Source organism: Morchella sextelata (genome assembly GCF_020137385.1).
Source record: "Morchella sextelata strain SCLS chromosome Unknown scls_37, whole genome shotgun sequence".
Classification (NCBI taxonomy): domain Eukaryota; kingdom Fungi; phylum Ascomycota; class Pezizomycetes; order Pezizales; family Morchellaceae; genus Morchella; species Morchella sextelata.
In genome coordinates this window covers 1-52,210 of record NW_025408652.1, presented here as the reverse complement: position 1 = coordinate 52,210, position 52,210 = coordinate 1, and the positions used below count along the sequence as shown (strand labels likewise).

Below are 52,210 nucleotides of genomic sequence, written 5' to 3'. Positions count from 1 at the left end.
AACAGCAAAACAGCCAGAGTAATAAAGCAAACCGCATGTACACAAATCCCAAAACAAATGAGTCCTTTTGATAATTGAATATGAACTTGGAAGGAGAGAGAGAGAAAAGAAGGCTGTTAGATCATAATATTTATGCCTTTAACCTGCGACCTGGACGGCACTCAAGGCCGGGGCAACAGTCCCAATGACTCCCTCGGGAATTTCCTCGACACCAACTGAGGCCGAGGATAGAACAGTATGATGGCTTGTTCAAGTAACTGATGTGCCACTTTATCGTCCACAGCTCTTGTAACCCCCAGACTCCTTCTCGTAGCTCTAGTCATGACTGTTCCTGTAGAAGCGCTGGTGACTGAAGAAGCTGAGGATAATGGACCTGAAGTTTTCGTTTTAACTGTAGTGGGGTAGATGTTGTGGTAAGTACAGTTTCAAACGCTTTCTTCTTGAGCGCCGAAACTGCTTTTTTGCTGGTGACTGATTTATGAATAATCTTGCCTTTCCCGCCACGTATTGTCTTATTGACTTTATAGGTCTTTGTGACACGAGGCCTACCAGCTTTGTTGTAATTGCGCCGACGCCGAGCAGCTTCTGAGAGCGAAGATTTTTTAATGTAGCAGGTGACGCCTCAGTCGGGTGATCTGAGTCGTCGTCGGAATCTAAGGAGGAATCCAGGGAATCATCATCTTCCGGTGCAGGGGAAGGCGATATCACAGGTGCTGCTACAACCTTCCGCTTGGTGTACTTCCTCTTAGGGGTGATAATAACCGACTTTTGAACATGGGCTACAACTTTCTTTGGCCTTCCTCTTGTGGGTTTTTTGACTTCGGCAACGATTCCACCCTTGCCATTTATTCCCTTTTTCTTGCCTTTTCCATTCTTGCCCTTAGCTGGGGGTTCGGGCTTTTTCTGGAGCCCATCAGCCCGCTTCCCTAAAGCACCGCGGCAGTTTTCAGCTCCACAGTGGCAAGCTTGCTGACTGACACCCGTAAACCAACTTTAAGAGAGTGTCAGCTTCTCACTTATTCTAAATATACTGAAAGTGGGGGTACTGACTTGAAGTTATAGTCATATGTGAGCTCATCTCCAGCTTCGATTCCATAATCTCCAGCAAACAGAGCCATTCTAGGTTTCCATCAACGAGCCACTTTTCCATTCGGCAGTTGGGATTGCAAGAATCTTCCAAAGGCGTTAATATGTGTTTAAACGCCACAAATTGCAACGGGAACAAAGACTTACGATTAACGAAACGTGCCACTGATCCCCTAGTAGCATCCAGAATCATATTCTGATGGAAGAGCATGAGATAGTAGTTCTTCATGTTTGGAGGTATTATCAGTAACTGCTAAACTCCAGAGGGCCCCGTCTACGATGTGTCCGACCGCTAAGATGGGCTTATCACTCACATTGTTATCCTTATAATCCTCAATCATCCTCCTTTCACTCTCTTCCTGCGTGATAATCTCGCCAGTATACTCAACGACAATCTGCCTGGCGCAAAGCTTCTCGTAGCTCGGAGGCCATGCCCACAGTTCCTGGTCTACATTCCCTCTTGTCAGTAAATTGCCAGCAAAAGAGCCTTCCCATTTCAAAACAACGAGATATGAGCACTACCAGAATGACCTCTACACCCTCGGCGAATTTTGTCCCCTGTTTTACTCGCTCTTTCAGGTCCGCAAAGGCCCTATTACTACAGTATTGGGCACATTACAATTCCTTCGTCGCATTCCACCCAGGTACAAGCGGTTAAGGCAATCTTCATCACAGCCTTTCTCTTCTTCACAGACGCACATCGCCATAGATGCTTTTTCTCTTTTCCATAACTGGGAAGCTTCTCCAATCAAAACATCTACAAACGAACAAGTACGCACATGGATTCACCGGGCATCTAGTTAGCCAACTGACCTTGACAATAATAGAATGGATACAAGTTCCAGCAACTTTGATTATATAAATCGAAAAAGGACCGAAAAAGAAGGGTGGATGTACTATGATTGAGCTTTTTCCAATTGTGAATTGGCCCGCATTTCCAGGGACTCGGCGCAAAAATGTTGAACGGCAGTTTGAAGTCCCGAACGGTATCCCATGATCACCGACCCCGTGAACATAGGCAATGGTAGTACGGCTTGTCGATCCGCACTAGACTTGCCCCGTTTCTTTGCTTTGCCTCCAGGCCGCTTCGGACATCCAAATCCTGTCCCTGCCCTAAATAAAGCCCCTGGTTTAACCAAACCTCTTCTTCTTCTGCGGCTTTTTCGCTTGCGAATTCGCTGGTAGTTCTTCTGATGTTTCACGTGCAATGGAGCTCTCATCGTCAGTGTCCCTCGTTGTACGAGAGATTTTTTTTCGACCTTTTGCTAGCTCTCAATAGAGATCCATCAGCAGCATAATGAGAGCCATTTCCTTGAAGCTTCGCGTTGGCGCTCTTCGATCCAGCGGCCATAACATCGTGAGACCTTTTGCCGCGCGGGGCTGAAGGTGTCGTTGTCTCCAAAAGCTTACTAGTAGCAATTATGCTTAGGCGCTTGCTCTGGCGACGCGTTTTGTCTGCGAATTTTTTGGCTGAAGCTGAAGAGGGGTTTTTTCGCCGTTGATCTAAGCTGTCTTGTTATAGTTTTGATCTCCTTAACCTTCTTTGTGGTTTTTGTGTTGGAAGGGGTTGTCGGAGACTGTCGGGCGCGATCTCGTAATTTACGCGTGTTGCGCGTTTGGTCCTTCTCATCTTCATTTTCGCTCAGATTTTGCCATTCCCTCTCCCTTTGGGCTCCTTCTCCCTCTTCAACTGTTTCGTACCCATTCTCTTTTCCCGTGACATCTTCTATTTCCTCTTCTACTAATTTCACGCCCTCATTCTTTTCCTTTTCAGAGTCTTCCTCTGCAGCGGCGGAAGTTCGTTCTGGAGTTGTGGAATACTTGTCGCCGAAATTGAATTATTGGTTATAGATGCCGAATCAACAACGGACGACGTTGTCGAAGATGGTTGCATGGCAATAGAGCCCAGAATATTTGCCGAATCCGGTGAAAGCGACTTGGGAGGCAGCGTTGACACTCCATTGCGAAGCGTTGGCGGGGGGAGCAGATGAGTTGAGAAGAAGAAGAAAGGAAGGTACGGGAAAGGAGGATGTTAAGAAGAGCTATGACAGAGGGGGGTGCAGGGGGGATGCACGGGAATGCAAGCCGCGAGGAAGGAGGTTTGTGGGGAAACCATTGGGATATTGGATTAAAGGAGCGAGCACGCGAAGACACATGTGTAATATGAGAAAGTATACAACCACTGACCAAGGGTAAAGGGCGGGGTGGAATAGATGAGGAGAGGAGAAGGAGTTGGAGAGGGAGAGAGGAGGGAAGAGGCAACCAGATAGAAAAAAAGAAAAAAGACAACACAGAGTGACTGAAGGAGAGAGGAGGGGACGAGGAGAAGAAGAAGAGGAAGGAGAGAAGAGAGGAGGTGTGGGAGAAAGAAGAGACGAAGGTGATATGTAAGAGATGTAGCACAGTATGGTACAACCACCCTCCAAGCATATTTAGTATCATTTATCTTCCTAGTCTCCGTACACTATACTACATCTATTTTCCCATCGAGCTCAACCATATCCATTCAATTGACGAACCCGCTTTCCTCCGAGTATACTTCATCCCCAACATGGCTTCTAATATCAATATATCCTTATAAAACACCTTCTACTTCCCTAACACCTCTCTTACTCTCTATTAAAAAGGACCTGTACCTCCAATACTTGACCTGTTGCCTTAAATCCTTCTTAACATAGACCACCCCTCATTCATATTTGCCCAGCGATCATCTATATTTACCTACAAACAAATTCAGGATCCTCAAAAAGACCACGCTCAACCTGGGTGTGGGCTGAATGGGAAAATTCATGCGCTACTTTTGGTACAATCAAATTGAGGCTTTATTATGGCATTGGCATCCTGGAAGTAATCCTCCAATCCCAATTATCCCCGCCGCCACCCATTTGCCGGATCCATACATCCACATCCAGTACAACAACAATCAACAGATACATCCCTTGACAGGCGCGGCGGACGCCAATAATTTGCAAGGTTATCATAGACGGCCTATGTACACCGATACGGTGGTAACATCCCTGACAGTACAACTGTCAATATGTCTGTTTCTTCTTAATCTGGCCAGCGAGTGCGAAACTTTGCTTTTTATTTCTTGCCAACAAAGAAACATTAGGTATCGCTTTGGGAAGGGGCTAGAGTTGTAAATCTCGAAATCTGCAGTAAAAAATATGAAGGATGCAGAACGTACGCCACATGCCAACCACACACCCTGCCGCAAGTCTCAAGAAAACCTGGATCGGTGCACTTCCGAAGGTGATGCATGCAGCATATTATCACCTCGGCAATTTTGGAATTCGCATCCTTATATAAACTGTCCTGGAGACAAGGCTACAATCCATATTCCTCGCCCTTACAATCACTCTTCACAATATGCCTTGACAGCAGGGAGCCGACCGGTCAGAAGCACTTGGAATATCTTTCATGGGCACTTATTCGCCCCTCTTCGATGATTGGAAATGTTGTCTCTGACGATCTTACTATGTCCAAAATGAGAGAATCTTAATCTTGTGTATCACGAGGTTTTTACTAGATCTGATCATATTGTGTGTCGAAGGGCTGCATACAGTCTCGACTTGCCGGTCCAGTTGATCAATACATGTAGTTTCGAATGGAGTAAGTGATGATATCACTTGCTCCCGGAAATGCATGGCTTGCGGAGAGCACCCTCAACAAGTCAGAGAAATAAGAAGGGCTCGAAGTATTGTCCAATTGGACTTTAAGATTAGAGAGGTTTAGATTTGATTTCCTGATATATCTACTTCTGATGGTGGGAAGACGGTTGCAGCTCGATCGAGTAACGTTCCCCTCCTCAAAACCCACCAGCTCCAGTCACTCACATAAGATACGAAAAGATTATCTATACTATGTGTGTACTCTTACCGCGGACCCCCGGTGGAAGCGTTTCGCTTGAAACTGGTCACATATGCACGAGGCTCGAGCACTAATCCTCCACCGTCTTGACAACGGGCATACAACACGACCCAAAAGACGAATACAGTGCTCGAAATCATGATAATTCTCATTTCGCGCCCTCCCAAAGCTAAACATATATATATTGGAGTCCACTTCATAGGTTCTCACTCGGGTACTCGCTTCTTGCCTGTGGACGGGTATTCCCGGTGTTATCATTGAAACAAACGAAACTGGCCAATTGGAGAGGCCAAAAGAGATAAAATGTGTCTGCAGGAAATACATCGCACGTCAAGGCTTTACCCACGATACTACCCTAAGAATTTAGTAACTGGTCGAGATAAGGTCCCAATTTCTTTAGTTGTTATAAGTGTCTAACAGAGATTATGTTTCTTAGAGTAACATAGATATGCTATCTAGAAAATCATTAGGATATAACATGATAGGCCTATGACTACAGAAACCTCATATATTCAAGCTTTCTATATGCTTGGGGTGCAAGACCTACATAGATCTAGCTATATAAAGGCTGCAAAGCCATGCTTATCTTCAAAGAAAACATTTAGGACTGGAATTCGTGAAAGTAAGTCTCACGGACCCAACAAGATTGGCCATTACATCATAAATGAGTTAATTATAGACTACAGTTCATGTAGTCATTTAGTAGGTAATGCTTGTAATAGGTATGATAACAGGCCGGTACAATGGTAGTATTTAGCCATAAGTATGGCTAGGTCTGAGTTGACGACCACTCGTTGGTATGATGGTCGATCGATACCAAATGCCACAATAGTCATAACTACATTTAGTCTCTCCAGAATTTTTTTAAGCTCGAGAATAGTCAAAAGTATCGAATCCCCATATATTCCGCCGGAATCACTACATATATTAGAAGTCAAAATCAAGTATGCAGTAGCAGCAAATTACGCTTTTCCGCGCTTTCTTGTTTAATCCTCATATGATATGTACCTATTGATAAGCGATCGTTTAAAGAATTGTAGACAATATTAAATGGGTTTGATCATTTTCTTATATGTCTTGATTACCATCGAAATCCTAATTTCGCGATGCATTCCTATATCTAATGTTGGTACTTTGAATCTGGAGAGCAAGCCAGAACCTTACTTGCCATCAACTTCACTAACTCAGTCGCGCAGTACCATGCTATCCTTCATGAGAGCTTGAACTTTGGGTCGGATACTAGGCTTTTGAACTTCGTTCTTTGAACCTGTGTCCACCGAGTGATATTTTATGACGCCCAATGAATTACTACGCTGACAAAGTTTATGATCACATTAGGCCATAGTCTTAGATAGATATGCTCTGGCTCGTGGCAGCCTTGCAGTTGTATTATCGCTTCTCTGAACGGATGGGTGGCTATGTTTGATGCGAGTTCGCATCACTGATCACTAACTGAATTTCGTTTCTAGTCCCCTGGATCCTTGTATTTGTAGTTAACTTCTCGAGTTAATAAAGTTGACTTTTTTATGGAAATTTTAGTCTTAGGACTAGACTTCCTTATGTGGTCATATATGTTACTATATCACCTAAATGCTCTTCCTTAATAAGAAAGCCTTGAGATTTACATGTAGTTCTTGAATATATAGCCAGAAAGTTCTCTACCACGTGCACTTAATTTGAGCAAAGCCAATTTACACCCCACCAGTAACACACTGGCAGAATTCTTCCCGCATCATTTGACCCCAGCTTCAGTGGAAGGCACAGACGTGTGTATATGGTCACGTGTTCTGCAACCTCTTATTGTGTTGAACGTGGTTAGTAGTCCCCTTCGTTCTTCGTGAGTCCACCCGGCCTGCGGATCTGATCGCGCCTATAGTAAATTATAAAGATTTGCTACTATATCGGTGTATCGAAGATATATATACGCTACATTAATTTCATTTTGATCTCTCTTGAGAGAGCTTCAGGTAGATCTTCTTAATCTGTTATCGCATCGACTTCGTCATGTGGGCAGCTAGAGGGAAAAGTTGTGACTAGTACTACTATGTAGATATTTGATAAGATATCACCTAGTAATAGAGTATTCAGTTTTAGGGCAATTAGATTTTAAAAAATGACACTCTAGTATTAGATTATACGTTACGATTGACAATAATGAGTTCCATTGCTGCTCTGACGTGATCGTCCCCGTGAGGATATACATGTATACATATAAGCCGAGATGATTTTTGGCCGAGATCACTTAAGTATATGTGTTTTGTGACGGCTTAGAGTTGAATGGCAATTGCTGAGATTCATTATATAACGTAAGAACATTAGCCAGTGAGTCATTGAAGTGGCTCGATAATAGATAGATTCCTTATAGTTATCTTGATTGATCATTGTCCAAGAGGAGAGGAGACTCTCGCCCTCCTAACTACATGTAACTGCATACTGATGACATGTTGGCCAATGCCAAGACTACTTGTGTCCTTTCCTCGTAATCACTCTTGGCGTGGCTAACACTCGCCGCTTACTCACCACTACTCGTACTCTTTCTTATCATCATACACAGCTCCTGCAGTCATGCGTGCAACCCATGTAGGCGATGCATTTAATGATGATGCTATTCTTATATATATCTGGTGTGATATATTTATGGACATATATAGCAGCTCAAGTCGGGATGGGTACGTCTCATTATAGATAAAAGTACATATATTGGACTTTTACATGAGCATAAGGTACATGCAAACATTTTACTTCAGGGTTAAGCGGGCACAAGACTCTAGGCATTGCTTAGTAACTACTTGAGTCATCATCGTGCTCCCTCATGGCTTAGATCATCCAAGGGTAGCTGCGTCTAGGCTAAAGGTGAGCTCGAGATGTGTGTGCCTGGCCGGGTAGACATCCTACCCGTACAGAGCTTCTTCCACGTCCTTCCGTTTATTAGTTATTGACTTAATTTAGCTCATATCCACCCATTTTCTATGAGTTTTATCGAGATGTAATTATTTAATATTGACTACTTCATACTCGAATTTATGTAATAGAGTAATTGATACTTCGAAATTGACGGTTGCAAGAGGAAACCAGAGCGGCGGAGCCGAAATGCTGCAAGTGCAGAGTACGGGTCATAAGTCGAATTCTTTATATTTTACTAGAGTCGACTGTATGCTCAAGCTTCAGGGCGTTGCTAAGCGTAGCGCAGCTCCAGTGTTACATGTATGTACTACAAGTTATTCATCATTTCAAGTATGCCGGCAGTGACGTCATGAGATATCACTCGATGCTATTCATTACTCAACCATGACTTCTATATTTGATGTATTTACCAAGGCATCTAAAAAAAGCTAATCAAGCACAAATCAATTTTCTAGGTCAAATTCCTTGAGGTAACATAATGTATCGTCGGTATTAATTCAACACTCGAACCCTAACCCATCAAATGTCAGGTTGAGATTCGTTCAGGTATTACATAGGTACTTCTGATAATGAGAGGGCGATCCATACCAACGATCAGATCAGCGCTGCAGGTCAATTAGTTTGGGTATCAACCACTGGCTGCGTCGAAAATCGCCACCTGCTGTGTGCCACCACCAAAAAAAGACATTCTCCAATCATACACAACAACGCCAGCCCACTAGATTTAAAATTCTGTATGTTTTGAAATTTTATATGCCCAATCAGCGCACACAGCCACCTCAATCCTAATCATAAACAACGCTTTAATGCCATGGCCACAGTATTTACATTATACCCGTACCCACATAAGACTGGTATTGCGGGTTACCATAAGTAAACGAACTTTCGTAGCTAAAATTTGTATGGGAATGCAACTTCACTCATCACTGATCCATAACTACAAGGGCCAAGACTCAAAAGCAGGAGAATGTTCAACAAGATTATTTATAGGAGAAATCGAGTGATATATTATGAACATATACATACAGCCACTCTGCAAAAGTGTTCGTGATTCCGATTTCGGTGGTGGACCATCAAAAAAAAAAAAACCCCAAGAGAAGACTTTCCCAGCGATCAATGGCGCCCGGGATCAATGAAGAATAAGATCAATGACCTATCTTCTTTTATATATAGTCACGAACTATATTATATAATTTTTCGTTGTTTTGAATCTCAACATTAATAACATCAACATTACGGGTGCGCCACACTGCGCACTGACATTAAACTAAATCACGAACACTTTTGCTGAGTGGCTGTATATAGGCAAATATTCAATGATTCTATGGTGCGCCCACTCTTAAAGGTAACCAAAAGTGACGGAAAGTCAATCGATTATAACTTCACCTCCAAAAGAGGTATGCCGGATTTTTGATATCTATCATGGTCATGAAGATGGCTGTTTTTGTATGTAAAAAGCGCCAAGACTGAACAAAGTGGAACTGTATTATACCCATTTATACCCTCTTGAAAAGCAGTGAAGATCGAGAGTGCTGGTACTACACGTGGTACTTAAATTCGCCAAGCAGCGCACTATGAGTGTTTATATATATCGAGTTTCGAATAAACAACATCATGGAAGCCTTGGTATACGGGCCTAACTCTTGCGATACCCAGGGTTATCAGGCCTAAGCTTTTTGTTGGATCTAGAGTAGGTTACAATCCATGCAGTCATCATGAACACTGCTGCGGAGTGGCTACATGTACTTATATATACATACATGTACGTACGTACGTAGCCACATGTATACGAAACCATATATGTAATCATTGCGTGTATAGGTATACATACATCATATATTACAGAATGTACTAATAACAAATTCGTTTCCGTTCCATGTGCATAGCATCTTGTCCCTTCACTCCCGATTAAACATTACATAAACCCCTAAATATACACAAACTTAAAATGACATTGTGGAAAGAAACGACGGGCACCAAGCAAATTCTCATAAAACGCAATACATATAGCAATAATAACCACCAATAGTAGTGTCTTTTTAGTAATTACAGTTATACATATTTATTCTGTACAGTCCCCCAGGTGGCCATTCGATAATTCACCTAGATCCATCAATATGACACACCCGGATTTCCCCTAATATATGCATAAGTCCAGCCTAAATACCGTATCGTACAGGCCGTACTTAAGAAGTAAACCCCTCAACAAACCGAACCAAAGCCACTCTGTGGAGAGAAAAAGACAGAAAGGCGCAGCCTCAAGGCGCCCAACCAAAAATACACCCAAGTTCTAGAAAATGATTACCCAATCTGAAAAAAAAAGACCGCTCCTAAAAGCCATTTGAGAAAAGAGAGCGAGAAATAGAATATAAAAGTTACGTGGCGTATAACAAAGAAAAGGTGAAAAAAAGAAAAAAAAAGAGGAAAAAAAGAAAAAAAAACACATCAGCATGCTTCAGACAAAAAGGAAAGGGCAAACCATTACTCGGTAAAATGAAATTAAAAATCAAATAGAAGGTTCGCTAGAGGTAAGTTAGGCCCTACAGCTAGTCGCCACCCCTTGTGGCTTCGCCACGACTCGACTCCCGATCTTCTTTCTGCGAGTCTGTTTCTATCTTCCTCTGCTCGAAGCGTTGGTCACCACGAATGTAACGATTTTTCAGTTGGACATACCTAAAATATCGTCAGTGGAAGGGAAAATGGAGTTTGGATTTATTTGTATGAATACATACGTTGGAGGTTTGGGTCTCATCAAAACAACGACAAAGTTCTTGAAGATGTTTTGCTGGCTGAACGGTCGATGCCTTTCACTCCTAACGAATTTATGGCCATGAAGATACTCCCTCGTTGTCTCGCCTCTCCCCATTAAAAAGAGATGGTATCCAAACAATGCAAGTGGATACGGTGATGCAACCGCTCCATAAACCACCATTGCAAATACTGGCTGCCAACGTCTTATTGCGTCAGGAAACCCAACACCAGGGTCAATCTCGCGGTGTTGTTTCTGCCACATAATAAGATGTACAAGTGATAGTGCGATAAGATATAGCCCGAGGAGAGTAGCAGTTGTAACAAAAGTAAAAAAATAGCGATAATTGCGGCGACCAACGCAGTTATTGAGCCAAACACAATGGTGATCTTGTGTCTCGATGCAATTGTCACAAACCCGGCAATGGTGACAACGTGGCGGGCGCCATATTCGGCAGGTACGGCAGTATTTTATGGGGACCTCAAGATGGATTTGCGTTGGTTTAGGGGGACGAATTAAGGCCCAACCGTTAGGCGGAGGGACGGCAAGGGGGTCGTTGTCATTGTCGGTTTCGAGGGGATGAACATTACGAGGATAGACCTAGAACACATCAGTATTTATAAAGGAAACTATCGCTAGGAGTATGGACATAGGTCCATCGGGAAAACTTACACCAGGGTCCGAGACGGAGGCTTTGATGAAAGATGACATACAGAGTGCAAACAAGTATGCAAAAGTTATTGGCAACCCCGGTGATACATTGAACCATAACCATTTCGCCCTAGCAACCAATCAGTTCATACAATCTCACTCGATGTTAGCCAATGATAAAGAGAGAGCTTACGAGTAACCAAAAAATAGCCCCACCGGGATGCAGATCAAAATAGCTGTCAGAATATTCATTGGCACATCATTTGCTGTTTGAAACCGCCCGCCAAAACAAAAACTTGTGTTTCCTGGGAAATACTGCCAATTCTTTCCAAGGTCCTCTTGTTTCTGCTTCTGATGCTTTTCTTTTGATTCACCAGATCCCTGACTCGATGAATCTAATCGCGGTAGTGGTGGCGTCCCATTTACCCCATTCGCATGATTCACATTCATCCTCCCAGAGTCTGTACGTAAAGGCGATACGGATGTTACCGACTGCGCTGTGTGACCTGTTGGAGATAATGACCTTCCAGACTGCCCGTACCCACCACGATCGTCGCTTAACCTTTGTTGCTTGAGCTGGTGTGCAATTGGTTCATTCATCGACAGCCCCAAAATGGGCGGCCTTTCTGGTGACTGCGCAGCCTGCGCAAACCCTCGTATCCTGTTTTGCTCCGCCTCATCTTCCTCCGTAACTTTCCCTCTTTGCGCTTGCAATTTCGCCGAACTCATAGGCCTATAGAAGGCGTTGCTTGTTAACGATGGCGCATGTGTCCGCGATGCTGATGATGTCGGCCTCCCCCTTACACTCCCGCCAACTGAACCTAGACCTCTCCGCGACGCTGGAGCACCCGACCATCCTCTTATCCCGGCTGTAGAACTCGACATAGCAGTGCTGGGGCGGGAGCCTGAGAAAGCATCTGGCTTAGGTTCGCTGACTGAAACCCTAGTTCGTGTCTGACCTAGCGTAGGCTGTAATGACGAGCGGCGAGACGAGGCATGTTGGGATTGTTGAGCCTCGGCAAGGCCCATAATGTCGGAAGCATTGTCGCTAACATCGGTCATACGAGAAGAGATGACGCTATGAGTACCATGGTCAGGACCATCCTCGTGGATTTCGTGAAGGGAAAGTGGAAGACCGCCACCGGCGTGGAGAAAGTTAGGCGACAGCGGGGAGGAGCCTCGGGATGAGGCCATCAGTTGAAATGAGCGGCAACGATTTTTCTTTGACAATTCTCAGCGACAGAATAGATGTCAGGTGATACAAAGGGAAGAGCTTTGGATATCGAAGAGGGGATAGAAAAAGAAACGGGGAGAGGGGGGCAGATATGGAGGGGAGAACTGTATGACGAACAAAGCTAATGATTATTCAGCGGAGATCAGTAGCAGTACGTGCATACAGGTAGGTGCTGATATATAAAAGTAGGCAAGCACGATACACGTGGGATGGGAAGGGAGGGGGGGGCAGAGGAGGTTGGGAGAGTTGAATGGGATTGGGAGAAGTTTGTGAGGGATTGAGGTGCTCTCAACATCAAAAAAAAAAAAAAAACAGCGGAGAAAAGAATGACTGGAGGTGAATGTGGGCAGATGTTTGAGTGAGAGACGAAACACTCCAAAGGTAGAACCAGAGGAAGAGGAGCAGAGTATTGTAGGCAATAATGGTGGAGATGCAGAACCTGAAGGGGATAGGAAAGGTCTTCAGGGATAGAGACTAGAGTGCCTAGAAGGCCCGGAAGGGCTGCAGCCCACAGAATTTTGCATCCCTCGGCATTAAGCGAGATTTTCGGGTTCAACACTAGAGTTTTAAAATCTTAGACCACAAAACTCAGAATTCCACCTCCAGCAAAGTCCGATGCAGTACTTAGACGCTGGCAAAAGAAATCGACAATTCTTACATGTGCTGTAAAGAATTGTTCGAGTCATGTATTCGCCTACCACATGGTAGAGACCCCTTAGACAGTGTAGGTACATGTAACTACCACATGTACTTACATGTAGGTCAAGGGCCTTTGCGGCCATGGCCAGGGGGTAATGCCATCAATCAGAATATTGAATTTCGAGATGCAGGACTTGTTGTTTGATGAGTTGTAGAAAAGTCGTAATCTTGTTTACACCGCATTGGATACCGCAATTATTGGAATTTGGCGTTTCTTTATTCAATATCGGGCCATCACATGCATGGTGTTGTCGATTACCATCTTATGCTGTCATTTCCCATATCTCTGAAAACAAGACGCGCCTTCTCTATCCCCGTCGTTGCTATGGTGGGAAAATAGCTGCATTCAGTAGAGCCTCCAATTCGAACATCTGGCCTGTTCAGCTCAACGTAGATTTCTTGTGATCATCCCTTTCTTCTACTTCTCCATTCATTCTCTCACTCAATATTTCTCCCTTGCAGGAGAGCTTTTCTCCAACATCTTCCTTTTTCTTCATCCCCTCGCCCCACATCATTTGATCCATCGATTGGACTCTTTATTCACACCCCCTTTATTTCCGTTATTCGTCATTCGTATCAACCAGAGATACTGTAGTTGCAACTTGCGACACCTTCTCGTCGTATACACCACCCCCCTGCCACAGTCACACATCCGCACAGGCTCGACAGCCACCTCTTCTTTTGGAGATATCTTACCTTCCAAATAATCATACAGTAATCTAATACAGACATACGAATTGACTCAAACATGCCTCCCAAAAACCCCCGTCTAGCAGTAGACGAAAAGGGTTCTCGTTCTCGATCTCGCTCCAGAAGTCGCTCGCCTGGTCGAAAGGCCAAGAAAGTTGTTGAGGAAGCACCGCCTACAGCTTCTAAAGTCTCTGTGCTCCCACCGTCGTTGAAACGAGATGTCTCGACCAAGAAATACCAAGTCAAAGACAATGATATTTTGATGCTCCCCTCATCGGATTTCCAGCTCCTTGCCCTGTTGACGGTTGTAGCAATTGGTATACGGTTATTCCGTATATACCAACCAACTAGCGTTGTGTTTGATGAAGTCCAGTAAGCCCCAAGTAGAAGCTATTATAACTCGTAACCATTGTACAGTAACTTACGGAAATTAGCTTTGGTGGATTTGCGACAAAGTATATCAAGGGAAAGTTCTTCATGGACGTACATCCTCCACTCGCGAAGATGCTCATCACACTGGCAGGCTGGCTGGCTGGATTTGACGGAAGTTTCGATTTTAAAGAGATTGGAAAGGACTATCTTGCACCTGGAGTCCCCTACGTTGCAATGAGAATGTTGCCCGCTGTTTTGGGTATCATGGTGGTTCCTATTATGTTCTTAACCCTAAAGGCAGCTGGTTGCTCTACAGCTTCATCTTTTTTGGGCGCCGGATTTATTATATTTGGTCAGTAAAAAGTTCAGAGAAGCCGATATATGATGGATAGACTGACACGTGCCACTAGAGAACGGACTTTTGACGCAGTCCCGTCTTATTCTCTTGGATTCACCGTTGGTTAGCTTTACTGCTGCCACAGCACTTGCCTGGACTTCATTTCTCAACATCCATGAACAAGGCATCTCAAGAGCGTTCTCCCCCAATTGGTGGTTTTGGCTCACTATGACTGGTTTGGGTCTTGGGGCTACTGTCAGCGTGAAGTGGGTTGGTTTGTTTACAATTGCCTGGGTTGGAAGCTTGACTGTTCTCCAATTATGGTTTCTTTTAGGTGATACCAAGAATATCACTCCCGTAAAGCTCCCTGTCCCATAATATCTTCCGCATAACCACTGACCCTAATTCTAGCGCCTTTGGTTTAAACACTTCTTTGCTCGTGTTTTCTGTCTTATCATCGTCCCCGTCGTGTTCTACATGTCCATGTTCGTTATCCACTTTATGCTCCTCCGTAATCCTGGTGAAGGTGACGGTTTCATGTCTTCGGAATTCCAGGCTACCCTCAATTCCAAGGGTATGCACAGCGTCCCTGCCGACGTTGCCTTTGGTTCACGTGTCTCTATCAGGCACCATAACACCCAAGGTGGTTATCTTCACTCGCACAACCACATGTACCCGACTGGCTCCAAGCAACAGCAGATTACATTATATCCACACAAGGATGAGAATAACATTTGGACCGTTGAGAACCAGACAAACCCTGTTGGAGGTGAAGGAATCTCTGGATTTGATGCGATTTCTCCGCCAGTTTGGATCGAGGATGGTGCCCTGATTAGGTTGTATCATGCACCTACTGATCGGCGCTTGCATTCGCACGACGTCAGGCCTCCAGTTACCGAAGCGGAATGGCAAAACGAGGTTTCAGCCTATGGATACAAAGGATTTGAAGGTGATGCAAATGATGTCTTCCGTGTTGAGATTATCAAGCACCTCTCTGAAGGGTCTGAGGCGAAAAGAAGACTCCGCACTATTCAGACCAAGTTCAAGCTCGTTCATACCCTGACTGGGTGTGTTCTCTTCTCTCACAAAGTCAAACTCCCAGATTGGGGTTACGAGCAGCAAGAGGTCACTTGCGCGAAGGGTGCAACTCTCCCAAACAGCGTATGGTATGTTGAGCAAAATGAACATCCGCAATTGGGCGAGGATGCTGAGCGTGTCAATTACCGTAATCCTGGCTTCTTTGGTAAATTCTGGGAACTCAACAAAGTTATGTGGCGTACCAATGCTGGACTTGTAGAATCTCATGCTTGGGATTCCCGCCCTTCAAGCTGGCCGATATTGAAGCGTGGAATCAACTTTTGGGGCAAGGAACATCGACAAGTCTACCTCATCGGTAACCCAGTCATTTGGTGGTCATCGACTGCTGCAATTGTTATCTACGCGATGTTTAAAGCCTTCGCAGTGCTTAGGTGGCAGAGGGGCTACAACGACTATTCTGTCAATAACTTCCGCCGTTTCGATTTTGAGATTGGCGTCGCTGTTTTAGGATGGGCTTTCCACTATTTCCCTTTTTACCTCATGCAGAGACAACTTTTCCTACACCATTACTTCCCGGCTTTGTACTTTGCTATCATCGCATTGTGCCAGGTGTTTGATTTTATCACTGCAAGGATTGCCACATTGAAGTTAAGAGAGAAGCCGATTGCCGGGTGGACTCTTGCTGTGGTATTCTTGGCTTTCAGCATTGTCGCTTTCGGCTTGTACGCCCCACTGGCATATGGAAATACCTGGACCAAGAGCGAATGTAGAAGGGTAAAACTATTCAATTCATGGGATTGGGACTGTAACACCTTTCACAACACTGCATGTGCCCTCTTCCCCTCCATATTCTGGGCTGTCAGAGCTAACAATTGCAGTATGAGGAATATAATGTTATCATGTCGCCCAATGAGTCAGCCATAAAGAGTTCGAACCCACCTCTACAGGCCTCTTCATCTTCTTCAGCTCCCGAGGAAGCCGTCACCAACAAACCCGCTGAAGAACCTGTTGTTGTTAAAAAGGACTCAATTCAAGCTGCTGATGCGGGCGAAGTAGTCTCCTCGGAAGAAAGGATCGAGTACCGTGATCAAGATGGAAATCTCCTAGACGAAGAACAAGTGAAGGCGCTTGAAGGCAAAGTTGAGTTTCATACTCGCTATGAAACACGCATTCGTCTTCTCGACGAATTTGGCAACGAGATTTCAGAGGAATCCGCCGTTCCTGTAGCGGATCAGGGTGTTGCAGGGCCGTTGGTTGACGGTTCAAATCCTGAGACTGTATTGAAGGGAGCCGAGAAAGATGCGCAGGACGAGGTTAGGCCAAGAGGTGTCGATGTAGACACTGAGTCGCGTGAGGTTGTGAGCGAGAGTGCGGCTAGTCCAGCAAGTGAGGGTGTGAACACAGAGATTACGTAGGTCCTTACTCTTACTCCTATTATTAACCCGTCATTTAAGCCAGAAGGCTAAAAGTAGGATTTTTCTAGTCAAGTAGGACAAGAGAAAATTGAGACAATGTTGGTTGATCAAGTCGAGAAACCTATTGAGGTATAAGTTATTTGTGTGGCGGCGCGTAGTATTATTTCTCAAATTCGAACGGTTTTTCTCAAATTTATTGTAAACATATCCTTTGTTTTCAAAAACCTGTTTTTTTCTTTTTTTTCTTTTCGCTGCATGATAAATGAGTAAATTTGTATCTCCAATATTTGCAAGCGTTGTACAGTAGGGGCGAAACTGGTGGTGATAGGATAATAATCACAACTTTCTACGCAAACTACTAGTTCAACCGTGTCTGGTCAAACTGAATCATTACTCTTGAAGCGATGGACAACCTAGACTAAAATAAAAGCTTTAGGGGAAGCGTTCGCAGGTCGTAAGACCGAGTGATAATTCATGAAGGCATAATGCTGTATTCATAGGTTATCACTCTAAAGTGCGCCTGTAAGATAAACCACGGCTGCTCAAATATAGGGTATTGAATTAGAAGACTTCTCTAGCCACTCGAACACCCACTCACTCGGATAGTCAATGAGGATTGTTGGAGAAGAGGTACAGAAGCTGGTTATAACGTTGATCTCTTTTCTACGTTAACTGTCCGAGTGGCTAGGTCTATCGAGAGATTCTGTAATATAAAAAACGGTTCGGGCAACCCATTTAGCGTTCTGATGCGGTATCACAGCAACGGCTCAACTACATGGAAGCTTGGTAATATTTTAATGCATATAGGACAATGGCCTGCCAGATCAAAATCCCCCGTTAACTTTGCGGCCGCAATTACGCAAGGTATTCTCTAGATGATCTACATCTTTACTCAGGAAACTATTTGCGAGGTAGGGCAGAGCTAAAAAACGTTTTTTTAGTGTTAAGGTCCACGTAAATATTGCAAATCGAAACCATGAGCACTCGGCCTGATTTCGAAAGTTAATACAGAATACATTGTTCTACAACCTTGTGATACAATGATATGCCTCGGTGATATATATTCTCTACCAATCGCCTCCGTCCGCGGCCTCTTATTTACTGATATATCGTCTCTATGACATTAAGAACTGGATTCTGGAAAATATGGTATTCATGATGTATGTTAGTTGGCGCGCGGCTGGTGACGAGTACGCATACGAAACAAGTTATCTCGAGACCAAGCCTAGATTTTGAGGCTTAGGGAGAGACAAGACAAGATCTCGGGATGGGCAGGATAAGGCAATTAAAAACCGGCGCTAGAAGTCTCGACATATGTAGTAAGTCTAGAGACTCAGAATGTACCAGTAATCGCACTGATCCTGTGAATTGGAGTGTGGGAGAATAGACGACTTGAGGAGGGTTTGAACACGTGACCTTTGTGAGGAATATGTTTATAGTGCAAAGAAGATACTATTGCGCCGCTGAGTTTCAGCGACAACTATGGGAGTTTCTTACTCCTTATATACAGATAGTTCTTAGTACCACGTGATCCCCTGATTACATAATCCTAGCGCTAAGCCTCCTTGTTCCAACTATGAGTCATCCCTTATACATGAGTAATTACCATACATAACCGATGTTGCAATGCCATATTTTTACACTTCCCCTCACTTGCCACATCGTATCAATTCTGACAATTTTTGGTGAGCTGGTTTTGGTAGTCCTTTGGTCATTATGTCCGCGACATTGTCTTCGGTAGGGACGTAGAGGATTTCGAAGGTTCCGGCTTCGAGTTGTTCACGTGTGTAGTGGTAGTGAACGTCGATGTGCTTGGACCGGTCGTGGATGCGTGGGTTCCGACAGAGTTCAATAGAACCTGTGTTGTCGGCGTGGATGAAGTACTGGTATTGTTGTTGGAGTTCGAGCAAGGCATTACGAATCCATACCAGTTGTCGAGCTGCGAGAGACAGGGCCATGTATTCGGCTTCTGTTGTTGAGACTGCGACTGATTTCTGCTTCCGGCTTCTCTAGCTGATGGCTGACTTCCCTAGTCTGAACACGTATCCTGAGAACGATTTTCTGTCATCTAGGTCTGAAGCGTAGGAACTGTCTGAGAATCCGTCGAGTGTTCTAGTATTCCCCTTCGGGTAGAACAGGTTCCAGTCTTTGGTTCCGTTGAGGTAACGGAGAGTTCGCTTGGCTGCTCGTAGGTGGTCCTCGGTTGGACATGAGGAGTACTGGGAGAGAGCGGTAACGGCATGGGTGATATCAGGTCTGGTAGCTATACTCGCGTACATCAGTGATCCTATTATGGATTGGTACTCAGTTGGTTTCTCGATTTGGTCTTCCGGTTCACCTTTGTGGAGGTTGAGGTTCGGTTCGAGTGGTGTGCCAACTGGTTTGCAGTTACTCATTCCAAATTTATCCAGGATCTTGTTGATGTATGCGCGTTGTGATAGTGTGATACCGTTGTTGGTTACCGTTATTTCTATTCCCAGTATGAACTTCGAGTTACCGAGATCCGTACATTCGAAATCTGCCTTGAGTAGTTGTCTGATTTCTTTTCTGAATGGGGAGTCGGGTCCGAATATCATGATGTCATCTACATACACCGATATGTATAGATGGTGGTTCTTATGTATGAAGACACATGGGTCGAATTTGGCTGGGACGAATCCTTTCCGTTGAAGGGAGTCTGCTAGGCAAGCATACCATTCACGGGGTGATTGCTTTAGTCCGTATATGCATTTTCGAAGTTTACAAACCTTGTTGTCCTGCCTGTAGCCTTCAGGCAGTTCCATGTAGATTTCCTCCTTGAGTACACCATACAGGAAGGCTGACTTGACGTCCATTTGTTGTGGTATCCAACCGTTGTGTGCAGCTAGTGCCAGTAGGAGTCGTAGAGAATCATATCGTGCAACGGGGGCGAAGGTCTCATCGTAGTCTTGGTACTGTACTTGGGTGAAGCCTTTAGCAACGTACCTTGCTTTGTACCGCTCGATTGTTCCGTCCGCGTTGTGTTTCACTTTGAATACCCATTTTCCTTTGACTACTGCTCGGTTGGATGGTCTGTTGACAATATCCCAGGTATGGGCTTTGTCAAGGGCGTCTTTCTCAGTCTGTATCGCCTTTTTCCATAGGTGTTGATCGTCGCTCTGCATAGCTTGATTGAAGGTGGAAGGTTCTGTTACGAGGTATATTTGGTAGTTCGGGGGGAGTTTGGATATGTCTTGATATTCCAAGTCTAACTCAGCCCGATAACGTCTGAAGTCTTCTTTGAATTGATCGATTAATTCTTGTTCAGTGGCTTTGTCTCCTGGGCCATGTTCTTTCACATCTTCGATATAACTCGTAAGTAACTTCTGTTGTTCTACTACCTTCTCATCATACTCTTTCCTTCGTACTTCCATTTCAATTTCTCTATTTTTTCGCTGGCGTATTCGATCTGATCGTTTTGGAGGTTGTGGTGGTGTACCTTTGGGTGTCGTTGACGCAAGTGGTTTTCCTTTGAAGCCTTTGAATGGTACGACTGGTGCTGGAATTTTCTCCCAGTTGTCTCTTGGGTCTCGCGGTTGTCCCATAGGTACGGCAGGTTGTTTTCCCTTGTCTGGTGTAGCCGGTGGTGGTTTTCTAACCAGTTCCGGTGATTCCGGGAACAATCCTGGCATTTCTGTACGGTTCTCTTTGATTGCATTTGACTCGGGTTCTGGATCAGACCTGTCTTCTGATTCGTATCCGTCGTCTGATGGTGCATTTGCCGTTTCTGGTTTCAGGCTGGGGATGAAGTCGAGTTCCACTGAGACTTCCCCTGATTCAGGAGGGGGGAATGTGACGTCCCGACTTTCAATTACCCTATGTTGTGTTCCTATCCAGATACGGTATATTTTATCACTGTCTGAGTATCCAACTATGATTCCTTCATACGCTCGGGGTGCTAGTTTGCTTCCTGCTGGCCTAGAGTTTTCTGGGATGTGGACATAGCATTTTTTGCCGAATGGTTGAAGGTGTTGTATACTTGGCTTAGTTCCTTTCAGGGCTTCAAAGGGGGTTTTTCCCTTAAGCGTACTGTGAGGTAGCCTGTTTTTAAGGTAGACAGCTGTTGCGTATGCTTCTCCCCATAACGACTTAGGATGGTCCATGATCATGCACCTGACCATTGTGGTTACCGTTCTGTTGAATCGTTCTGCAACTCCATTAGATTCAGGAGTATATGGGGGAGTCTGTTCATGAACTATTCCTTGTGAATCGAAGTAGTTCGTTATGTCCTTGTTGATGTATTCACCACCACCATCCGTTCTGAATCTCAGTATTGTTGTGCTATACTGTTTTTCGATCCTTGTAACGTAGTCCTTGATGGCCTTCTTTGCGTCTTCTTTCTGTTTCAGGAGATATATCCATGCGAAGCGGGTGTAATCATCGATGAAGGACATATAGTACTGAGCTTTCCCTTGTGACTGTATACTGAACTTTCCAGATAGGTCTGAGTGGATTAGTTCGAATGGTCGTTTGGATCTAGTACTAATTGGTGCAGGTTTCTTGTGTACGCTTTTTGATAGTGCACATTGACTGCAGTGGAAACTTTCTGGTTTGGGAGGCAGCCTTTGAATGTCGTGATACAAGTTTTCTAGTGTCGCAGGGTGGCCTAACGCTTGATGCCATTCATCGTAAGAGGTCAAACGAACTGTATTGCTAACTACTTGTACATTCCAAAGTCCCTTCTCCAATTTTGCCCAAATTATTCCTTTCTTTTCTTTTGTAACCAACTTGCTTCCTCCTCCTGACTCCGTTCTAAATCCCTTTTTGTCGAGCACGGTTTCTGAGACCAATCCCACATTTCCCAAGGTTGGGACCAACAGCACATCGGTGAGGAGTATGGAAGATCTACTTCCATCGGGAAGGTGGCAGCTGAAACTAGCGCTTCCCATTCCGGTGACAGCGTGGTTGGTTCCATCAGCTGTTCGGACATTGCCGGTGTGAGGTCGGATGTTGATGAGTTGGTCTTGGAAGGGTGTGACGTGAGAGGTCGCTCCAGAATCAAGGATCCAAGTAAGGGGTTGGGAGATGTCGTGGCGTACCATACAGATAGTGGTTGTAGAGTCATTTACTACAACCGATGCCGAGTTGTCCTTTCTCCTTCCTTTCCTGTTCTTGTTCTGTTCTTTGAGCTTTCTGCACTCCGTGTACTCGTGGCCTTTGTAAGGCTGCCCCCTTTTCTTGCACCAGGTGCATTCCTTGTCGCTTGTGGTACTCCTGGTATGGAGTACTTTGTTCCCTGTTTGAGGGGCTACCTCGTCCAGGTTCTGTAGTCGTTGGCGTACGTCTTCGTAGGTAACATCCTGTTTGGTCTGGATGTTATCGACGACGTTGCTCATCGATTTTGGTAGCGAACTTAGGAGGAATGCCGCCATGGCTTCGTTGGATTTGGTGAGGGGTAGAAGAGCCTGAGCGAGTTTGTGGTCTGCGCTTTGGCATCTGGACTTGAGAGTATTCCAGTTCGCATCGAAGGTCGCGAGATGCTCGGTCAGTGATCCGCCTTCTTGCATCTTCGTGTCTAGGACGCGGCTGAGGAGGGTGATCGTGGTGTTGGGTGAGACACGATCGTAGAGGTCTTTGAGCGCCTTCCATGCGTAGAATGCATTTTCGGCGGAGACGACTGTTGGTTGTATTTCTTCGCATACAGCAGAGATGAGAAGGCTGTGCATTTGTTTGCGAGCCTTCTTTATCTCGGTTTTGCTGAGTTCGGTGTCATTCTCGTCAGGGTTCTCGATGCTCAACGCTTCCCACCAGTCTACAGCGTCGAATGTTATCCTCCAGGCACTCGCCCAAGTTTGATAGTTGGATTGCCCTTGTAATTTAGGGAGTCCATCAAACTTGAGACGAATGTTACTGGTAGCTGTTGTCTCTGAGGGTTTGATCTCAGCAGCCTTGGATGACGATTCTCCTTCTGAAGGCATGATGTTGTATGAAGTGTTGTTGAGTTAAGCGAGGTGGCGATGGTGTAGTGCGGATTCTATTTGGCAGAATCCGGGCTCATAACCTGTGAATTGGAGTGTGGGAGAATAGACGACTTGAGGAGGGTTTGAACACGTGACCTTTGTGAGGAATATGTTTATAGTGCAAAGAAGATACTATTGCGCCGCTGAGTTTCAGCGACAACTATGGGAGTTTCTTACTCCTTATATACAGATAGTTCTTAGTACCACGTGATCCCCTGATTACATAATCCTAGCGCTAAGCCTCCTTGTTCCAACTATGAGTCATCCCTTATACATGAGTAATTACCATACATAACCGATGTTGCAATGCCATATTTTTACAGATCCTTTGGGCTCCTGACCAGGAAAACGTTATTTGACTGAATCCTTTCTTAGTACTATATAGACGCGGGGTTTGATAGATATAGACTGGCCTGGAGCAGCATTTCAGCTTCTACATCTGTGTAACAATGTTGCATCATCAAGAGCTTATTTTACCTTAAATAGAATCTTGGCGAACTTCCAAGAACAAAGAGCACTTTGTAATTAAAAGCAATATCGAATTGCACTTTTGCACCTGTGTCTGTAGTTAAATTAAGTTAATTGACGATTGATGCCGGACTGAGTGCAGGTCATTCTAGTATGTGTGGGTTAGGGTTCATGTCAAAGCACGAGAACAATTCACTCATGCATTCAATGGGTACATGTAGGTACTTTTGTGTTACATAACACTAGTAGTGGCCCACCTCGCGACCGCGAGTTGTACTTTGGATTATGGGTATCAAGTGTTCAATAATTGTGAAAGGTCTTCAATGGGGGCCTTCGGCCCCTCCCCCTCCCACTTCTACCTCCTACTCTCTCCAATTCACAGTTATGGGGGACCTTCGGCCCCGTTCAATCGTGCTCAGAATTTTGATGTGTCGTGCTTACTAAGCTGCCTCTGTCTCTCTCGACCAATCAGATTGAATGAGTGTACATCAGAGAGTAAAGACAATACATATTAGACATGACATCAGTCATGAATTCTCACTCGGCCATATCTGGTCTTGGCTAACTAGGCCTATTGTCTAAAAATACAAGACTAAGAGATTATTGTTAATAATTAACACGAGACATTCGTGAGAATGAAAAATAAATACAGAAGAATCTCAACGTCTGGAGTTCCATGTATAGCGGTAACCTACTCTCGTAGCCTTGTTTCGTTTCGTGATGTTTATATACGAGTGGCGTTTATTGTCTGCTCTACTTATAGTAGATAAAGCTAGGGAAAATCCTTAGTATTAGTATGCACTAGTGGATCAAAATCATGCGGTACTTTTCGTATACTCAAAGTAGAATACCATATGCATAATCCTAAGTCTACTTACCAGTTATTTGTTTGTAATTGGCCATTCCCGAAACCTCCTTACCCCCACCCCTGAAGCCTTTGACCAGCCGGGTGTCGTTTTCAGAAAGCTCATAAATCTTGCACCGCTACAAAAAGCTCTCACTAGCTTAAAGTGAGCGTATCGGAAATGGTGGTTATTCCCTGCTGATCAGAAGGCTGCAGAAAAGAGGGGTCGGCATGATTGACCCCTTCAGGCACAAGATGCTGTCAACCCTATCTGTACAGCTGTTCCACATGCCAATGGCTGTTGCCAATCCAAAGGACATTGTCCAAGTAAACTGTGTATGGAGTCATGAGATAGCTGCAAAGCACCCGTGCTGAAACGTTACTCGGTCTCATTAACATGCAGTTGCACTAAAATGGGGTTTTCTGTACTACATATCGCCCCGGTATTCTACAATTTGTCAATCCAGGTTGACATGTATACGTATCAAATGACGTATCCCTGATCGATATATTGGCTCTGTGTTAGATTTCTGTGGCTTGTTTTGGATAATTCGAATAACTGAGATAGGAGCTGATCAATCTTTGGCCCAAGTATATAAACGCAAAAGTGATGTTATAATAGCCTTGAATAACTGACCAAAGAAAGATTGTAAAATATTCTAGAACAATGCTAATAGAAGACACTCTCAATCATAGGGCTGTTATATCAATAGTTGGACTAAAGGTGCCCACATGCACATTCCAGTGGAATTGAAAACCAGCCCTAAATTGGTGAATGGGTTCTAAATAACGAAATTGCCAGATTGATCTAGAGTACCTCTATCGATCTATGAAAATGTATACGATTCGTGCCATTTTTCGACCACACACCAATTGAGCCTTGGTTGTTATGTGAACAGCTATATATGATTCTCCTACCAATATCTCAGATACCTCGTGATTTAATAAAACCTAGCTAATCGCAGGCTTCAGATTAGCGTTCGCCTAAGGTGGCCTAATAGCTTGAATCGTTATCCCGTGTGTAAATATTGAGTGATGCAAACCTATGATCCAGCGCTTTTGAGCAAGTTTAATCGGCAATGATCATCAAAATCTTTCGAGTTTACCATTCGCACGCGTTCCGTATGAACGAGAAAGACGCCAAATATGCGCGTCGTCGGGAAGCTGGTAAGTGGTACGCTATATAAAAGATAATGAATATATCCACGAGGCCTATGTCAACCTACATGTATTCAATATGTTGTAACTCAATGATATTGATTCATATATGCTCAGTACACACATACAGCAGGGAGCTAATTGAATCACGAGACTGTTACGAAAATATGTACATGGCTTAAATACCATATTAATCATATCGATCGCGATCGCTATAAAAACAAATAACCGATATCTCGATAATTATAAAACGTGAGTACATTGTATCTGCACGCTATCCTACATTAGTACATTTCCACCGGTATAAACACTGAGTTTCGGTCTTTATGCTGCGCTATACTAAATAAGTAAATGTTCAATCATTAATGCCAAAACTTATGAAAATTCCCCACCAGTGGTGAAATACCGCCACCGATGGTGAGATTCCCCACCGGTGGACAATTTTCATATATATTGGCATTATATGGCCCCTTTTGGCCAAAAGGTCTGTGCTTTTATCATAAAAAATAGCATTATAGGGTATAAATACTGGTATTATTTTCACCACCGGTGGTAAAATAATTTACTACCGTTGGTAAAATTACTTTTGACACATTTACCGCCCCATAAATGTACATGTACATACATGCAATCGTTATTATTCCAATTAACTAGTACGATTGTAATATTATATACGCCCTCTGCATATTATTAATGGTACTGCACGTGATTTATTTTGGTGCTAAATCAGTACTATATACGAAAGTAGATACTCGCTTTAATTGGGGGACTTTTGTTAGGTGGAAGAAGTTTTACGTACAGATCTAGCTAAAGCGCCTAGAGCTACATGTATGTATATATGCTATCACCCGCTTAGGATCGTACAAGACCGCGCATCTACTATCGTCTAATATTCAAGATATATCTATGGATCTCATTGAGATAATTAATATGATCTTCTCAAAGATTAGTAGCTGTCAATGGTTTTGTCGGTATTGCATATATAGCTACAATATGTAGCTAGTGGAATATTTGCAATTGTCAGCTTAAAACTATATGTACTTCAGTCCTAAGCTGCCCTTCATGCATGATATGATTGAGGAAACTTAAAGTAAAAAGAAGAGACATTCGAATCGACTTTTAGGTCATTTCTCATAGAAGCTCTCGGGCACCGTCGGGAAAACCAACGATCCGCCTCATGCTGATCAACTAGTTATAATTATAACACTTAGTAGCTATAGCCTATAGCTGAATTGATAGAGGTACACCAACTATTTCATAGGTGGCGCAAAGTTATGTGCATATTTACTACCTAGGGGTCCATTTCTGACAATTGACCATGGGAATGGTAGGATTAATTTCGAATTGTAGGTATTACTTGTGCATTCAAAGTAGACTAACGCGAGCCCGATCTCAACTTGATCAGAGCAGTACCAAGAATAGTAGAATGATATATACATATATATATACAGTTTCCGGTAGAATTACTGCGAAAGTCAGAGCTAAAAGAGTGGATTTGTTGGTCTGTCCTCGTAGCAAAAAACCTTTTAAGGGCCAATAGGACTATCGGGTCACGGAGAACCCACTTTCGCAATAATTTTACCGGAAACTGTACACGTATATGATCGATTATGTTGAAAATATTATAAGCCAAATTATTGTGCTTTAAGTTGTGAACTTCGAGTGGGAGATTGAGTCTGGTAATGCTCATCGGGTTATGCTAGTTTTACAGCCCGCTACGCGCATCAAGTACGTACTACATAAGTACATGTATGTCCACGAAAAGCGAAGTACAGCGTCATTTGTATTACTATTAACAGTGCTGATATCTGATTTAAGATCCAGCATAATCTGGCCCTGAGATAACAAGGTGTTACGGAACTCGAATTCTAGAGTATTTTTCTAGAATCTTTGTTATGTCTTATGCAAGTAATTGGCAAGTAGTTAAACTGAATGGCATAATCTAAGAGTCTATTTCGTTCTTAGTGTAGAAAAGATTTCATGCCAAATACTTAAAAGAAAGAAAGATATCCAGATCGACGTACCCCAGGTACCATTTTGTATCCCACGCCATAACCATAAACAAGCAAGTGCAATTTTCTCAAAACATGTAAAAGCATTGAGACAATAGATAAGGATAAAGGAAGAGATAAAGAGATGTTAAAGGTTTCTTCTAACGTTGATAGTAGTCCCTTGGAAAAAAGCTCTAGAAAGGGAAACGTAAAGGGAAGCCGTGATATAAACGAGATCCATCTAAATCTATCTCTTTGGTACGGGTAATAGAAAAACTAAGCTCCCAGGATTTGATCTTGCTCTTCCTTCGTGAACCCTAAAATATAAAGCACATCTTGAAGGTTCCCGGAATTAATCCTGCACGGAGCCCTAAGTTGAACAGCCGGCTTCGCATCGAATGCAATACCGAGTCCAGCTTTAAACATCATTGGGAGGTCATTAGCTCCGTCACCGATGGCAACAACCTAGAATATAGTGTAAGTATAACGAGAAAACTCGTTGATAGAGATGGGGTAAGACCTGTCTGAGAGCGATTCCGTTCTCGTTCGCGATTTTTTCGAGGAGCTCAGCTTTGCGCTCAGCATGCACAATGTCACCGGTGAGTTCACCAGTGAGTTGCGTGCCATCTTCACTAATGACGAGCTGTATTCCCAGAAAGCAATGAGAAACCTCCTGGGTTCATTTTGAAACATGAAGGGAAATAAAGGAAGAATACCGTATTGGCATGCGCATAGTCTAGACCAAGTTCTTCCTTGACGTAATTCGCAAGGGGTATAAATCCTCCGCTCAATACGGCCAATTTGAACCCTAGTGTTTTGAGAGCTCTTGTGAGCTCTCTTGCACCGGGCGTGAACGTAATGACTGATTTGAGCTTCTCAAATACATCTGAAGGAACACCTTCAAGTAGAGCAACTCTTTGCCTCAACGATTCGGTAAAGTCAATCTCGCCATTCATGGCACGTGCAGTGATCGCCTATACGACATGTCATAATGGATCAGTCGATTTCTCCATCCAAGGACCATCTCTTAGATTTAAATATTTCAAGAAAAGGACTTACGGAGACTTTATCTTCCACTCCCACAAACCTCGCAATTTCATCAATAACCTCCTGCTGAATCAAGGTCGAGTCCATATCGAAAACGGCTAGACGTTTGTGCCGTCTGAAAACATCGTTCTCTTGAAAAGCTATTTCGATGTTCCACTTCTTCTCGAACTGCCAGAAGTCTGTGTGTCGACGAAGCTCATCAAGCCTCAGAATCTCTGGCATACAGAAGGCTATTTCCATAACCATAGGGGCCGGCGTATTATCAGATGCCGTTGTTGTATGGAGACACTTATGATTTGAAGATTCTTTACTCCACGGAACTCTCATAGCATCAATTAGAGCCATGAATTCGAATACTGCCATATCAGAGATACGAGCACCATAAGTGGAATCTTCGGAAGATTCCGAGTCCGGGCTAATTAACTTTTTGCGAAATAGTGTCGCGATGACGCCGCGAGAGGAGCTTGCAGGGCTGCAGTTGGCATGAGACATGACGTGCACAGGCACAGGTATAACGGTTTTCTGGAATACTTCGACGGGGTCCTCGTTGGCTCCCTTAGAATTTTGTACATCGCCCTGCAGGCCCTTCTGGCTGGCTGCCATTGTAACTACATTACAAGCACCGCTGGGAATTTGCGGGGGAGTGTGTGCTCCTTCGGATTGCATCGTGGCTGATAAATCTGAAAACCTCGATTCTGTCTTGATATATTGATTGAAGAGAAATAGTGATATGATATCGGTTTGGTTTAGGGTTTTTTTTTTGGTTTTTTTTGTGAGTAGTCGTAATTTGGAGAAGTGACAGGCAAGAACAGTCTACTATAAGGCTGTTGTTTGGGGACTAGAAATATGGTGAAGACGGGGGGTTGGCGAAATGAATGGCAGTGATCGAAAAGAGTGGGGGGCGGACGCAAGACGGAATATGCCGTCGCTGATCCGGAAGACTGCTCTGCTCTGCTTCTGTATCAATTCAGTGGTCCTTTCCTTTGTTTTCTCTGATCTCCTTGCTTTCCTGTGGAAGGTATTGGGAAACCAGCAGAAGGTGACGAACACTCAACCCGTCTTTGTAATTAACCAATCGGACTGATCTTCAGAATCCGATTCTTGCGGTGGGTGCAATTGGAGGAAACAAAGATGAAACTAACGCGGAGGTGAGCAATACGGTAGATTGAAGGATGAACTGCTGCTGCCGTGCTGCCGTAGGCGTAATTACCTCCAAGCAGCTGTTGATCGTGATATGTAGGTAGGCAACAGATCATGTCCGTGTCCCCCTACTCTTGGTCTGGTGGAAGGCTTTTTTTATTTACTCCTTTCCTGTTCTGGGTACATGTATCCATTAAATCCATTAGGCTGTTCGCCGATTTCACGGCTTGGCGGGCAGCAACAGAAGAGCCACAAGTGCAACAAGCGAGCACCATAAATTGAAGCCATAAAAGATCTTGGTACAGGGGAATCATTGGCTGGAACAACTTCATCAACGTTGCGGGGAATGTCAACTGCAAAGAGCCCCTCTGTTGAGCATGACCTCTTCTGGCTAGACGAATGGACGATCCTTGAATAATGAGGCTCATGAGACTTGGCAAAGCTTGTGTTACTACCTACTTTACACGAAGAGAAGCTCAGGATCAATCAAAGTAAACCGATCACCACTGAGTAGTCAAAACACTGGATCGCGAAAGCAAACAACGAACTCCCCTCGTCACCAGCTAAAAAGCCTTGTTCTAAAAAGCGTCACCAAAGTACACAGTATCCAGTTATCCCGGCAGACGACTTTTCCGCCGTCTAAATGATCGCCGACAAGGACATCAAAGCACTGTTCCGAGGATACAGCTCACAATCATCTTCGCCTTTAGCCACTCCGGAGATTCCTTTGCCTCCTCCATACCTTGAGTTACTATCTGGTACGGGAATTATTTTGGAGCGCTCAGCCAAAGAAGAGATTGAGACTCGGGTAATCCGTGATATAAGCAATGGTAGGTACTAGTCCGCAACTTGATTTCTTGCCTGTTCTTGGATCGGAGCGATGTAATCCTGCGAAATCATACAGATACGTATATAGCTCGTATTCTGCTGGTTTCCTTCGTCCACTGACTTCCCCGCCGCCCATCGGGCTGTAATAGAACGGCCTCGTACTTCAATTGTTCAGCTTGCTTCAGAATTGTCGCTAGAACCTAGAACAATTGAAAGGCTATTACCGTATCATCGTGAAGGATGGGGCAGAATAGGTGCCTCAACAATTGTAACAACGTAAGCATATTTGGGTTTCCATTCCATCTGCTCATCTTAACAAATAATGTGTTCTGAGTTGAGGGAAACTCACGGATATGTGCAGGGGCGAATTCAAACGGCTAAGTGGAGACCTTTCGAGGGAACTTCTTAATGGAGTTGTGCAAGTTGCAGAATTTTGCCGTCGAAATGAGATTGACGCAGACTTGTTTCGTAAGCTTCTTCCTCCCGTGGCCGGAGAAGGCACATGGCAGTGGTTGGGACACGATAGAACCTGGGTCGTGGGTACGGCATTTTACAAAGCCAAGGAGCGGGATATCCAAAAATCGCTTATAGATGAGAAGAGGTCTGTTTGCTGTGTTGGCTTTATGTGGCATGCCCCACAAAGTACTGCCACTTCAAGGTCCTAATTGGGTTTTTCTGAGCTGAACTGGGCTGATTTTGGGTTAGGCCTGTCGATATGCCTGCAATTGTAGCGGATAGCAACCTGCCATCAATATTTCTGAAGACAGTAGTATCAACACTTATCAAGTCACGAGGTCTGAAAGGAATGATAGAGGGTGGTTACTATGTGCCAGAAGCATATGTGGTTCAACGTCAGAATTCCATCGCGGATGACCTACGTAGAGATGGATTTATTGGTACCTTCAACCTTATGGATATTTTGCACGTTTTCATATTGCTAACTTGCTATGTGGCAGCTACGGAAACTCTGAGAAAAGGAGGGATCGAAACCCCTGAGGAGTTTATCCGCGACAAAGTCCCGAGTGCACGCTTACTTGGGGCTCACTTTGTAACTGCCGACTTCATCGCCAGTGTTGAAGGATCAGTTCTTGAACATATCGAACGGCAGATGTGGAGTGATCTGAAGGTGAGTTCCACTCAATTGCCTATACGCCCCAGAAAAGACAGTTTTATACTCAGTGACGGATTTTCTCCATTTGAATGAAAGGATCTCGATCTTCGATTGAATGCAGCAGACGAAAAGCTTCTACGTCAGGTGATTGTGAAAGACCTTCCGGAACTCAGAGAAATCACCGAAAGAATTGTGTCAAAAGACCTTGAACCTATCTTGGCTGAGACCTGTCGTGAATTTGCTGTGCAACAAGCTGAAGTGGCATGGAAGAAGAGATCTAAGGACAAGGATGTATCGTTCAGGTCGCAAGAGGTATGATAAAGCACAATTTGTTTCACTGATATGTTGATATCCGCCAAACAACCTACTGACGAAATGTGACGCATCAGCTTTTTAAACATCTTGCCGCCAAAAACGAGTCTCTCCCGACGCCCTTATTATCATATTTCGTAAATGCACTTCATCCCCAAGTATCGTTGGCATTTTCTGTGCGCCTCCGGGAACTTAAGGACTCTGAGATCCGAATTGCGGAAGGGGTTTTCGTCGAGAAGTGCTATACACGGTTTCACCTTCACCACCTTGGACTAGAAGCGCTGGTAGACGCTTCATTAAAGACCAAGCTGGCTAGCGATTTATTGGAATATGCCAAAGGAATGATCTCTAGCAGTTTAGATAAGCTTGAATCTGCTCTTATTCACGGCGACAAACCGTTAGACTTACAACAGTTGAGGCTAGTAATCAGAGCTGAATCAGCGAAACCGCAGCTTGCACTCAAAGAAATCGAAAATGGCCTGATAAAACTAATACAACAGGATCTAGCTTTCGAGCTTCCATCTGAGGATGAGCTGGGGAAAAGAAAGCGGAGTATATTAGATGAGATGCAACTGCAGCTTGAAGGTACCAGGGACCCATCTCTGATGCTTCTTTTGGCAATTATCATACTTCATTCTTCAAAGGCATCGGGAATCTTGAAAGCTACAGGGTACGTTAAGATCCCTCGTCATTTTCTCAATATCCACGGCTGAGCCTACCGGTACTCGCGCAATGATGGATAAATATGAGGTCACTTCCAATTTACTGGGTGGACGGCTAACATTATTGGTGGTATGAATCGCTTTTTATGACAGGAAATACGTTCCAAAACTTTTGAAGGACTTGGGCAAGAGAGAGCAGATAGCGGAGACAGACTTGGAGGTGTTGAGCTCGGCCAAAGATGCCGTGATCGGAAAGAAAAACATCGGGGAGAAGGAAGCCGAGCAATTGAGACAGATTGCAAAGCGCTATTTGGTCGGAACGGAACTGAGGCTTGATTGAAATGTGGGGGCAGTCCGTAAAGGAGAATCTTACTAATATCTGGGGGTTCATCAAAATAAAAAACAAACGGCTAGTAACCCGGATCGGAATAAAGAAAATTAAAAGAAAAACCTAGTTAACCCCGCTATTCAGATTAGGTCCTTTACTTCTTATCTTAGTTAAAATTCTCTGATCGCACATCTTCAACCTGAGCTTACAGAAGATTCGTGAATTCACCGGGTTTAGCGGTCTTTATACGTCTTTTCAAAAATCATTGAAGTTTTTGGTATTTCTCCAGTACCATGGATGTAACTGTTGTAATGTTGCGTCACATAAGTCTCAATTTGGTTGCTTGTGGATCGGACCTTCCCTTTCAACCAGCATTGAGCGACGAAATAGGCTTAGCTCGCCAATTTTCTTTCTATGCCCCAGCAATATCGAGCACGCAATCCGTACAGGAAATTCAACCATCGTCCCTGTCACTCGATTTCTAAGGCACAATACAGGTGAGAGATGATGATGGCGATTTTTTCTATTAGATACCTAATCCCCCCCCAAAGTCTTCATCCGTTACCATAATCATCCGTCTTTTCTCCGAACAATTAAAATAATTATTACCCCAGATTTTTTTTTTCTTTTAAAAAGAATACCTAAAAAATTACATCATGACTATGACCCAGGCTTCAGAGTATGTTTCCGAGCGCCCGGAAAGGTCCTTTTCTCAAGATGGAGAATCTGGTTATGCTTCACCAGGGTCAAGCACTGGTGGATTGCCCGAAATCTACTTCTCGAGACCTCATCTAAAGTACTTGAATGAACAATTGGCAAATCTCGAGCCACAAGGTAAGATTAAATCCTTTACCATAACGCTCTTTATTTATATCTCATCCATTTCTCATACTAATGGCCTTCTCTTTCTCTGAAGAAATTCTCCGCTGGTGCCTGATTTCTCTTCCTGGCCTGCACCAAACAACTGCATTTGGCCTCACCGGGTTGGTAACCCTGGATATGCTATCCAAGATTAACGCTGGTACCAAACGTCAAATCGACCTTATCTTTCTCGATACTTTCTATCACTTTAAAGAAACCCTCGAACTTGTCGACCGTGTCAAGACGCAATATCCATCTACCAACTTGCATGTGTACAAGCCTTTAGGCTGCGAGACTGCTGCAGAGTTTGAGAAAATCAACGGCGAGAAACTATGGGAAACCAACGATAACCTGTACGACTACCTCGCTAAGGTTGAACCTGCACAACGTGCCTATTCCGAGCTTCGTGTAAAGGCTGTCCTCACAGGACGTAGGAGGAGTCAGGGTGGAAAGAGAGGTGATCTTGATATCATCGAGGTGGATGATGCTGGTTTGGTGAAGGTGAACCCAATGGCAAACTGGTCCTTTCAACAGGTCAAAGCATACGTTGATGAACACAACGTTCCATACAACTCTCTGTTGGACCAGGGTTACAAGAGCGTTGGTGACTGGCACAGCACTAGGTTAGTTTAACGGCTTAAACTTTTCTGTACCTTCAACTAACCTCTATATAGCCCAATCAAGGAAGGTGAGGATGAGCGTGCTGGACGCTGGAAAGGTACCAACAAGACTGAGTGCGGTATTCACAACAAGCGATCGAAATATGCCGAATTCCTGAGAGCAAAAGAGTTGAAAAACAAGGAGGAAGCTCTTGTAGAAGCCCCTGCGAAACGTCGAGACACAACAGTCCGCATCTGCCGTTTCCGTTTAACCTGGGATCCCACCGAGAAAAGTCATCATAGTGCATTGGGTTAAAAAAGGATTTTTGCTTTTCGCTTTCGTGGGTGCATAATTTGTCGTTTCTATTTTTATTGACTTTGCACGAGCACCGGGGCTGTTATTCATTTTGGGGTGCAATACGGCGTTCTTTTTCGATACGTTCATGACGGTTATATATTCTTGTTGTCAATATTCTTCTTGTCTAAGATTTTTCATAGCGTGGATCTAAAAATCTGTAAGGTAGATTCTATAGAAAAACCTAATATTAAGGGGTTTTCACAGATTGGCACAGCAATCGTTGGAGTGAGCAAATGCGCTGTAGAAGATGGCTGATAGGGCGCAGGAACAGGGGAGCCCACGTCAACTTGCATCACAGTTTGCCGTAATCTGCAGAAACAAAGACGATTGAGGTTGACGAGATTAAGGCATCGATGACACGCGACATGCCAAAAACGTGGGGAACAAGGTAGCTCGTTAGCGCGGGGTGTTTGTGGGCGGCCTTAGGCGAATTTAGGCGGCCATTTTGACGCGCAAAATAAAGAGAGCCCAGCTTCCCAAACCCAACGCTAATCTCCAGCTCCTTCTTCATTCTCTACAGCCAAAGCTCTTTAATCCCAAAATGTACCGACGAAAAGCCAAACCCGTGAAGGTTAAGGAGGTGGAATTCCCCGCTGATCTTGAGAAGTTAGGGTAAGTTTTCCCTGACGTCAATCGGTTATGCGGCTCTGATTTGAATGTACAATTGCATCATCATACTGACAGATGTTCTTGACTCTAAAGACTCTTCATCAACGAGAATGATCAATTGCGCCAAATTGACAAGCCTGACGAAGGATTCGAATATTATTTCCACGGTAAATCAAATGGATATGTTTACCACAGGAAGCAAACGGCCCCTCCAAGAGAGAGGGAGCGAATGAACGAGCGGCGTCGTGAAGCTGTTGATGGTGTGTTGCTCTCTCCAGTTTTCAATTTCAAACACATTTACTGACCGTAAAACAGAATGCATCCGCAAGATTGTTATGGACCGTCTTGAACAACGCGGGATGAAAAGACTAGCACTTCCACTCGGGGCAGCCCCCGAAGAACCCCACCTTGATATTCTTGTTTCCGATAACCTGGACACATGCAAAAGGCTATTGATCCTTACACCTGATTCTTATGGAAGCAATTTAGGTATTTGGGGAATGCGTCAAATACAGCAGGGTTCAATTAACGTAAAACATACTACAATCCTATTTCTCTTTCTCAGCACTGACGATAGCGAGTAGGTTGGCTCTATGATAAATACTGTTGATTTTGCATTCAAGAATGGGTATGCTATTGTCATCCTAAGCCCGGCGGAGACGGTTTGGGATCCCGAAACTAGAAGAGCTATGAATCATCTCTCCTGGAAGGCTAAAGATAAAAAAACGGCAACCCTGGACCGTATCAAGAACACCATCCCGTGCAACGAAACCCCAGAGGAGCATGTAGAGTATGTCTTCAACAGAATCTTGAAGGACAGGGTCCCCAAGGATGTTGAGATTGATGTCATCGCCTGTGGATTTACTGCTTATGCCATCACCAATTTCTTGAATGAAAATTGTGGGTATTGCCCTCAAATGAAGCGGGACACAGTGCTAATTGTTTCAATAGGGGACGAATGGAGTGACCGGATGTTCGCCATGGCGTTTTCTGAATCCTCGCATGCCATTGGAGGTATCACGTGCGAGGAACTTCGCAAATTCTTCATGCTCGTATGTTATCATTCTATTCGACTACTTATAAGCCCTGACAGAAAAATAGCGAGTTCGTAACTACGTAGTCCATAGTGATCTCAAAGGGGAGTTCCTTCTTGACCCTCGATTTGGTTGTGCTACTTTCTCGACAGGTATGTTGTTAAACCTCATTCAATCTTGGAAGAGATACCTATACTCACCCATTCTTATTAGGCACAATGCATGCTCAAGCGATCGTCCCTGAATGCCACGACCTGATTATCGAATATCTGAGAGACGCCCACATAGATCCTGACAACTGCAATCCAGATGTCCCTATCATCGTTGGTGACGCTCCGGACAGGGATGAATGGATTGAGCAGATGGAAAAACGGGAAGCCATGGGTAAAGCTGGTACTTGGGATGAATGATCTCGTATATCCAATCATTTTTTCTCCATGTCAAAGATACCTGTAACAATCTTGTAAAGAAACATGATCCAGTTTTAGGCTTTTTTTTTAAAAAAAAAATCATTTTAAATTTCTGGAAATCGGTTCAGGGTCTTTAAGCCTTAAGGCCCAGAATTTCCCCCTGCCACAGGGCAAGAGAGCTTGGGAATGAAGAAATTTTTACAGCGTAAGCTGGGAGCCCAAGCTATTCCATCAAGAGGCGACCTTCAAGGGGGAAAAGATGGCTGGGCCAAGCAAAGATTCTAGAATGCAATATGTGCTTTTATAACTACTTTGAGGCCTTCGGATACAATTTTCCACTTTAAGCCGCCAACCCAGGAGCGCGGAGTGCCCTCCACCATAACTATTATGACTTCTTCTCGTTGATCATTTCCCATTCCTAAGTGATTGAAAGAACGATAGAACAGATGCAGGATCGATGGTAACCAGATGAGTTGCATGCACGAGTAATGATTCCTTGCATGAGCACCTATTTTTGAGCACCTCATTAATATTTGCTATCTTATTGCTGCCTATAGTTCTAGCCACCGATGATCTTCCCCGGGATGGCTAGATTTCACAAAGATGGATCGTGACCCCTAAAGAACTCCCACTCACGTTATTGTTCTCGACCGGCGTCTGGAAGGGTTCATCTCCGCATAGTACAGAGAATACGGGATTCAGTGACTTCAGGCCCTTACTCCGAGTAGAAACATCATTCAACTAGCATTGACGCGACGACAACGATAGAAAGTGTTTTTGAAAGCTTTGATTTTGATGCGGCGTGGGTATGTAGGGCTGCGCAGCTGCTAAGTCTTGGTCATTGCTTTTAGTAGCCATGCTACTTTTGGCTATGAGACACACCAGTTAGACTCCAAATCTGGCTGGTCTGTGTTGCCTTCAAGTATTCAACACTCCATTTGGCAGCCAGCCTCCAGGAACTAAACGTTTAAGGTGAGGCCCCAGCGCCTGTCTGTCTCTGTTGGAAAAGCCACCAACATCAAGACTCTATTAAGCGCGATGACAATAATGCACGTTTCCTAGGCAACTTTGCCTTCCGACAAATTACGTTCAAACACTTTGTTTCGTTTACAGTATTCATAGAACGAGCAATTTCCGTGCTCACGTCTTCTTTTTTGTGCGCACAACTTCAACTTACGCTCGATAGGGCATTTGCCACAAAGGAAGCCTAGAGGATGTGTACATTGCACAATGCCTTCAGTGGATGATATTTCGGCCCGTAAGGCAAAGTAAATATATGAAGGGGATCAATACCTCACGAGAGTAGGTAGATATACTCTATTGTTTCACGGTTTGCTGCCTTGCATCGTATCATGGTAAGAACGTTTGAAGAAACCTTGCACCGAAAGATCGGCGTGTGGCTTTTTCTGGGATGGTTACCGAGAACACCGACAGGTTCTAAGCTGGGACCAATCCAAATCGAGAACAGGGGTCTGGGGGCGTTGTTGATGTCGAGCAGCTGGCTGGTCCACACACAAAACCCAACCTCCAATCTGTCTTGCAGCTTACGGTGAAAAAACTCTTGCGGGGTAGCCTTTGTGATCTCCACTTTGCTTGGTGCGATTCGCCGTCTCGCGCTCAATGGCCCTTGCAGTGCTCCAAGTGGTGGGTAGGAACTATTGATGCCGCAATCATCTCTCTTTGCGGCCTGGTTGAGGCAAATGTATAAGAAACCTGTCCCGACTCCTTGCGATGGGAACTGCAGTGACTTGGACATTTATTTTTTTCCTTCTGTGCTGTCGAGTCAAACGTAGCAAGCAAAGGGTTTCTTCCGGTGATATTCACTCTTTTTACCTGCATTTCCTCGAGAGTTCCGATCAGCCTGAGCTTGTTTTTTCCGGGAGAAGGAATATATACAATGGCCCTAAGTAATATGCCTTTCACCGGACTCTACGACGAGAGGGGTACGGCTTGCCCGGCTTCACTTATCCATTGCTCTGTTGAGGTGTCAATACATGGACTTCGAAACCTTGTATCCCTGGGGTTCTTGTTCCAGAATACATCCCAGAACGACTTTGCAGATGCGGTGTTCCACTGTCGTCTCGCCGAAGACTCTTCTGTAACTTTCATCGATTGTAGTATCGAAAGGTGTACCGACAAATTGATATCGGGGGATCCCGAAGAGCGACTCGAGCCTAGAAAATGCTCGAATATATTACATTTCGGCTCGTTCTTCCAGTGTAACGTTGGGCGTGTGGAGGCTGGAAAGGACGCGGTCATATTTATTCGGTTGGTGTTGTCTCTGTTCTTCCGATCCGCATGTTCCTTTATTTATCTGCTGCAGCCAGCAGCAACCGGAAGCACCTTCTGACGTGTATGCCAGCTACATTTATGAAACAGTTGTCGAAGAAATGCTGTCCACCTCTCCGTTCCTCTTCCTTCGTCCCTAAAGGGGGGAATGGTGACAAGAGCTCATGAGATGTATCCAGTGGAAAACGCTACGATATTTTCCTTCAACGTTGAGTCGGCCATGCCTGGCCAGATCCTGGATGTGCGTTCCGATTCACACTCGATAAGCACGGATATCGAATTAAATACAGCGACAATCGAAGTTAATGAGCCAGTTGTTCCAGTAAGTGTCTATGATAGCTATCTTCTATACATATGTTTTAGGGAATTTCAGTTTGGTCCAGCGGCTGATATTGAACACGTAACAGGGAAACGACGATTTCCAGCTCACCTTCTTTACCGAGAATTTTTCAGATCACGATTCGGAATCGGAGGGAGGGTTTACAGATTTTAGCGAGTGTTTCCAGAATGATGGGACAGATGTATCGGAGTGTCACACTCCGAGTTACCAGGACTACGAATCTCGGAGCTGCACTACAGGAATAACATGGTGCGATGCTGAAGACGACGATGATGATGATCACTTTGCGGGGCGGTCGTTCCTTTTTGCCGAAAGCGATAATGGAAGTAACTACGGTGATCAGGAGGATGAAGACATGGAGGAAGGTGAGGTGTATGGGGTGGAAGGAACGTATGTGTATGGAGAGGAGGACGAAGCCGACAACGAAAAGGAAGAGGAAGTGGAGGGGGAGGAGATCTTCTACGACTGCTTAGAGAGCGTTCCGTCGATGGAGTTAGTTGCAGAGTGGACAAGAGTTCGAGATTCAATGGATTCCTATGTGTCCTCTCGGTTTACCTGGTATGACGACTCGGATCCTGAAGACTCAAACGAAGTCTTTTACTCTGAAGGGGAACTTTCGGATGGACCTCATACACCTCGTTTAACCGTTGGAACCTTCTATGATTCCTCTGTGGTACGTTTCTCACCGATCTTTCGTCCCATATTCCAGTGCTAAGATCCAATTTAGGAGACTGCTCAAGCCGTATCACCAACCCGGGCAGCTGTCGTCAACATCCCCCGACGAGCTTCAGCAACCTCATCCTCAACCAAATCAATGCTTCTAACACCTCCATCAACACCACAATATTCCCCGCACAATACCTCGCCCTTCAAGCTGCAACAGAGACAGCTAGTACCAGTAGACCCCCGCACTCTCGTCCACGAACTCGATGATCAGCTCCGAAACTCGTCGAGTATGTTTCTAGAGCTCAACGAATCCTTCTCCAGGACAATAGGCATTCCACTTTCGACCCTTCAGCAACACGAACAGTCCCTCATGCTCCCAGACATCCGCAAATGGGCCCGCAACGGCAATCTGGGCCAGCTTAATTGCACTTCAATACCTCGAGTTCAGCGGCTGCAGAGAGCTTGCTGCAAAAGATCCGGACTTTGCTGAAGACTACGGGTTTTTACGATTCTCGCTAAATGGGCCCTGTTGCGTACTGAGGATTGGGTGCAATCAAGGACTGAGGAATTGGCCTTATCAGACTTGAGTAAAGTTGCTCGCGAACTATTTCCGTAATAACTGCCGTTGCATTTTTCCTAAGACATTTCTTTTATTTTATTTTTTATTTTTTTTCTTTTTAGCTTTTATTGTATGCATTTTACTGCTTTAGTAATTTTTCGGGAGCTTTGTTTTTTCATGGCCCCATGTTCATTTCTCGGGCGGGCGGACGGGCGGGCGCGTTTTCGTTTGTAGTTTTCGTCTGCACTTTTCGTAAGGGCAGGACCCGGGTGTTCAAGTTTATGGCGTTGATTGCTTTTTTATTCTTTTTTCAATTCATTTCTTAGGCGCAGGTTTGATTTTCTCTTCTTCTTGTAAGTTTGGTTATTTAGGGATCAATATGTGGCATACGATGCATTGAGTTTCGGGGGCATGAAAGTTTTATGTAGCAAGGGAAAAAAAAAGCAATTTTTGAACTGAATTGGATACGGGTAGAAGAAAATAGTAGCGTGTTAAGATGGCGTGGTAGACGACTAAGACCTAAAACGAACCGGTTTGTTACTTTTTCACCCGTGCTATGCCTATATGAGCAAGTTCATATAATAGTAATTTTGACGATTCAAGAAGGAAGAGTAGGAAAAAAATGCAATGCGCCAAACCCGGATCGAACGGGTGACCTTCAGATTTGTGACTGATCAACTTCAGTCTGACGCTCTCCCAACTGAGCTATTAGCGCTTGTTGTTTCATTTCTAGCAAGTCTTGAACAGTTTGTGTGCTGGGATGCCGCAATAGCGCCGACCACCTACAGGGTTACTAACGTTATATAGACTAGACAGGGATAAGGATATGGCTTAGCGCGGGTTTCTATATGCGAGTGATGCCTGATGATTTCTCCCGATGTACTCCCTCAGCAGAGAAGTTTAATACAAGCGTCAGGATTTTAAGACTTAGAGTCTTACAAGAGTGGGGGGGGAGGTTGTAGGGGATATTGCACCAACTTCCCCCACTGTGCCGTGCAGTCACTCGTTTAGAATTTCAAGGACTGTGCGTCGCGCAAACAGTCTGTAGGTACCCGTATCGTCTCAAAGTAGCCTATATTCCAATGTCCCAACCTAATTTTTTTTTCTTGCTGACCACTCGGGAATTATCATTAGCCGAGCTCGTGGAGTGCAGGGCTGGGAGATGGTTTGAGAGAAGACTATAGAAACTATCTCCAATGGTAGTTGTAAGCCGTGCGACATCCGGACGCGGCTGATGAATTTCTGTTCTATATATTGGCGAATTTATAGGTTAAGATGCGTGGGGGTTAATGCTCCGCACAGAATCCAGGTAGGAATGTATATGCTTTGTTTATTCGTTTATAGAGAGTCATTATCTGCCCTCATGCATCATCGTGAACCCCAATGATTCCATGTCCCGCAATAGAATCACACGATGTCACTCGAACCTACTTATGCGGCAGCTCCTAGAGCCCACCATCACGAGCATTAATAGCAGTGATAACAACGACATGGAATCCCCAAATTCTCAAACACCAGTCATGCGCACTATATGGTATATTATTGGCCCAGGCGGCTGCGGAAAATCCACCATTGCCTCCTTCCTCTCAGCGAAGCTCAACCTCCTCTATATCGAAGGCGACGATGTAATGTTCCCTAGCTAGCTCTCTATGGTTGACGTAGTGCTGACAGCTCGTGCAGTTTCACCCCCCAGCGAATATCAAAAGATGAGTGCCGGCATACCGCTCACGGACGATGACCGGTGGGGCTGGCTCAACGCTCTCCGTGATGCTGCGGTTGCCACTCCGGGAGGGGCTGTGGTTGCCTGCTCGTGTCTCAAGAAGAAGTACCGCGATATCATGAGGAATGTGAGCGATGATGTGCAAGTGAGGTTCGTTTACCTGCGCTTGACGAGCGAGGTTGTGATGGAGCGGGTCAAGGGGAGGAAGGGCCACTTTTTCGAGGCGACGCTGGTGAAGAGCCAGTTTGAGGCGTTGGAGGAGCCGAGCGAAGAGGAGGTGGATGTGGATGTGGTCGTTGTGGATGCGGCGGGCAGAAGGGAGCAGGTGAAGGAAAACACCTGGCTCCAGATGAGTAAGGTGACGTGCGGATAGGGCCCTGTTTTCACATTTGCGGAATGTTCTTTGTAATGCTTGTGTGTCTAGAAAGAAATAATAATAAAAAACTATCAAACAACTTTATATACTATAGTCTTGGGGTGAATACGTTTAAGAAGTTTTAACCACATATGATAGACGCCTTCTGCTAGGATTGCGGGGAGAGAAAACATGGTCAAATACATGTACTACATGTAAATACCAACTTAAGTAAACCACCCACCTTTCCATTGATATACACCTTTCTCACCTTGCATGTATCTCTATCTAATATGTATTGAAACTCATGCACGGTACTACTTACATGTAGTAATACATGTATCATGGCTACTAGTAAGTACCTACGTACTCGAGCAATTGGATCCGTCGAGCATGTAGACTCGACCGGGCCATATATCGTATTCTATGCTGTCCACTATATGCAGAACGGGCTCCACTATAGGCCCACTATAGGCCCTGGGTTAATGGGTTCAAGTCGACCATTGGATATTAACACATAAATTAACTGCTGCTTTGCTAACAACTTCGCTTAGAATATGACCGTATACATCTACGGGACCGATATTCTATGGGATATTACTATAGCTCGTACAGAGCCGATTTCTTATGACTAAGATGCATTTTGGGTTCAAGTGAAGGGGTTTGTTAAGACCATTTAAATGATTTGGAGTCCGTGTGCTGAGAATTAACTGGTAAGTTCTAGCATTGAAATTACATGTAGCTACTAATATGTGCATGTACGTTATAGAAGTGAATATCTGGTGGGATTTGTCCAGTCAAGAGAAAGAGAGCTCGCTACTGCAACATAATATCGATACTATGGTACTGGATGTAGGGAGCCGTTAATAGCTATAGCAATGTGTACAATAGTAGTTACGGATGTCGTGGCAGAGCTAGAGGAGACGTGTAGTCACTATGACACACCAGTAGAGTACTTAAGAAGGTTCCCTCCGAACCTCCTAATTCAACCATCATCATTACTACTTCTCCCGAAACACCTCCTACACTGGATGGATTGTGGGTGCTGTCTTGTAAGGCTAAGGTATCGATAGCATAGCTCTGTTTAGTCGGTGAAAAAGTAATGCGAGGGATTCGAGTAGGAGTATCTAAGACCGAATTATCTGGCTAATTGAGCAGATCCTCGTTATATTATCAGAGAACCAGATATATATAGGTTCTCAATATCAACATGCAAAGTGTCTACTATCTGATTTCGATTGGATGTGAGGTTAGGCTTGCTATCATTTTGAAATCGCATGAACTGTCATTCGACGTTTAATAGGAATATCATACTGAGGAATTTTGCTCTCGGCATCTCCCCGGTAATATAATTCATATTGGTAAATGTTCATTCACCTATGCTCTTGGTTGACAGATAGGCTCATTACAAGTGGGTTATAAGAAGAGAAGCAGATAAAATATGGACCCAGAAGAAGCAGAAACGCCAGAACACCGGGAATATTATTCCCACAGAATTAAATATTTTCACGGCGAGGGGATATTCCCACGATATACAATTACCAGGTCTAAGCCCCTTTCGTGGCCCGAATACTTTCCAGCCTCAACACCCTGTTCTCCCACTCTTCCAAATTCTCCTTCTCTTCCGCTCCACTGGCCCCCGAAAACAAGCTCCACCTGCTCTTTTTCTCCTTCTGTTCCTTCTGCCCCTCTTCCATAAGCTCAATCATAGCAGCGATGTTCTTTGCTGCAACCAACGCACACTCCTTGCACTTTCCTCGCAACTGCGCCAATGGCTCACTCCGATCATACGCTTCTTTACTCCACGCAACTCCCTGCTGGCGGTCCCCCATGGAAAACATGACCTCCCCAATGTAAGCCATCGTCACAGCCTCCGCACACGGATCACTGACTGCCTCCGCAGCCTTTGAATCAGCAGGGTCAGCCGGCGGCGGCACCCTCCTCCTTGCCGCCAACACCCTCGTAAAGATCTCCAACGCCTCTGGCTCCCTCCCACAGCGCGCATAAAACCACGCCCAGCTCCGTCAGCGCTTCACCCGTCCACCGACCCCGGAAACACCTCCGAGTCCCCCCGGCGGCACCGTACACTCAACACCCTTCCTCAGCGCCTTCTCCGCGCCCTCCAGATCACCATAAAGGCCGCAATGCTGCTAGCCCGGAGCGCAGCAGCGACCTTGAGGTCCGCCCACTCCGCATCGTCGCTCTCCCGCGGCGTGTCCAGGATACGCTGATACCACTCGCGCGCCTCGGCATACTGATCCTCCTCCTCGAGGAGCTCGGCAAGGAGCTTCATGGCCGTGATGTACCCGCGCCGCCACTGCGCGCTCTGGCCCTCCCAGGCCGGCATGCGCTGCACCGTGTCGCGGAGGACCTCGACGGCGAGCCATTGCCTGGCTCGTGAAGCGCTGGAGCACGCGGGCGAAGTGTGATCCCGAGGCGGGCGGTGCGGGGGCAGCGCGGGCGGTGTTGGGTGCGTGCTTTCGACGTAGAGCATGGCGCCGGCGAAGGCTGAGGACAGTTGTGGCGAAGATTGCGGTGTAGCCGACGACGACGATGCGGGCGGCGATGAGGGACTCGCGGAGCAGGTATTCGCGCGTCTTGTCGGAGATGAGGCGCGGGTGGTTGCCGGTGTTGTGGAGCGTGAGGCGGGGGAGGGGCGTGGTTTGCGGCGGGGCGTGGCGGCGGAGGAGGTAGGGGAGGCGGGGGCGGCGGGTGTGGCGGTTGCAGGAAGGAGAGCGGGCGGGCGGTCGGCGGGCGGAGCAGGAGAGGGAGAGGGAGACGGGCCCTGGGGACAGCTCTGGAGGCCATCGACATTGCTGCAATTGGGGGTGTTGGGTGTTGGGTTCTGCAGTTAGTTAGATAGGGCAATTGCTGTCTCCAGTAACAATGAACTTCTGTGTCGTCAGATCTCACTCGGTCGTTGCTGCCCTCAGCGGTCTGCTATCTCTTATCTTATCTGCAATCTAGCGCTGAATCTAGCTGTCTAATCTAATCTAATCTGATCCATCTGCACACCTCCCTCCATCCTCAGCCATCAAGCTCAGCTACACTGTCAGCTGCCAAAATTGATGCCCCATGCAGGGGCCCAGGGATTGAGCGGCCCAGGGACACCCACAATCATGTGCAATCAAATCATATGCAGATTTTCTTCTTCACCCCCAGATATGGCCGTGGCCGGCCGGCTCCTCTCAGCTCTACTCTTAAGCTCCAGCCTCCAGCCAGCCATGAATGAAAATCCCTCACCTCTCTCCTCTCTTCCCCCTTATCTTCAGTATCTCTTGACACTTGAGCCCTTCTGAATTCTATAACTCTCTCTAATTGCCAGTTTGAACATCTCTGATACCATATCTCACAAACCTAACAACCTTAATACACATACCGTACCATACCATACCATACCATACCACACAAAATGTCAACCCACCCCTTCGGCCTCACGCCCGACCGAAGCCCTGTACTCGCAGACGCCCATTGACCTGAGCAAGCCGTACGACGAGAGCACCGTCCAGGGCAGCACCATCGTGATACCGGCGGCGCCAGCGGTATCGGCGAGGGTATGCTGCGTCGGTTCGCACCGCTCGGGTATGCCTGCACTGTCAGTGTGTTGTAGTGGTGTATCCTCTGACAGGTAGCGATTGTGAAAGCGCGACGGTGGTGATAGGGGATGTAAACACGGCGCGCGGCGAGGCGCTGATCAAGGACCTGCGGGAGTCGACGGGGAATGAGAAGTATATATCGCCCAATGCCCTCGGTTTAGATGGAAGGGTGCATGTATACTCACCTCTGTCTGCCTGCTCCACAGCCTGCACTTCCTCCACGTCGACGTCGTCTCCTACCCCTCCCAATGCGCCCTTCTTCCGCTCCGCCCTCGCCCTCTCCCCCTCCGGCCACCTCAACACCATAATCGCCAACGCCGGCGTCGGCGAGATCGGCCACTTCGAGTCCCCCACCGGGTCCCCCGACACCGACCCGCCAGAGCCACCGACAACAACAATCGACGTTCAACATCAACGGGCGCAATCTTCACCGCCCGCCTCGCCCTCCACCACCTCAAGAGCACGCCCGCAGGCAGGACCGCCACCTCCTCTTCCTCGGCAGCCTCGCCTCGTTCGCCGCCGGCCCCGCGATGGCGGTATATTCCGCGAGCAAGCACGCGGCCTCGGCTTCTTCCGCTCGCTAAGGCTGTATCCGTCCCGCGCGCGACGGGGTGCGGATGAATATTGTGTGTCGTATTTTGTGGATACGCGATTTTGCCGCTGGGTGGGCGGATGATGCTGGCGGGGCTGGTAGAGGGCGCTGGTGGAGGATGTGGTGGAGGCGGCGGCGAGGTCGTGTGTGAGCGGGGGGTGATGGGGAGGAGTCTGTGTGTGGCGCCGAGGGGCAGTGGGGCGTGATGGAGATGGGTGTGGGCGAGATGGAGGAGGTGGAGGTGTTTTCGAGGAGGCTTGTGAGGGCGCTGAATCGTTGAGGCGGCGGTTAGGAAGTGGGTGCATATGTGGTGGGATCTGTGGGTGCTGTTTGTGGTGGGGCCGGTTTTGGGGCTGTTTAGGAAGTAGTGGTGGGTGTGTGGTATGGTGTGGTGAGGGTGGGTGTGGGCTGGGCTGTGGTGGGTTTTTGTAGTTTTAGTTTTGGATACCTTATATGTCGCTGATTGGATTGTTTGGAGAAGTGTTGGTGCTGACGGTTGAGAGTACGAGTGCTCTCCTGTGCCGCAAAACTCATAGCTATCGATTGATCCCGGATCTCGTCTTCCCTGCAGAGATGTAGCCAAGCCGGCTGATTAACATTCCAGAGCAGCCATCCTAGACAAACATTGGCCCCAGACGAATCTGACCAGTAGGAGGTGAGCTTGAAGTGTCCCCAAACCATCCGCTTCAGAGAGAAGCCATCGTCGAGCACACATGGAGAGGATGATGCAAACCAGAGAGATGGGATGCTGAAGGGCGTAGACGCTGTATATGTGTGATGCCATACCTCTAAGATCAGAGAGATGGAAGCTGAGAAGGATGGTTTGGATGAGAGGGGCGATCTCTCTGGATAAAAGGCCCTTGGCCTGGCACAGCCACGTTGTCCAGAGACACTTCGTTGTGGAAATAACTCGTGGTGGGCGGGCATTCCTGCTCACCGGACCATGACCGTGGGTTAGGGTTTCTAAATAATCATTGGCAGTGCTCAGGACTACAATTAATTCAACACCTTTTGCAGTCCAGTTTCCACATATGTATCAAGCGGTATATATTCTATTTCTGTATATCAAGATCTATCTATCCAACCAACCCAAGTATACCTCAAATCAAAACGGCACATCCATATCCTCCACCCCCACCTCCTCCACCACCTCCACCGGCTTCATATGCTCCCTCACAAACCCGACCGCCACATTCGCAAACTGCCTCCCCGCGGGCAATAGTGTCCGCCGGGATGATACACGACCCTCGGCCCCGGCATACTCCTGGACCAACGCGAGGCTTCGCGCCTCATCCACGACCGTGTCCAGCGAGCCGATAAAGTGCAGCGTCGGCGTGGCGATCTTGGGCTCGTAGAAGTAGTCGTAGCGCGGGCCGGGCGCGCGGAAGCCGCTGTACACGATGCCGAAGCGGAAGGGCGGGTGGGGTGTTGTGAAGGCGGCGGGGCGGGAGGGGGCGTGCGAGGGCTCGAGGAGGGAGGCGAGGAGGGAGGTGAGGGCGCCGCCTTGCGAGAAGCCGATGCAGCCGTCGAAGGGGCCTGGTGGTTCACACGTACTGCAATTAGTCCTCACACAGCCTACTAGCTACTGCTCCGGCATCGAGAAGAGAGAACTAACCTCGCTGTCCAGCAGCTTACTCAAGAACGCCCACGTCTCGTCCAGCCCCGTGTACTCCCCCGTCGCATCGCTGCGCCGCCACCACGCCCAGTTGTCCGCGCTCTGCTCCTCGCCGCCCTCGTTGCTGGCGGGCGTGTGGCCGGGCAGGTCGGAGAGCTTGAGCAGGTGCGGCGCCGTCGGGAAGGTGAGTGTTGTGCCGGCCGGGAGCGACTTGAGGAGCAGCTTTTCGAGCGCTTTGGTTTTTGCGTGGAAGAGAGGGCCGGATTGCGTGTAGCCGTGCAGGAAGAGGAGCTTTAGTGGTGCGGCCATTTTGCGTATGTGAGCGGTGGTTTTGGGGCGGTGGTGGTGGTGGTGGTGGTGAGAGCTGTGGCCGGGAGAGCTCGGTTTTTATGTATGTAGCTAGGTGTAGATAATTAATCATTTCCCTGCTTATCAATCTCTCAAAAAGGCGTTAGTCCGCACACCGGCCGGCCCCTGCATGCGCCACCTTTTCATCCCACAACCTCACCTCACCTCACCCCGCCACACCCGGCACCTCCGACACTCTCTCCCACAGCAGCACTCACTCCCGTCCCCGCTCTCACACCGCACACCGCAGACCGCACAACGCACACGCACACACCACAGCACGCAATATGTTCCCTTCCGCCGCCCTCCTCGGCAAGCGCCTCCAGCTCGGCTGCTACGTCAACGTGCGCACGCTGCGCGACCACGCAAAGCGCGAAGCCTTTGCGGCTGCGGAGCAGACGCGGCAGGCACTCAAGTACTCTTCCTCTCCCCCCCCCCCCTCCCCTCTCTCTCGCTCCCAGAAGGCTAATGGTGGTGTGAGGTGGTGGTAGATACATCTCGCACAACACGCTCCTGCCGCTGAGGCAGCGCACAAAGGCCATGATCGAGCTGGCGCAGATGGACACCAACACGCGGCGATGAAGATTAAGAACCGCTGCATTATGGGCGGGAAGGGGAGGGGTGTCATGAGGGATTTTAGGGTGTCGAGGGTGAGTTTTCTCTGGGGGTCCTGGGTGTGGGTTGGGGTGGGGAGGAGAGTTGGGGGGGGGGGGGGGGGATGGGTTAATGGGAGAGGGCTAATGTGTGGTAGTTTCAATTCCGTCTTAATGCGCGCGAGGGGAATATTCCGGGGGTCAAGAAGGCCGTTTGGTAGTTTGGGGAGATGGGGAGGAGGGGGGAGGGAGTATATTGTACATTTTTTTAGAGGGAGGGGGAGATACAAATATTTCTTTTTAGAGGATAACGATTGGGGTGTTAGTAGGCGATCAGTGGTGGGGTACTGATTCTATAGGTACACAGCTTCACCGTGATACTTACAGGATAGAAAAAACATATGCTGTTTAGACATTCCCCACCAGCTAGATGAGTAATTGGCAATGATCGAGCTGCATGTTCCGTCCGTAAACCCGTGTTTTGATCATTTCTGTGCCATGACCCTTGAAACCTACACTTGCGTATTCTCTGCCATGTTAAGCCAGTCGCCAGTCTATCAAGTCGTATCCTTTTGAGTTGTCGGCCCTTTTTATGGGGGCCTTTGTATCAATCAGTTTCTAGAACTAGATCAATCTTCTCTCGTCAATAACTTGAACACCTATCTTGGTTTGTTTATCTGGTCAATTGCCATTGGTATCATAATCTGTATTATTCTAGCATATTCGTGCCTTTCTACCATTTGTATACGGGAATCGAAGCCGCTATAGAACTACTAGCAATACCGCATTCTCATGTTCTGTGAGATGAGCTAGGCCGGCAGCTATATAAAAGAGACTTTCAATTGATGAATCTTACGACGATTTTCAATATAGCTCCTAGCCGCCATTGTCCTATAGCTATCTACTGCTATCACACTGAGTATCTACGCCCAAGGATAGCTAGTGGTGCTAAAGCTAAATATTGGAATTCACATATAGTCTATGGCCACCCCGACCCACTCAGTCAGCCCCCCCCCCCAAGGTTCATCTTGGGGGAACCGGTAGTCGGATATGTCAATTTTAGGCTGTCGGGGGGTGTACAGCTTGAAACGTACATACCGCCTAAAGAACTGAGCGTCACCGGTTCTCACTCGGATTAATGACTATGGATGAAGGTGTGTTGTTGATTGTCATTACGTACATGAATGTGATTAATTTATTGATTTATAACTCATTAATGATGGGGTCTAATTAAGGAATTTGAGAGTCCGTAGGTTGGTTCCTATATATAGTAGCTAGCCAAGGGCGGTGTGAATTATGGTGAAGAGGGGTTTTTTTATATATATATTTAATTCAATATGGTGAAGGGTGAAATTGATGCAGCTTAATTGGATAATTTTTCGTTGGATAATATCTATATAGAGTCTCGGGGTGGCAATCGAAGGTTCTTTGAAGAGGAGACAAAGGGTGGGTTACTGATGATGAGGAACCGAGACCTTCGCTGGTTGAAAATTTGACAGGTAATTGCTTAATTGTGGAGGCGCTTGTTTAATTTTGTCTATAGGCACTCTGATGGGTAGATAGACCTATCGTAGTAGGAATTTCCGTATCTCTGGTATATAATGTGCTCCAATTTTAAGGTGAGACAATGTTGGTATAGCACACTCGGCAAAGCCATACATGCACTCGAGGAAATTTCGCGGGAGTTGTACGTCTCGCACATTCATCACTGAGGTGCCCCGCCCCATAGCTGCTCCCAACTCGTCACCGTCATTCATCTACACCCCAATCCACCACCACCAACAGAAACTCTTTACATCCCCGCTTCTTGTCTTTCTCACAGATTTAGAAAGCGCCCACTTCATGCCGATGTCCGAAATGTCGATGGTAAGTCTTTGAAGATCCCCCGATTCTATTTTTTTGATTATTGCTCACATTGCAAATAGCAGCCCATTGGCCGCCTGGCCCACGACCACATACTTTCTATACTTTTTGCCTTTTCCAGCCTCGGAGATCTCTATAAATTCGCTGCTCTCAACCGCGGATTTTATTCTGTTTTCTTTTGTTATAGAGCCCAAATCGAGTACAAAGTGGTCCAAAATTTCATCGGGAGGACTCATGGGAGGATGCAAAGGTCATCCTCATCTATCAACGGGCGGTGACCAGACGCATACGTACCCCGATACATTTTTATCCGTACAAGGTCGAAAAAGAAGTCCCAGATGCCTTCCTTAGGGAGAAGTTTGTCTTGATGGCAGGGGAGCTTAGACGACTGGTCTTCAACAACTTCGTTTTTACACAGTGCGTCAATGCGCATGAGCCCACTCTCAACAACAGCATAGCCGGCCCCATTGGCGAGTACTATCGTCTCGCAGCCATTGCCCTCAAACGTTTCTACATCCGGAGTTCAGCGCGCTGTTCGAGGCGATGGGTCTCTAGATCTATCAGAGTGTCAATTCCACATTATGGCGCTATCTCCCAAAACCTATTGGACATGAAGTTTTGGCTTGAATGCAATTCTCGAAAGAATGCCACTATCAGTGCCTTAGCGCTAAAAATGATCGAGTTTAAGGTCGATAGGTACCGAGTACTACCGGCTCGGCCCTCGAAAGGATGAATGGGTCCGTGGTCAGCCGTGTATTATACAAATCGGTGGGAATTACGAAAGAATATAACATCGGTATGTACTCACCATATTTCCATAAAAAAGAAAGTAATAAAGATCCGTAAGCTGCAGGTCCGATAACAATATCTTGTGATACGTCTTGAATTGGG

At 46.0% G+C, this 52,210-nt stretch overlaps 15 protein-coding genes across 15 annotated transcripts; 8 read left to right on the top strand and 7 right to left on the bottom strand.

Annotated features, from left to right (window-relative positions):
• Nucleotides 1-549: 549 nt before the first annotated feature.
• Nucleotides 550-3,048, bottom strand: H6S33_009905 (uncharacterized protein; the record flags this gene model as incomplete). Its single annotated transcript, XM_044841335.1, has 11 exons — nt 550-991; nt 1,047-1,173; nt 1,234-1,309; nt 1,401-1,534; nt 1,609-1,644; nt 1,706-1,843; nt 1,984-2,030; nt 2,118-2,276; nt 2,346-2,589; nt 2,690-2,890; nt 2,958-3,048. Coding segments are annotated over 11 exons (1,695 nt in total), but the record flags the coding sequence as incomplete, so codon positions are not given.
• A 7,358-nt stretch (nt 3,049-10,406) lies between these two features.
• Nucleotides 10,407-12,454, bottom strand: H6S33_009904 (uncharacterized protein; the record flags this gene model as incomplete). The annotated part of the gene is made up of 5 exons (XM_044841334.1): nt 10,407-10,533; nt 10,593-10,864; nt 11,090-11,209; nt 11,282-11,390; nt 11,454-12,454. The coding sequence occupies 5 exons, from the start codon at nt 12,452-12,454 to the stop codon at nt 10,407-10,409; spliced, it is 1,629 nt and encodes a 542-aa protein (XP_044687431.1).
• Nucleotides 12,455-13,941: 1,487 nt separating this feature from the next.
• Nucleotides 13,942-17,180, top strand: H6S33_009903 (uncharacterized protein; the record flags this gene model as incomplete). The annotated part of the gene is made up of 6 exons (XM_044841333.1): nt 13,942-14,255; nt 14,318-14,607; nt 14,666-14,862; nt 15,004-16,404; nt 16,509-17,041; nt 17,114-17,180. 6 exons carry the CDS (start codon nt 13,942-13,944, stop codon nt 17,178-17,180), a joined length of 2,802 nt encoding a protein of 933 aa, XP_044687430.1.
• A 1,514-nt stretch (nt 17,181-18,694) lies between these two features.
• H6S33_009902 (uncharacterized protein) lies at nt 18,695-19,003 on the bottom strand (the record flags this gene model as incomplete). Its single annotated transcript, XM_044841332.1, has 1 exon — nt 18,695-19,003. The coding sequence occupies one exon, from the start codon at nt 19,001-19,003 to the stop codon at nt 18,695-18,697; it is 309 nt and encodes a 102-aa protein (XP_044687429.1).
• Nucleotides 19,004-19,054: 51 nt separating this feature from the next.
• H6S33_009901 (uncharacterized protein) lies at nt 19,055-22,981 on the bottom strand (the record flags this gene model as incomplete). The annotated part of the gene is made up of 1 exon (XM_044841331.1): nt 19,055-22,981. The coding sequence occupies one exon, from the start codon at nt 22,979-22,981 to the stop codon at nt 19,055-19,057; it is 3,927 nt and encodes a 1,308-aa protein (XP_044687428.1).
• A 4,779-nt stretch (nt 22,982-27,760) lies between these two features.
• On the bottom strand, nt 27,761-29,023 carry H6S33_009900 (uncharacterized protein; the record flags this gene model as incomplete). The annotated part of the gene is made up of 4 exons (XM_044841330.1): nt 27,761-27,949; nt 28,005-28,127; nt 28,201-28,458; nt 28,544-29,023. 4 exons carry the CDS (start codon nt 29,021-29,023, stop codon nt 27,761-27,763), a joined length of 1,050 nt encoding a protein of 349 aa, XP_044687427.1.
• A 1,291-nt stretch (nt 29,024-30,314) lies between these two features.
• H6S33_009899 (uncharacterized protein) lies at nt 30,315-32,924 on the top strand (the record flags this gene model as incomplete). Its single annotated transcript, XM_044841343.1, has 8 exons — nt 30,315-30,501; nt 30,649-30,775; nt 30,861-31,100; nt 31,205-31,395; nt 31,456-31,625; nt 31,707-31,922; nt 32,000-32,592; nt 32,738-32,924. 8 exons carry the CDS (start codon nt 30,315-30,317, stop codon nt 32,922-32,924), a joined length of 1,911 nt encoding a protein of 636 aa, XP_044687426.1.
• A 644-nt stretch (nt 32,925-33,568) lies between these two features.
• Nucleotides 33,569-34,688, top strand: H6S33_009898 (uncharacterized protein; the record flags this gene model as incomplete). The annotated part of the gene is made up of 3 exons (XM_044841342.1): nt 33,569-33,746; nt 33,829-34,396; nt 34,448-34,688. The coding sequence occupies 3 exons, from the start codon at nt 33,569-33,571 to the stop codon at nt 34,686-34,688; spliced, it is 987 nt and encodes a 328-aa protein (XP_044687425.1).
• Nucleotides 34,689-35,271: 583 nt separating this feature from the next.
• Nucleotides 35,272-36,783, top strand: H6S33_009897 (uncharacterized protein; the record flags this gene model as incomplete). The annotated part of the gene is made up of 7 exons (XM_044841341.1): nt 35,272-35,342; nt 35,433-35,599; nt 35,655-35,869; nt 35,924-36,239; nt 36,291-36,391; nt 36,441-36,525; nt 36,587-36,783. 7 exons carry the CDS (start codon nt 35,272-35,274, stop codon nt 36,781-36,783), a joined length of 1,152 nt encoding a protein of 383 aa, XP_044687424.1.
• Nucleotides 36,784-38,680: 1,897 nt separating this feature from the next.
• On the top strand, nt 38,681-39,212 carry H6S33_009896 (uncharacterized protein; the record flags this gene model as incomplete). The annotated part of the gene is made up of 2 exons (XM_044841340.1): nt 38,681-39,051; nt 39,107-39,212. 2 exons carry the CDS (start codon nt 38,681-38,683, stop codon nt 39,210-39,212), a joined length of 477 nt encoding a protein of 158 aa, XP_044687423.1.
• An 80-nt stretch (nt 39,213-39,292) lies between these two features.
• H6S33_009895 (uncharacterized protein) lies at nt 39,293-40,568 on the top strand (the record flags this gene model as incomplete). The annotated part of the gene is made up of 3 exons (XM_044841339.1): nt 39,293-39,394; nt 39,480-40,085; nt 40,140-40,568. 3 exons carry the CDS (start codon nt 39,293-39,295, stop codon nt 40,566-40,568), a joined length of 1,137 nt encoding a protein of 378 aa, XP_044687422.1.
• A 1,460-nt stretch (nt 40,569-42,028) lies between these two features.
• Nucleotides 42,029-42,730, top strand: H6S33_009894 (uncharacterized protein; the record flags this gene model as incomplete). The annotated part of the gene is made up of 2 exons (XM_044841338.1): nt 42,029-42,267; nt 42,331-42,730. 2 exons carry the CDS (start codon nt 42,029-42,031, stop codon nt 42,728-42,730), a joined length of 639 nt encoding a protein of 212 aa, XP_044687421.1.
• Nucleotides 42,731-44,259: 1,529 nt separating this feature from the next.
• On the bottom strand, nt 44,260-47,827 carry H6S33_009893 (uncharacterized protein; the record flags this gene model as incomplete). Its single annotated transcript, XM_044841337.1, has 6 exons — nt 44,260-44,697; nt 44,844-45,557; nt 46,137-46,300; nt 46,494-46,647; nt 46,695-47,253; nt 47,349-47,827. The coding sequence occupies 6 exons, from the start codon at nt 47,825-47,827 to the stop codon at nt 44,260-44,262; spliced, it is 2,508 nt and encodes an 835-aa protein (XP_044687420.1).
• A 178-nt stretch (nt 47,828-48,005) lies between these two features.
• H6S33_009892 (uncharacterized protein) lies at nt 48,006-48,824 on the bottom strand (the record flags this gene model as incomplete). The annotated part of the gene is made up of 3 exons (XM_044841336.1): nt 48,006-48,101; nt 48,143-48,436; nt 48,516-48,824. The coding sequence occupies 3 exons, from the start codon at nt 48,822-48,824 to the stop codon at nt 48,006-48,008; spliced, it is 699 nt and encodes a 232-aa protein (XP_044687419.1).
• A 326-nt stretch (nt 48,825-49,150) lies between these two features.
• On the top strand, nt 49,151-49,513 carry H6S33_009891 (uncharacterized protein; the record flags this gene model as incomplete). The annotated part of the gene is made up of 2 exons (XM_044841329.1): nt 49,151-49,270; nt 49,355-49,513. Coding segments are annotated over 2 exons (279 nt in total), but the record flags the coding sequence as incomplete, so codon positions are not given.
• Nucleotides 49,514-52,210: the final 2,697 nt, after the last annotated feature.